The sequence below is a fragment of the Prosopis cineraria genome, unplaced genomic scaffold, assembly GCF_029017545.1.
Source record: "Prosopis cineraria cultivar Desert tree isolate PC_DT_omini unplaced genomic scaffold, ASM2901754v1 PC5, whole genome shotgun sequence".
Taxonomy (NCBI): Eukaryota; Viridiplantae; Streptophyta; class Magnoliopsida; order Fabales; family Fabaceae; genus Prosopis; species Prosopis cineraria.
Window position 1 is genome coordinate 30,688,401 of NW_026555336.1, and position 71,941 is coordinate 30,760,341.

Sequence of the window (71,941 nt, forward strand, 5' to 3'; positions counted from 1 at the left end):
TGCTAGAGTTTATTCTGGGACGACTTTGAGAGTATTTTGAAGGCTACAAATGTAACATCCTAAAAATTTTAAGACTCGAATTTATTTTAAAAATAAAATAAAATATTTATAATTAAATTAAAATTTAGAATAATTTAATAGAAGTACAGAGTTTGAATTTTACTAAGCAAAAGTTTGGTTTTATTTGATTTTTAACTATGGGAAAAATTACTGAAGTTGACCCGGGCTTTTGTGTAATAATAAAAAATGTTGAGCCATTTCTTGGAATTTTCCCCAAACTTTTAAATCATCAATTTAAAGACCAGAATGATAGTAGAAAACGCAGAAAATGAACAAGGAAAGAAACGCACAAACCGAGAGAGAGAGAGAGAGAGGAATAAGAGAGGAGAAAGAGAGAGAGTTAGGCTTGAATCTAGGAGTTTTTGCGATCGTTGCAAGCTCGGCTACACGATAGGTAAACTCCTTACTTCAATCCTCTTCCCTTTCTCTTGATTTTCTTCAATTTATGAAAGAGAAAATTTTTGAATTTTGATCCTAAAGGCTTTATTCTTGTAAGCTTTTGTTTCTTTGGATCCTAGGGAGCATGTTTTGAGTTTCTATATAGTGATCTAATGTTTTGAGTGGATAATTGAATGAAAAGAGGTGTTTTGAGCACAAAATAAACCCTGAGAAATTGGGTTTTTGCTCTTCATTGGTTTAAGCCTATTGATTTAATTATAATTTTGCTATTTGAGCCTAATAAGATTTAAATTAAGGTTTAGTTTTCATTATAAGGGCTAATGGTGAAAGTTGGTGGTACTAAGTAAAGGTTTTTAATTGATTAAAAATTATATAAATTGAAAATTAGCCTAGTGATGGCTAATAAATGGTTTTGGTGGTTAAGTGATACTATGTGAATGGTTGGTTTAATATATGGACCATTGGGATGAATTATGGCTCATAGATCCAAGTTGTATGGTATGAGTTATAGTCTTCATTAATGCTATTTGACATGATAAGTGATGTGGATCACTTATATGTTGTAAGGATTGTTGGTGGAATTTGTTCAAAAGTTAAGGAACAAGCCAAGTTCTATTTTGTACAAAAGGAACCCTTTTGGTACCAAAGGGTTGAGGTAACAGGAGAATTTATATTTCTTATTACTTTGTTTTAGCTATTTTTGAATAAATATTACTAGCTATCATGCATTACATGTTTTAAAAGATTAAATGTGCTTTATAAGGGGTTATGGGATACTACTTTGATTATAGTGCAAATATATTTTTTTTAATTATTTAATAACAATGTTTTTATAGAAATGAGATTTATAAATGTTATACTACTTTAGAGTGTTGAATGGTCAATACTCAGGAAAGGTAGACAAGAGTAAAATGCATGATCTTGGTGGGAGTTCACCAATGAGAAGGTGTGGTTTTGATATTTTATGGCACACTGTCAGTACTCAGTGTTGTCTTACATATTGTGGGCTCAGTGCACTAAAGTGGTTAGTGTATTGAGTGTTCGACAACTCTCAGTGGGGGAGGGAATCCGACATATGAAGTGTGAGGTTGAGTGCCTAGGCCAAGGTAGCCCTCACATAGAGAGTAAGTCGGGCTGGCTCTGGGAGGGAGTTAGCTTTAATTGCTCAGGATTCACGTCGAAGGGGCATAGGCGGTTCGGTGGATTAGATCATGCCTTAGATTATGTTTTGTGCCTGTGGAGGTACAAGTAGGTATAAGGTTTACCTGCGAGTTAAAGAGTGCCAGGGGGTATTCTGTTGGTCATGAAAGGCCATACCGGCCTAAGTCATGCATTCATACATTTTAAATAGCTAAATTATATACTATGTTGAATTTATTATTCATTTATTTGATTATGGCTTACTTTGTAATAATCAATGTAGATTTCTCTGTTACTGAGACTGTGGTTGTCTCACCCCTTTCTTTTCAATATTCTAGGTCCAGGCGAAGGATCAAGTGGTGGACGGGGAAAGGAGCAAAGCTAGGGGTTTGCTTGTGATTTGTAAAGAACTGCAACCCCTTTCTTTTGAGAAAATATATTGTAATGTATTTAAGATTAGGGTGCCAGTAGGATATGATTATGTCTGTGTGGTGAATATGTGTGGATTGTGTGCTTGTGTATGAATTTTTGTCTGTTTGTAGACTTATGGCTAGAAATTTGGTTATGGTGTGTGGTTTTGATGGATTTACTTAGTAGACCAAGTTTCTATTACAAGCAGATATTTATTTTGATGTGTGTGTGTGTGTGTGTGAGATTCTATAAGCAAATGCAAAGTGGTTGCATTGCAAATGGTGTGCTATGGGCAAACATATACCTTGGATAGAAAGAGTGGGTGCGTGAGCCCCACAAGGAGCTCTAAGTCATGTGAAAATGTTTAGCATATGTATCTATATAAATACATGGTATTTGGATTGATTTGTGACCACTCTTGTATGATTTATGCATTTTGGGGTTTAGGGTCCATTTTGAGAAATGGCACCCGGGTGGTCAAATTTTGATGTATGGGGATTTTCCATCATTTGAATGTTCTATCAAGTGTTTTTAGTCTTATTTGACGTGTCCAAAGTGTTCCCACAGGTTTGTGACCATTAGGATGAGATTTGGATAATTTTGAAAATGGTTTTTACCAAAAAGCTGCACTTTTGCATCTGGGTGTCCAAATCTTAATCTGACCGTTGAATTTCTCTAAAATTTGGATCACAAGTAAAATTTTTTATAAGCTTCGTGTGAGATTTGGAATCATGTTGATCGGATATCGGATGGAGAAACGGTGTACTTCAGAATTTGGTCTGGAGGTGCTGTCATGACAGCATTTCATTGCTGTCATGACAGCTACAGTAGTGATATTGTAACCTGTATAAAATTCAATCCGTCCGTTGGATCTTTTCAAAATTTTGTATGCTAATAGTATTCTTAAAAAGTGACATGTGGGCTTTCGAATCACTCCGATCTGAGGTCAGATGATGAAATGGTGCACTCCGGAAGTTAGTTCAGAAGTGCTATCATGACAGCAAAAGTGACCAAATTTATAACATGTCTAATTTTTAATCCGACCGTTGCATCTTTTTGAAATTTGGTACACTTATAGTAACCTTTGAATGTGACGTGTGAGCTTTAAAATTTCTTCAATCGGAGATTAGAAGACAGAATGGTGACTCCCTAAAGTTGACTCAGGAGGGCTATCATGACAGCAATTTAATGCTATCATGACAACATATTTTTACTCTTCTTTCGCCTAACTTGCTTCCGTGCGCTATAGGTAGAACCTATAAATTTTTTTAAAAAGCTTTAAATGTTTACTTTGCAATTATGTATTTGTTTAGTGATTTAAATGGTTTGTTTCCTAAGTTAGTTTTGGGATTAATTCCTTAACCACACTTAACTTATTTGAATTGTGTGATTTTTGGATAACACTCGGGGCAAGTGTTACAACAAAAACCCAAGGTAAGTACCATGCTCATTAATCTCCCTATTTTTTCTACATTTATGAGTTTATGGTTAGGGTTTGATAGTGAAAGTGAGATTTCAGTTCATATAGGTTATGGGTTCAAATTTGTTGACTCAAATGGAGTTAATGGGAGTAGATTAGAGTATTTAAACTTAAGTATAATGAGTTTTAGTGTCTTGGGTTGTTGGGGACCATAAATACCCAAAAATCTCTTTTATGTTGGGTGGTTGAAAGTTTATGATTCCATCAATGGGGATTTAATAGCTCATTAATGCTATTAGAGGTTAAAGGTAACCATTAAACTCAATGGTTAGGCTCCACCTCTTGTGAGGTGAAGGTTGGCCAATTTAGAAGTAGAGATTGAGGGTTCAAATGTTTGAGTTTATTATGTTGATGGAATTTAACTTGGTTGATTGTAGTTTTAGCTCTTGGTCACCTATTAGAGTGGAAATTCAAACTTGAAAGCTAGTTAATTGAGGGGTATAGCTTTGACTTCTCAAAAGTTTGAGGTAACTAAGGGAAAACTCTACTTTGAATAGTTGTATGTTAATTGATTGTTGAATGAAAATTGTGAATATTACATGCATATAATTGATTATTATAGTAAAAACTGCATATTAGTTTCATCGAGTGCATGAAAAAGCTACTTTTGACTTGATAATGCAAAATGCGAAGTTAAGAGGATTTTAACTATGAGCATGCTTTTGTTGTTGAAAAAAATGAATGGGGTGACATGTAGAGATAATTGTTTGTCAATGAGAAATAAATTTTGAGAAATGATGAGAATACACACTTGGATAGCATAAGGTCGTAAACCCAATGTGGCTATTGTAAAAGTAAGTATATGAAAGCAAAAAAGTGAAAATGAATAATGATTATGGCATGATCAGTGGCGGGAGTTTGCCTAAGGATTAGGAGTAGAGAAAAATTCATATAGTATTTAGGCTACCCTCTAGTATACAGGGGTATAGCCTTGTCTCACTGTTTGTAGAGAGATTGTCTTATAATTTGTCGAGGGACTAAAACCTAACTATCTTCACCGGTTCAATGAGGAGAATAGCCTAGGGTATGAGACACCCTAGGGATTTAAAAATAGAGGAAGTCGTGGTCCGAGAGTGAGTCCTGTGATCTTTGGTTGGGTCACACCTCACAATTGGTGAGCTTGAGTAGTCCAGTCATACGGACAGAGCCTTAATCAGTGTTATAGCCTATGGTTTCGGTCTGAGAAAATAAGGAGGATATAAGGATAGTTGATCATTACCTAAGTAAATATATGACGTGTCACACAGGCTAAGTGGTGGCAGTTCACAATAGTATGGGTCATGTTACATATATGAGAATATGGTAACAATGCACCTAGTTATATGAGTAAAGAAGCTATAGAGTGATAAATGATAAAATGTGATATATGTGAACATGCTTTATAAATTTGATCTCCTTATACATGTATTTGTTTTATAATTGATATATAACTGCATATGGTAGGTTTAACCTTGGTTACTGAGTGGCTAGACTCACCCCTCTTATTTAATACTTTTCAGAATCTAGCTCTGGTGTTGAGAGAGAGAAGACTAGAGAGGCGGGGAATTAGCATATTCCTATTGTATGCCTCTAGTTTAGATATAATTGTGTAATAGCATATAAATTGTCAATTTTAGGATACATATTATCATACTTGCACTATTTTTGTCGTTGGAAATGTTAGAATTGTATTTTGAACCCTTAACCTTTGTGAATGTTGATATATATATATATATATATGTTTGTAAGACCAAAATACTAGTACAAGTGTAGAAATAAAGATTTGAGCATGTTTTGAATGATTTGAGTTAAATGCAATAGCAAATTACTGTCCCTTTTATTTTTAGTAAATTAGGGTTGAGGAGTGAATTTTCATTATAATGATGTGTCAGTGCTTGTGATGTATTGTACTGGTAGTCCTAGGTCTATTAGACATGGTCCAAGTGTTAGGAAGAGCTTTTGGCACTTGTTGAGGATTTTGAATACCCATTTTGTGTAAAGGTGTTAAAAAGTGGTGAAAATATGTTTGGATGTCCAACTTCCTAGTGTGACTTGTTTTGGAAGTGAAACCTATGCCATTAGCTAGTTCATGTAAAAAGCTTTTCGTAGACACTTAAATCACATCATGCGGACAACGAATGGAGAATCGGGGCAAGTCGAAAATTTTCCCAATTCTGCTGTTAAATGACAGCAGAACCAGTGAAATTTCATGCAACACGCAGCGGTACATGGCGCCTGAGCTGAGGTACGTGGCACAGACAGTAACACACCGTAGTGCAACATGCACGAGCCACAGTGCATGGCTCTGAATCATAGCACATGTTTTGTTTTTCAACCGTTTTCAACGTCTTTCTCTCCTCTAAGGTATCTCATGCTTTCAAAACTTATTTTTACTCTTTTATGAAAGATTTTGATTGATTTTAACTTGTTTCTATTTAGAAAATTTGAAATCCCTTACTTTTGTATTAAACCTTGGTAATCACTTTTTGAACTAATCCTGATTACCATGAGTTTCATTTATTAATTGTGTTTAGTGGAGTGAGAACGTTTCATATATCATAAATAAATTTCCAGGATTTAAAAAAATTAACATTCTAATTATTTTTGTTGATTTAATAAATTTTAAATTAAAAATTAATATTATTTTTAAATTTTGTATTTGATATCCATATTAATTTAAAATCATGCTATTATAACCAAAAAATATTTTTTATTTTTAAATATATTTAAAAGATGTATATTAATTTTATTAAATAAAATTATAAAATAAATTATTTATATATGTACTTATCAAATATAAAATTTTAAATTAAATATACATGTATAATAATATAATTGGGATAATTAAACTTTTAGTTCCTTGAGTTTGGTTTAGTTGTCAATTTTTTTTTTCAAATTTAATTTCTATTGATTGAACTTTAATATTTTAAATGAATATAACACTGTTAAAATATGCTAATATAGATAATGGAATCCTGGTAGCTATATAGAGAAATGTAATCATTTAGGTAGGGAAAAAAATTAAAATTTTTAAAAGGTAAAAGAACAAAAACCAATTAAGGAATTAGATTGATAAAATTTAAACTGATTTGACAACTAATTTGTTCTCATTTATACATTCCAAATAATCAATATAATTTACATATTAAATTTTAAAACTTAAAAAGATTAGCATGAAAATTTAAGAAAACTTAATGGACCAAATCGATAAAAATTAAATTTGAGGAACCAAATCAACAACTAATACAAACTTGAAAAATTAAAAGTTTTATTATCCTTAATATATCATATCATACAAACTTGTGACGTGTGGGCACGGGTAAATATATACTTCCTATATACTACAATATAAAGTATCTTTTCTCTGGTCCAAAATATAGGATATTGTGTAACTTTTATAATTATTTTTCTAACTATAATTTTACTTCATTTATTACTCTTTTTGAATTGAAATGTTAATTATCATTATCAAGGAACTTATAAAGAGTATTTAATAATATTTCAACTAATATTTTAACAAATTAAGATTTTAACTAATTTTTTTTAAGAAATTAAAGTTTCAATTAATATTTTTTTTAGAATCTTAAATTAGTTACCAATGTTCTATAGCTTAATCAAAGAGTAGCATTTTGTTAGGGAGCTAGGGTGGAGTCTAGTCGGCTACATGTTGCAAATGATAACAAGGAGGGAGAAGAAGGAGGGGGTCTTATGGTGAATTAATAGAAATTGACTTAAGTGAAAGGGGTAAATCTTTCACAATTTAAAAAATTAATATTTGAAACTTTGTTGAGAAATGTGTCCAAAGTTAATTTAATACTCCCTCTGTTAAAAATATAAGGTATTTTTTTAATGAATTGGATGTTTAAAAATGTAAAACATTTTTAGTCTTTTGATGTGTAATCATTGCTTTTTTTTTCAAAAGTGCCCTATTGATAATGACTTTATATTTATTGTAAGATATTTAATAAAGGTAAATATAAAAATATAAGATTAGTTGAAAAGTAAATAACTACTTTATTAGGGGGTGAGATTCTACTAAAAATATCTTATATTTTTGAACAGATGGAGTATCTAACTATATCTTCAGTAAAACTAGATTTTATATCCCATGCAATGCACATAAATATTAACACATTATTTAGTTTACAAGAATCATAATGGAATGAAACAAGGAAGAAGATTTTAAATCAATTAAAAAAATCATGGCAGCTTATTTTAGCTTATTTTTTGAAAAAAATTAAAAAATTTCTTCTTTTTTTAAAAAAATAAATTTTATGAGTTTTTTATGATATTTGTTAAATTTTTTAAAATAATCAAAATTTAAAAAATATATTTTTAATTATTTTAATAAACTAATGTCTTGTTAATTTAAAGATAAGAACGTGTCCAAATCTATTCTTTTTTTACCATGACATCGCATTAACTATCTATTTTTATTATGGGTCCCACATCTATATTTTTAATTATGAGCCCCACATTCTTTCAACTTCTCTTAATCATATAAAAATAAAAATCTAACTAACCATAAAAACAATTAACAATGAAAAGAAAAAACTTCTCAATCATATAAAAATAAAAATATAAAAAAACCTAACCATGAAAAAGCAAAAAAGAAAAAAGAAAAAAGAAAAAATTTGGATAGAGATAGAGGTTTTCAAGTTGTGCTCGTTGTGGTTGGCCCATTTCTTATCCCAATCATGTCAATATAAGTTTGTCATGACTTGAAAAAAATTGAGATAGAACATTTGCAGGATAGGATAGAAAAGGGGCTAAGATAGGACAGACTTAGGATACCCTTCAGGATGTCCCATCCCATCCCGATATTATATATTCCTTTTATAATATATATTAATTATTATGTTATTTTTATTATTTATTTATATTTTTGTTTATTTGTACTCTATTTAATTTTGTATTGCTTTGTGATACTCGAACTAGCCAAGCAAGTCACAAGATGTTTTTTTTTCATAATTATTTATATTGATTTTAAAAGTTAAAAACGTAAACCTAAATTGCTGTCATTCAAGTAGTTTATTAAGTTTATTTTTTGATTCTTTGCCTCATCATTTTTGCTTATTATAATCTAAGTTTATAATAGACTCCAATCAAATAGCTTGCACATGCATAAGGGCTCTTATATTTGGATGACAAATGTCTTGATATTTATTTATTTATTTATGTGTTGAAACAATTGATCAATTATATATATAGAAGTATGATTCTTTATACATGTTGGTTGAGTATTACATGTCATTTGCTAACTCTAGAAGATGTTGCTAAGGAAGAAGGCTATGAAGAATGTGAGGAGGAAGCAATCATGGAGGGCGAGATTTGATAAGGTTTTCTCATCTCTTATCTAGATTGTTTATTTTATGGATTTGATTTCATGGAGTTGTAAGGGAGCAGCAGCAAAATCGTTCCCTAGTAGAATGAAAGATTTAATTATAAAAATCAAGTGTATCTTGTGATTTTAGTGGAAATCAAAGTGAGTGGTGTGGAGGTTGATAGAGTTATTAGACATCTAGGATTTTCTAATTGGATTCGATTAGAAGCAACAAGGTATGCGAGAGGAATTTGGGTATTGTGGAAGAATCAATTTATGTTTGTTGAGTATATCTGTTTGTCAACTCAATTTGTTCATTGCTGTGTTCACAATTTGAAAGATGGTAATAGTTTCTGGTTGACTGTTGTATATAGAGAAACAAAGCATAAAGCCCGACTTGGTCTGTGGAAATATTTAGTCAAATTGAGTGAGTATATGTACAAAAATTGGCTTGTCATTGGTGATTTTAATGCATATCTAGAGGTAGAGGATAAGACGAGAGGGGCAGCTCTAAATTTCCTATCTACGAAAGCCTTTACTGAGTGTATTAATAAAGCTAAGCTATTGACTCTTGATGTTGTTAGGGAGAACTTCACCTGGTCTTGGAACAATAAAAAAGAGAGAATTTATTAGGCTTTTAGCAACTTTAATTAGAGTATGAAACATCCCTCTGCCAAGGTACACCATTTATGTAAGTTTGGTTCTGATCATAGACCTCTCTTAGTGAAATTGGAACTATCTGTGAGTAAAAATTTCGCTTTTCCTTTGTTTAAATACCAAGCTACGTGGTCTTTGGAATCAGGTTTTAAGGATATCGTGAAAGATGCTTGGAATAAAGGTAATTGGAATGAAAATATAGAGAGGTTTAACAAGAATGTTTAGAAATAGGATGAAGGCAGGGTGGGAAATATTGTAAGAAGGAAAAGATCCCTGTCAAGGAGAATTGAAGGAGTAGATAAGGCGCATGCTTTCAAGAACAATCAGTACCTTATCAAACTTGAAAAGGAGCTGTGGATTGAGTATAATAAGACTTGTGCCCAAGAGGAGTTGATTTAGAACCAAAAATCTAGATATAACTGGCTAAAATGGGGAGATAGAAACAACAAATTTTTTCATACTGCCATAGTTATTTGAAGAAAGAAAAATAAGATTGAGTCACTAAGAAATGAAGAAAAGGAGTGGGTTATAAATCAAGGTACTATGAAAGACATGGCAAACTAATTTTTTAAGAAGCTTTTCACAAGTAAAGTGATCTCAAACCAAAAGCTAGTGACTAACAAGAACTTCCCTCATATTACAAAAAGTGATATCACTCATCTTCACAAAGAAGTGACTAATAATGAGATTAAAGAAACTGCCTTTGAGATGGGAGCCTTTAAAGCTCCGGGACCTAATGGAATTCAAGCCTTCTTCTCTCATGATCGATGGGGAATTATAGGGGGTGAAGTGTGCAAACTAGTTAAGAGAATTTTTGCAAACCCTAATTCGGTGAAAGAGATTAATCAAACCCATTTGATGCTCATTTTAAGGTTGATAATCCTGAGACTTTGAAAGATTTTAGGCCTATTTCTCTCTGTAATGTTAGTTATAAAATTGTCTTAAAAGTTATTGCAAATAGGTTGAAACCCATTATGAATAAAGTAGTAGGGCAATAACAATGCAGTTTTATCGCTAGATGCCAAAGTAGTGATAATATCATTATTGCCTAGAAAGTCATTCACTCAATGAAGACTATGAAAAAGAAGAAGGGTTGAATAGTTGTGAAAGTTGACTTGGAAAAAGATTACGATAGGGTGGAGTGGTCATTTGTTAATGATACTTTACGAAACCTAAGCATCAAGGATGAGTAGTGTTAGGTGATCATATCATGTATCAAATCTCCTTGCTTTCAAATTCTATGGAACAGTAAAGTGACTGAACCTTTTCAATCTTCTCGTGGTTTGCAACAAGGTGACCCTATGTCACCTTATTTGTTTACACTATGTATAGAAAGGCTTAATCACCTTATCAATGATGCTGTTGATGAAGGAAAATGGCAACCAATTAGTTTGAACAAAGAGGGACTAAAGCTATCATACCTTTTCTTTATCGATGATTTGATTTTGTTCTCAGAAGCCTTTACAGACCAGATCGAGGTTATTAATGATTGTATAGAGAGATTCTGCTCATATTTGGGTCAAAAGATGAATAAGCAAAAGACTAAGATGTGCTATTCTAAGAATGTTCATTTCAACCGTGCTCTTGACTTAAGTAGGAAACTCCAGGTGGGATTGATAGGGGATTTAGGGAAATATCTAAGAATTCCCCTAATTCATAGCAGGGCATCCTATAATCTATTTTCTCTGATCTTGCCGAAAGCAAAGAAGAGATTATCAGGATGGAAGAAAAATTTCCTAAACATAGCTGGTAGATTTGTGTTAATCAAATCTGTTATTACTGCTCTACCGAGCTATTACGTGCAAACTATGTTGATGCCTAAGAAACTCCTAAGAGAATTGGAGCAACTGAATCGAAGCTTCTTATAGGGTTCTGATGAGAATAAAAGGAAGTTACATCTTTTGTTTTAGAATGTGGTAACAAGGGATAAGAAGAATAGGGGTTTGGGGATTAAAGATCTAGAGAAACAAAACAAAGCTTTTATCTTCAAGTTATGCTAGAAATTGCTCAATAATGATGATTCCTTGTGGGTTAAGGTGTTGAAAGCTAAGTGCAAGTGTGGTTTGGGAATGGTGCCATTAATTAGAAGGAAAAAAAGCTCATATTTTACTTGAAAGAGTATAGTCAAATGTTGGGATAAATTCTCAGATGGACTTGGAAAAAGGGTGAGAAATGGTTATAATACTAGCTTCTGGTTTGACAATTGTGCTAGTTGTGGTAAGTCGTTGATTAATTATGCCCTGAACACTTCCTTTAATGTAAAGAATAGCGTTGCTGATCTTGTTGACTCTAGAGGGTATTGGGATATTATGAAAATGGGGAGATGGTTGCTTAGCCATGTCATTTCTGAGATTACTCATTCACTGACTCCGAGAAATGAGAAAGAAGAGGATAACTTTATTTGGCGATCATCCATTAATGGTTCGTTTAACATTCAATCTACATATGATTTTCTTTTTACAGGTATTAAGAATTGAGCAGATGATATTTGGAGTGGAATATGGTGTTGGTGAGGACTAGAAAAAATCAAAGTACTTCTCTAGTTGTTTGCTAATAGAAGAGTTCACATAGCAAAGCTAAGATCGAGATAGGGTCTAGTGGAGTTTAGTAGATGTTTACTTGGTTGCAACATAGTGGAGGATGAAATGCATGTGTTTTAAGACTGTCCTCATGCTGAAGAACACTGGAAGGGGCTAATCAGAGAGCAATGCTAGCAATAATTTAAGGTCTTGAGTAGAATAGAATGGATCTCTTAGAACTTTCGTAAAGATACTGGAAAAATTTTCACAAAACAAGTACCTTGGGATATTTTGTTTGGATATGTATGTTGAGACATATAGTGTGATAGATATGTAGAAAGGCTTTTGCTAGTAAGGATGTGGAAAGGTCAGGAAATGGAGCCGCGATGCTTCACAAAGTAAAGCATGACTTGCAACTTGCTAAGCAGACATTCACATTTGATGGACAAGGCTTAAGTTGGGCTATATGAGACTAGATGTAGATGGATCTTTGAAAAATGGTTTAGGCAAATGTAGTGGTGTAATCCAAGATTGGAATGCTAATTGGGCGGGTGGTTTTAATGTCTGTGACTAAGTTATTAGGAATTATATATGGTCTTCAACTATGTTGGGATATGGAGCTACAGAAAGTCAAAGTATTTACTGATTGTGCAGATGCAATGAACCTCCTTTTGAGTTTCAATGAGGAATATCACTCGTTTGTAGATATTATTAATCACTCACAATCCCTTCTTTATAGAAAATGAGATATTTCGGTTAACTGTATGTTTAAGGAAGCTAATTATTGTGCTCATTTTTTGGCTAAGTTTGTTTTAAATAGAATAGGTGTGTTTCAATCTTTTGATCAACCCCCACCTTTTTGTTTGAAGGTGGTGGATGATGACAAGAAGATTTCTTCTTAAATTTCTTTCTTGTAAGCTTTTTTAGCTCTTGACTTCAAATGTAATAAAAAAAAAGCAAGTGCAGACAATTGCCAAGGCATCTTGATCCCATCCCGACTCTTATCAAGATGGGATGACTTCTAGGATGAGATGGAATACAAGACAAAATTTGAGTCTCAATCACTTTTTAGGATAAAAACACGAGACGAAGGTATCTCGATCCTGTCTCTTCTCATGAATACCTTCAAAATTGATGAACAATAAACCTATCGCACTTTACAATAAAAGTAAAGATTATTTTTAATACGTAGATAGATGTATAAAATAAAAAAAGAAAGAAAGAAATGAATGAAAAACCCCACCATCTATTGGTCAATCCTTCGCTTCTAGCACAGTAATTTTTTATTTTTATTTTATTTATGTGTTGTATCTCTCTTATTATCTGATTGAAAAGTAAGAGAAATTAATAATGATAAAAAGAAAACTATATTGTTTATCATTTTCATGTTGGCCAGTAAATTAAAGAAATTAAAAAAGTATACTTTTTTTTGTAAAAATGAAGAATGTATACTTTTTAATAAGGGAGATAATAAAATTTAAGTGAAAAAAATTAGAGAAAAATTGTATTTTACATGGACCAATCACGTGAGAGTGGAAATGTTTTTATTAAGGAGATTCCTTAGTTGCCTAGGGTTTGTTTGATTCTATTTTCTGTTTTTATCATTTTAAAACAATTCCGTTGGATAGCTTTTCAGAAGATGATGTAGAAACAAAAAAATGAAAAAAGTCTTTCGCATCGTTATTTTAAAAAACATATCTAAATTGGTGAAATAAAATATAAAAGAATAATTTATTTTATTAACATAAATATCATTAATAAAAACATAATAATTTCTGTCTTTTTTTTTAAATTTTGCAGAACACAAGTAAAACAACATTTAAAAGATTTTTTTAGCTTTTCAGAATAACTTTTATAATTTCTTTATTTTTTAAAACAAATAACAGAGAACATATTTTAAAACAGATTTCTTTTTTGTTTTACATAACAAAAGCCTGTTCTAAAACTAAATAATCAAACATGTTCATAATCTTTTGGCCTCTAGTTTCAAGGGTTAAAATGTTAAATCTATCATTAGACAAAGCTCTCACATCCATTTAAAGTAAACACTTAAACAAACATCAACTCTTCAATTAGATTACACAGATCTAAGAATTAAGCGTGCCATGTTAGGTGTCACCCTTAACCACATTTTTAGATTAGCAGATACTAATACAGGTTGGCTTACTTACCATGCGAGTCATGATAATTAACATACTTAGATTATAAATGACCCTTAGCGTGAAGGAATTTTTTGTTTTCTCATCTTAAGTAGCTTTCTTTTTTTAATTTTTGCATGAGTTCAAATATCTTATGCCCTATTTGGTATAAAGCATTGAATTTTGTGGTATTAGGAATGAGATTGGAATTAGGATTGGTCGTGGAAATAAATTTAAATCATGTTTGATATATCATGGGATTAAAAAAAAGAATGGGATTAACAAAACTAGAGAAAAGACTCAAATACCTACCTGCCCCTCACCCTCTCAGAAAGGATTCATGGATCTAAAACTCATCGCCTCTTTATCTCACCCTCTCAGTCATTGTCGCAACTTCTCACAAAAGAAGACTCATCGCACAAATTTGAGGTGTAAGGATGATGCAAGGACAACACTAGGGAGGCGACATTGATGAAGGTTGTCAACGAAGGAGAAGGAAGGTGGAGGTCTAAGGTCATCGATGAAGGAAAAGGAAGGTGGAGGCCAAAGGTCATCGGAGCAAGAGAAGGATGATGGAGGGTCGGAGGTCGTTGAAGTGGGAGAATGAAAATGGAGGGCTAGGGCCATTGATGAAAGAGAAGGAAGGTAGAGGTTGGGGGTCATCGAAGCAGGAGAAGGATGAGGTCGTCAAAGTAGGAGAAGGAAGATGGAGGGCTGGAGTCATCGACAAAGGAGTAGGAAAGTGGAGGTCCGGCAATCATAGATGGCGGATAAGGAAGGTGGAGGTTGGGATTCGTCAACAAAGGAAAAAACCTTGGTATTTTTATGAAGGCATTTCAGTCAAGAAATTTTCAATCTTATGATAGATTTTGTAATACTAAAGGTTAGTGGGTTTGAGTATTTCCACCTAAATGGTATTGAGCAATTCTAAAGATTGTAGAATGCTTCATACCAAACATGTCAAAAGTGATATCACCCAAACATAATCCCAATCTATGCCCCTTAATACCCCACACAAAATGGGGCTTTAGATCTTTGATTTAGACTAATTCAGTCGACAGCTTGTATTTATTTTTTAAAAGGCATGTCTCCTAACAAGAATTTAATTGCTGCCACATGCTCAATATTCAAATATAAGGCTTCTAGTTAAGCTAGATTAACTTCTCACGGTCATATGATTAACTAAACGTAATAAAAAAATTAAAAATAAAATCATTAGTGATGGTGCTTGAGAAAGCGCGCTTGACTGCAACTTCCCTTGGGTGGCTTTGTCTATGCCGGCCGTGTGGGGGCGCCTTATTGACCTTTGTGTGCTATGGCTTCTCTGAGTAGAAGCTTCTTTCCCATGCTTCTGACTTGTTATTTCCATTATCTCATATCTATCTAGTATAATATAATCGAGATAAATGTAAACCTTACTAAATAATTTAAAAATCCTATTGCACATGATTCAAATCTTCTACCATACATACAGATAATTCGGAACCAATAATTATAGGCTTAATATAGAGTAGGTATATAATGTTGACATTACTTCAAGGGTTGGTGAAGAGGAAAACTGAAAGAATCAGATTACCATGTTATGGTACATTGGAACACATCACACCTTTTTCTATTTCTGTCGCATCATTTTATTTGTTTTTCTTTACTCCTTCGTCGATTTTCAAGCGTTCAAACATAATATTCCTCCGCTCAAAAATCTTATGCTACATATATAATGTATTAATTAATGCATTTTTTTAAAAGTATCCATAATAAATAAATTATTTTATATTTTTTAAAAATAAAATATATTATTAAATAAGAGTAATATGGAAATATGATATTCCCTCCGTTTAAAAATATAAGATATTTTTTGAGGAGTTGGATATTTAAAAATGTAAGGTATTTTTAATCTTTCGAGATGTAATCATTAGCTTTTTTTCAAAAGTGCCCCTATTGATAATGACTTTATATTTATTATAAGGTATTTAATAAAGATAAATATGGAAAGATATGATTAGTTGAAAAGTAGGTAACTAATTTATTGGAGGTGAGATTCGGTTAAAAATGCCTTATATTTTTGAACGGAGGAAATATGAGTTTGAAAATAATTAATTACTTTTATTGGAGGAGTGACATTTGATTAAAAATATCTTATATTTTTAAATGAGAGGAGTAGATATTATATGATGTGGCCAAAACACATGATAGAACGTACAAGCTTTTATTTAGTAATTATTATGATATGGAAATTGAAGTCAAACCACTCGATTAAACTAGTAAATTATTAAATTAGTATCTTAATTAATTTAATAAAATATTTTATTTATAACTAATCTAATTATGGTTTAACTATGATTTTGAACATTACCATTTGAATCAATGTTTTGATCGATTCAATAACTAGCCCGATTTTCAACATATTGGTAATTATACATTGCTTTCAGGTACTCTCTTCTCTTTAGTCTTTGTCTTATTTATAAATTACTTTCAATATATTTTAGCATGATAAAAAGAAAAACCTTAAAAATCATTAATGTTATGTAAAAATTTAATAAATTTTTAACTTTACCTTATTAAATATATACTTTAATAATTTTTTTTCTTTTTAACCTTCAATAGAAGGTAAAAGGTAAAATTTGTGATAAAAATTTATTGATATGATTTATAAATAGTAAAAAAACTTCTCACTACCCTATAAATAAGATTGGTGAGAATACGTAATATAGGAAATTTTAAAATTAACTTGATTTATTGGATAGTTTATATAATTTTTCAATCATACCTTTTATTTATTATTTCTTTTTAAAAAAATATCCATTAGAATTTTAATTGTTATTATTAAAATAAATATAAAAGAAATTTAATGAGGAATAACTAAAAAGACGAATAATATTAATGTTTTAATTAATTTCTTTTAGAATTATAAAATAGTAACTAATTACTAATACTCTACATCATGGAGTGGAAGTACGATAATAAATGAGGATCATCTTGGCTATCTTGCCATTGGATACTGCATTCTAATTTAAAATATGAACCTGTCTCATAACATACAATCATTGTAAATACTATAAATTGTGCTATTGAAGGTACTTCGCTTACTGCAAAATTAAAAAATTGCAAGTCTTCAAAATTTACAGAAAATCAACAATTGTGAAAATTGCCGGGAAAATGAGGAAGATACGTCGGTATAACGTATGTGAGATAGCGGAACATAACGAGTGCTAGAGATTTCCATGCACTTTCGTGGAAAATGTGCAACATAATAGATCTGGTCCAGCGCCCCAAACTTCTTCAACTAAACGCGTTTCAGAGCTCAGTCCCCATTCGTCCCCTTCATATTCTTCTCTTCTAAGAAAGCCATTTCAATTCCAATTTCCAAGTTCAAATGCGTTGTTGAAAGTTTCCCATATATATTTCGTTCTCCTTCTCTCTAGCTCCTCCTCAAAATCCTAGAGAGAGAGAGAGAGAAGCAAACCAGACCAGCCAAGGCCATCCAAAAACAGAGCAGGTGCTATGGGTAAGAAGCTTGATGCTCTGTTTGGAAGGGCCTTCAAGGCTTCAAAATTCAAGCCTCTCGTTAATCTCGCCATTTCCCGCCTCGCTGTCCTCAGGAACCAGCGTCAAGCTCGCTTCAAACAAGCCCGTTCTGATGTGCTCGAGCTTCTGCAACTGGGTTACCATGAACGTGCACTGCTTCGCGTAAGATCACTAAACCTCTCTCGTCTTGTCTCTCAAATCCTATGAAGCAACGATGTTGAAATAAATTTGAGTTTTGAAAAATGTGTTGTTTGGTTTAAACAGGCCGAGCATGTGATCAGGGAGCAGAATTTGTTGGATGTGTATGATAAGCTTGAAGGGTACTTGAACCTCTTGGTCGAAAGGGTCCACCTCATTGAGCAAGAAAGGTTGGTTCGATTGTCCGTTCATTTGCGACTTCATTGAAAACTTTGAATTCGATTTTCATTCGAGACTAGTTGTGTTTACAGGGAATGTCCAGAGGAACTGAATGAGGCAGCATCGGGTTTGGTATATGCGTCTTCAAGGTGTGGAGAATTTCCAGAGCTTCAAGAGATTCGTGCAGTGTTGACGACTCGATTTGGTAAAGAGTTCGCTGCTCGCGCCATTGAGCTGCGCAACAACTGTGGAGTTCACCGTCAGGTATTCTTCTTGTGTTCTGCAACCTCTGATCTGTTTGTTTATGGGTATATTAGAGTTTCTTCTACTTAACTCTGACCTAAAATCAATTTACGTGCCTGTAGTTTTATTTGTTTCATTAACATATTAGTTCTACTTTTCATTTCTCTCCACTGTATAAATCTTGCTTTGAAGTATTCATATTTTGTTTATTGGGGATGCCTGTAGATAATACAGAAATTGTCAACAAGGATGCCAAGCCTGGAGAGCAGAATGGAGGCACTCAGAGAAATTGCTTCGGAGAATAATATTGTTCTGCAGCTCGAAGAAGCCTCTTCTGGTGGTGAAGTTGAGGTAAATACAGTTTTGAAGTGATCAAAACAGTGGGAATGTTCTTGTTCATAAAACTTGTTCAAACAACTAAATTGCTTGATGAGACCAAAATGCAGGGACCATTGGATGTGAAAAATGAAAACAAACCCAAGCCTGAAAGACGGGAAAAAGAGAAAATCCATATTTCAAGTAATGGAGGAAAAGATGATGAATTTTCTGATTCCCTCGAGACAAGGAAGAAGTATAAGGATGTGGCAGATGCAGCACAGGCAGCTTTCGAGTCGGCAGCATATGCAGCAGCAGCTGCGAGAGCGGCTGTCGAGCTCTCGCGATCTGAATCGCATGATCCTCCTCCTCCTGATGATGACAACACTCTTGATGATGGTGGTAGTAACTCCAGGGAAGAAAATATGTCTCAAGTGGTAGATAAGGAAATCGTTGAAGAAAATCAAGGTGAAGAGTTTAGCAAGAGTGACAATGAAGAAGATGCGAAAGAGGCTGCAGTGTCAGTGGTTGCAGAAGTAGATGCTCATCCTCTTAAAGAAGAACCAGTTTTTGATGAGAGTGAGAATGAAGCAGATAGTGAACATGAGGGCAAGCAATCTTTAAAGCAGATATCTTCTAAGAGTCACGACGGTATAGTGGCTGGTTCTGACCTTAAGGATCCAATCTTAAAGACAGACACAGGATTCAAGAATAACAACCCACAGTCTGTCAACTTGGAGAAGTTGAAGAAGCCATTTTCGGTGAGGACCAAACGAGTTTTGGGTTTTTGAGTAAGGACGAGTGCATGTAGTGTGTTTACTTTGCTTGTAGGATAGAATCTTGTGAGAATATTTTAAGTAGATTCAATTTGCGAAATTAAACGGAGTAAGTTAATTATAAAGAGACATGTAAATATCCCTAACATATTTACATGTGTTCATATAATTAACTTGGTCTGGTTTTCTTTCGTAGATCTGTTTCTACTTAAAAATCTCTCAAGTTTTGCCCATAGATTAGGCTGTGTGTTAATTGTTTCATCTGTTAATTTTGTTTGCCATCCATTCCCAGAGAATGCAAAATTGATTTGGATACAATGAGTGTAAGAAATTGTTTACATAATTGAACTGTTGAAGGGATAACTATATGGGATCGTGCAATTCAACATAGTCCTCTGCATTACTGTCTGAAGAGTTACTTTCTCTAGGCAAGGACAGGCAAAAGAAACTTGATAATGATAATGGGGAGAAATTTCTGGGAATGAAAATTCGCTTTCAAAGGCTAACGGTAATGTGAAGTTAGTTCACATTAGAATCCATCAATGTTTAATAGTACTTTCCCCATCTTAGAATCAACAATCAAAACTACAATACTATCTAGCATAGGTAAAGGTTTTAGGGATGGCAACGAACACGATGAGTTCCTGTCAGGTTTAATGATATTATGATACTGCTCAGAGTTAAATTATTTTCTGGAACTCAGTTATTATTTATCAGTAGGTTGAGTTTGAAAATCATGTGGCAAAATGCTTTATCATCCACGTATAGTAGTATGCTATACATGAGACTAATGTAAGGCTCTGAAGAGAAATGTAAACAATCACTTTGCACTGTTTTATGAAGCTATGCTCCAGTGAGCAATGCTTGAAATTGACGGCCAATAAACCTAACACTTGATCTGGATTAAACTTAATACAGGCTACGTGTAATATGTAATCATGTTCTGTGAGGAAAGACACCAAGAATTAATGCCCCTAATTTGTCAAAAAGGCAAGGATAGAATTCTGGTATCTGTGTGTATATATTTTACTGCCCCCTTGGTCGCTTCTTACCACGTTGCAACAGTTCACTATATGACTGCAAATTCACACAGACATCTTCATCATATTCTAGTCCAAGCTCTTCCTGAAAGGTTCCAGAAACTATCAGCAACGCAAGAAAAAATATAAAATATTATATCTAGTTTGCGAGAAAAGGGAAGGATAAAAAAGACCTTGAATTCTTTGGGATCCTTAGGTGAGTTCTCAGTCAGGGTGTCCCATAAATCCTTGAAGATTCTCTTTCGTTTTCTCCACTGACTGAATTTCTCTGAGAAGGTCTCCTCAACTGCCTTGCGTTCTTCTGGATTCACCAGAGTTACACCTCCACGCAACTTAGCCAGTTTGTTCTCCATTTCTTCAATCTGAAATATGTTACAAAAGATGCGGAGTACACTTAGTTTTAACTGAAATATCATCAAGCCCCTTTCATTGAAGTAGGGTTAAACACAGTAAAGAGTTCATAAAACACGTGTTAGTTACCTCATTTCTCAGTTTTGCTTCTCTTCCACGGATTTGTTCCAGTGTTAAATTTGATTGCAATGTTTTGATTTCTGCAGTAACAAGCGGATCCATAAATTGTACCACCAAAGCTGTGGTCTTGCAGGTTGCAGACCCATGACAACTACCGTGTGCATAAAATCTTTGATAAGGGTTAGAAAAACATGAATAATATTGCTTAATCATACCTCCTTCAATCTTGCCAATAGCCTTTTTCTGTTCTTCTAGCTGTTTTTGCAGGTCGGCATTCTGTTCCTTCATCTTATTCAGCTCTTCATTATTTGGAATACTGAATTGATCTTGCCGGGCAAGGTATATCTTCTGCTTACCATACTCCTTGAATGAAATTCGACCACTGTCAGCAAGAGCATCAAGTGCTTTCTGTACGACCGACTTCTTGAGGTTGAACTTCTGCAATGCGTCGGCCACATTTTGAGCGTTTAACGGCCTATTTTGCTGAGAAAAGAAGACAAAAAATGTTCTACGGTTACTCTCACAGATCCATCATTTCTATTGAACAAATTACCGTCAGCTATTGAAGGAGGCGCTCATCAAAACAAGCAACTGACTAATTTTTCACGCCTCCCAATCAACATAAGCTAAAATCGAGCACAATCATATTAATTTGCGAGCTAAATCACCAGAAATTCACAGACTCAATCCTTGATTAAAGAACAGATTCCTTATGAAGCCCGCGTTGAACATGTACAAGTGTTTACCTCATTCACGAAGTTAAATACGATGGCTGCAAAATTCACAGAAAAAGGAAATCGGGAAGACAGAGATGTTAGATTCACGAATGAAAACCATCAAATCGAAAATGAAAAGAACCGTGACAAAAATTTTAAAAAAGAATAAAAAAACAGATAACAGATAATATGCAGCAAGAAGAAGGCTTAGTTCAACAAAATTGATTAAAGCAAGCAAAACAAACAAGCAAGAAAGATCAATGCCGGTTCCGGCAATGATCTTACCCTCAGAATTATCGGACTTCGGAGGCATGATTTGCAACACAAGAAAATGGGCGGGAAAAATTCCCGAATCCGTCCTTTATCAAGCGCGAGGATCGTTCTGGCCCCCAAAAAAAAAAAAAAAAAAACCAAACAAACAAACAAACGAAAAATTAGATGTTCGCTTGGTAATTCAGGTGGGAAGGATTATTCAAATTGTACTTAATTCAAGCGGGACTTATTAAATTCAGGCTTAAAATATTTTATTTTTTTAAAAAAATTTATATAATCAAATCTAATCTTAATACTTTTGAGTTTTCAGCTTATTCAAGCCGGTCAGAATATTAAAAACTTTTTTTATAAATTTCTTTATTTTTTAAACAAATTTTAAATTTTAAATAATTCTATTAAATATAAAATGTTATTTTAATTTTAAAAAAATAAAATAAAAAATAATAATTTATCAACTTTGTACTTAAGTAATTCTGTTATTATTTTATTATATTATATATAATTTATTCATAAATGTTTCCTTTACTTATAAATTAATATTTTGATTGTTTAAATATTTCTTTTATCATAATCATATATAAATATTTTATATATTTTTATTAAATTAAATTTTTTGATTATAATTAAATTGATCTCAATTTAATCATAATTAGACTATTAATTTAAAATTATTATCTCAATTAGTTTAAAATTTTTAATAACTTTTAAGATTTTACTTTTAAGAATATGAAAAAATAACAATCATTATATTATATAAAAAAAATTATTTAATTATGAGTAAAATATTTTTTTAAAATTATTTTTTTTAATTTTTATATTATTTAATCCTTACACACAAAGGTTTTTTACTTTTTATTTTAGTTTACTTTTAATTTTTAACAAAATATGGCAAATTAAATAATTATTTAAAAATATTTTATTTATTATGTTTATTAGTAATAGAGTCAAAAATTTACATATGACTGAATTTTATTTTTAAAATTATTTTAAATTCTATTTTTATTTTAAAATTAATTATTTTATTTTGTAAAAAATTTGAAATATATTTTTTAAATGCACGAATGATGTATAAGACTTAAAACATTTGTTTTAAAAAAGAGTCTTGAAATATAAAAATTAATATTAAAATATATTTTAAATATCATTTTGAGATATTTTATTAATTAAAAAAATAAAAATATGAAAATATAAATAATTTTAATTTTTTAAAAAATAACTATAGCAATGAACTTAAATATATATTTTTTTAATAAAAAATGATATAAAACTTAAAGAATTAATTAATATTTATTATATTTTATATATTTTTTAAAAAAGTATTTTTTATTTGAATATTTGGGCCAAGCTCAAATCCAATTGGACTTGGCTTAAATTGTCTCAAGCCTATTCTACCTAAATAGATTCAAATATTAAAAAAATAATATTTTTTTTAGGTTTGGTTCTAAATTTTTCAAGTGAGTTAAGCGGGTCCGTCAAACTTAATTCAAATTACCAACTCTATCGCTTATGGACATGAGGGAAATATATGGCATTGTTTCAATATGGAAAATTAAAATTGAAAAAAAGAAAAAAATAATTTTTGATTCTTACACTTTACTCGAGTTTTGTTTTTAATCCTTGCATTTTTTTTATGTTTTGAATCCTTACACTTTTGTTTTTTATTGTTTTAGTTTTCTCTAAGATCCCTACACTTTATTCATAAAGGGAACTATAATAATAAAAAATAAAAGTATAAAGATTTAGAATATCAAAAAAAGTATATAAATCAATAGCAAAATGTAAGCAAAGTGTAGAGATAAAAAATTATATTTTTTCAAGAAAAAATAAATTTGAAAGGGCAAGCATTTTTTGTATATGACTATCTTACTGGATTAAATTAAAAAATTATCAAACTCAATTGAAATAGTTCTTCCAAAGGCAAGCCATTTTTTGTGTATTCACTTAAACTTGATTTCAAGACTTTGGATTTAATGATATCTCTCACTAGGATAGTGATTCTTTTTAATTTTGAGGTGTTATTAAATACTAAATATAAATATTTTTGGTGAAAATTTAAATTTTAATTTATCACACTATATTATGAGGGATTAATTTCTCTTAATATACCTAGCTTGTTAGTTAGGGCAATGACTTTGGATAAAACCAAACATTTACAAATTACAAAACGATCAGAAAAGCCCAATTGTTAAAAAAAAAAGAGGGTTGAATTCAAACGAAATGGGCCTAACAGTATTACTCTGACTGACTGGATCCGATAAATATTAAAAAGAAAATGAAAAAAAATAAAAAATGTAATAAATAAAAATCTATTTCATTTCTCCTATCCCTCTTTCTCGCTCCTCTGGGTCTTCTTCCGACTTCTGGAATCTGAGGCGTCCGGCGGGAAGGCATAGAAATTAAAGTTGGTAAGAGGGTGCTACTTTTCAATTTTTTGATTGTTCTAGGAATTGCATTCTTGCATTCTTTGGTCTAAAGTGAAGGATCTTCTATTTTTGATGGAGAAACATCGGATCACTCCCCATGTCTAGCTCCCGGAAAGCTTTTAGAGGAGCTAGAAGCGTCCAATTTTGAATCTTAATGAATTTGGTTTCCTTATTTTCCTCGAAATCGAGAGCAAGTTCTATTCGACGGGTTTCTGGAGTCACTTACATTTTGGTTCAAAGCATCGATTTCTTTAATGCTTGCAACTTTCTTAAGAATCTAGAAGGAGTGCTAAACTTTAAGATTATGGGATTTTTAAAAAAAAAAAAATTTCTCCTCGTTTTCGACAACCTTCCAGCTCTTGATTTAATCACTAGGGTTTTCAGGTTTTGTTTTCCTGTCTGGACTAAATGGTTGCAAGTAATTTCCCGATCTTTCTGTTTGATGAAGCTTTAGATTATTTGGGATGCAGCATGCTAGTTTAATTGGTTGCTTGGTGATCAGTGATAAATTAATCAATTCCTATGATTAATTTTCACTTCCATTGAACTTGGAACTTTATGTTTCCTTTCCCTCTTTTATTTATCTCTTGCAAGTTTCGTTTACAGCCCTTTTTTGATATCCTTTTAGTTTAATATGTCTGAAGTCTGAACAAGAGGGGAAAAAAGTTAAAAATTCTAGGTGGCTTAAAATGTGACTTATACATAATAATCTAATGCTTTTAATCATTATTTTCTGAAGACGTGGCAATTTTTGAGATTCTTCACTCCTTGCAACTTGATTAATTTCTTAATTCTTCCAGAAAACTTGGAAAGAAAATGTCTAATGTGGATGAACCACTATATCCAATAGCGGTGCTCATAGACGAGCTGAAAAATGATGACATCCAGCTACGCCTGAATTCAATACGCAAACTGTCAACAATTGCACGGGCTCTTGGGGAGGAGCGAACTCGTAAGGAATTAATCCCATTTCTAAGTGAGAACAATGATGATGATGATGAGGTGCTTCTTGCAATGGCGGAAGAGTTGGGAGTTTTCATTCCTTATGTTGGAGGAGTGGAACATGCCAACGTGTTACTCCCCCCTCTGGAAACACTTTGCACTGTTGAAGAAACATGCGTGAGAGACAAAGCTGTGGAGTCTCTTTGCAGAATTGGATCTCAGATGAGGGAGAATGATTTGGTTGACTCATTTATCCCATTGGTGAAGGTTAGATAACACCTTTCGTTGATATAATAGATATTCTGTTATTACCTCATGGGTGATTCCATCCTGAATGTTGCGAGTTGCCACAGGAAACTTGCTCTCGATCACCATCACTGTTTATCCATTGTTCTAATGCTTCTTGTGGTTCCTATTGGTGGTTTCAATTTTTATCATTTCTTTACCTGGAATTCGATTATTTTCTTTATCCATGTGAGATTCAACAAATTCAATTATTTTCTATTTTGTTAAATTCTCAGCAGAGATTGGTTGATGGATCTAAGTTAACTAGAATGATGCCTGGACCTGGAGGCTAATTTATGTCATACATCCTAGTTGGAAGCAATATTAACATTTTTTTTTTGTGACAATTCTATCACAATTTCTGAGTTCTGTTTCTTTATTTATGATGGGTGATTTATACCCTGTTAATTCTAGCTACTGTCTCATTATGTTGATGGAACATCATGCCCAATGCATGCTATGCTTTCTGTTCCAGAGATTGGCAGCGGGCGAATGGTTTACTGCCCGAGTATCTGCATGTGGACTATTTCATATTGCATACCCAAGTGCACCAGAAACATCAAAGACTGAGTTGAGGTCAATATACAATCAATTGTGTCAAGATGACATGCCTATGGTTAGAAGGTCTGCTGCATCAAATCTTGGTAAATTTGCTGCAACTGTAGAATATCCTCATCTGAAGGCAGACATCATGTCAATTTTTGAGGATCTTACCCAGGACGGTAATTGAATACATTTATGTTGTAATTTCTAGATAGACAGTCTGTCATTTGTCTGGCCCGCAGGGCTGTTTTATATGTTATGGAGCCATTGCTCATTTTTCCAGTTATACACGCCATCTTGAATATGTACTTTGCATATTGCTTCAGATCAAGACTCTGTTAGATTGTTGGCTGTGGAGGGCTGTGCTGCTCTTGGCAAGCTGTTGGAACCTCAAGATTGCGTTGCACATATACTGCCTGTTATTGTCAACTTTTCCCAGGTACATTTAAACTGTTGATAATATATATTCCCTCCCTTTTTTTCAATCATTCATATGCCTTATAGATGACTAGGTTGCCATGCTATGCACTTAGTAATGTTCCTCTTCTAAGATGCATTACAGTTACATGGAATTTACTCTGCATCAGATAAACCCTTCAGTATACATTTATTTTTATTGTTTCTTCTTGTGATTTGATTTGATGCTGGATAGGATAAGTCTTGGCGTGTGCGTTACATGGTTGCTAATCAATTGTATGAGCTCTGTGAGGCTGTAGGCCCTGAACCTACCAGGTATTATTTTTTGGAAGGAGATAATACATGCTGCGTATCTTTTCATTTTATTACTTTATTCTGCCAATATGATGTGTTCATTAGCTAGCGTATGATTTTAATGCCAAAAACTTGTGATTCCAATATAAACTTCCTCTTCGTTATCCTGTGGCCCAAATCTGAAATCCTAGCAATTTATCTTTTGATACTTATTTAGAGTTCACTACATAATTATTGTTGTCCAGAACGGAATTGGTCCCTGCATATGTGCGGCTGCTACGAGACAATGAGGCTGAAGTGCGCATTGCAGCTGCTGGAAAAGTCACCAAGTTTTGCAAAATTTTAAATCCAGAACTTGCTATTCAGCATATTCTCCCTTGTGTGAAGGTGTGAATACTTCAGAAAAGTTATCATACAGATGTGCGATATTGCCTTTTATATGTAGAGACCTTTTCTTCTTAGTACTTCAATTCCGTGTTAAAGAGCATATGGGTTTTCTTTTCAACAATTTTTGCAGGAGTTGTCATCAGATTCTTCACAGCATGTCCGTTCTGCTTTGGCTTCAGTAATTATGGGAATGGCTCCAGTGTTAGGAAAGGTAAAAGCATCACATAGCAATCTCTGCAATTAGTCTTGGTATCAACTGACTTTTAATTCTATAATTTCTTTGTTGCAGGATGCTACAATTGAGCAGCTTCTTCCTATTTTCCTTTCCCTTCTAAAGGATGAATTTCCTGATGTGCGCTTGAACATTATCAGCAAGCTTGATCAAGTGAATCAGGTATAGATTTGTTATGGAGGGTTTTTTTTTTTTTTTTTTTTACACCCTTGTTGCATTAGCAACAATTTTTTTTTTCTCATTTTTCATCTGGTGATTTCAAAAAATTTGGTTGTTCAGAACAATTATATCATGTAATCCATGCATTGACCCCACCTAGTAGAGTAAGCCTTGTTGTTGTTGTTGTTTCATCTGACAATTTAAATTCTAGCATGCAGAACTTGTGCTTCTCTTTCTTTCAAAAAAAAAAAAAAAAAAAGCTTATTTTCACTGCATGTTCTGCATACCTTCAAAACGAAATGCATACAAAGTAATTAAAGATTTTTACCAGTCATGTTGATCGATCCATTCTTGCAGGTTATTGGAATCGATTTGTTATCTCAATCTTTATTACCAGCCATTGTTGAGCTTGCCGAAGATAGGCATTGGAGAGTTCGTCTAGCAATAATTGAGTATATACCCTTATTGGCAAGTCAGTTGGGTGTAGGATTTTTCGATGATAAGCTTGGTGCTCTTTGCATGCAATGGTTACAGGATAAGGTTTGTGCACCAAACATCCGTCCTTGTGTGAATCTTCTATTAATGTACATGTATCATACTTTATATATCTATACCCTTAAGTAGATTTTCTGTAATTCTCTTAATGTCTTGGCATATGGTTATAACCTGCTCTAAACCCATGCATTGCACGGGAATTTAGCATTTTTTTTTTAGAACCAAACAAGTTTGAAAAAACAAACTAATTTTTCCAGAAAAAGAAAAGGCAAATCAACAGCCACATTGTTTAATAGTAAACGAACTGTAAAGTAACTACTCACTCATTCTACTCTATGCTGTGCTAAAATGGCAAAGTAAATATTTTGATTCCAGAGAAGTTTTGTTATGTTGATAGTGTATCCGCTAGAAGAAATTGTTGTGAACATACACGGAAAACTTCATTTTTCTGAAGACCATATTGTTAAAAACTTTACTGTGTTTATGCAGGTACATTCAATTCGTGATGCAGCTGCTAACAACTTGAAGCGGCTTGCTGAAGAATTTGGTCCTGAGTGGGCTATACAGCATATAATCCCACAGGTTCATTCATCTTCTCTCCATCATCTAAAAATCCCACTTTGCTAGCTCCTCTGTAACATTATCATATAATCCTGTTGCACTTTTTTAGTGTTGAGATACTTTAGGTTGAAATATCTAGCCTTGGCATTTGTTACTTGTTTATTACTTGGTTTTGAAATTTCAGCATGGACATTTGTTTATTTACAGGTTTTGGAGATGATCAACAATCCACACTACTTGTATCGGATGACCATTCTTCGAGCTGTTTCTCTGCTTGCTCCTGTAATGGGTGCTGAAATCACTTGTTCGAAATTGTTGCCTGTCGTTATTTCTGCGTCAAAAGACAAGTATTTCAACATTGATCTTTCTTAAGCTATAGTACAACATCCAATGTAGCTGCTAAAAGTTTAAGTTTCTAAGTGCTTCTTGATTGCTCCTTGCAGGGTACCCAACATAAAGTTTAATGTCGCAAAGGTGTTAGAATCAATCTTCCCCATCGTTGATCAGTCTGTAAGCATCTCGAATCTTATCCCATTTCACATTTTCTGATTGCTGGAAGTAAAGTTCAGTGCTTCTTGTGTCCCCCATTTGTTGTTTCTGTTTAAGTCTCTTGCTTCGACTGATCTATGAATATCATGGCCGTTCAGGTGGTGGAAAATTCAATTCGTCCATGTCTGGTTGAGCTCAGTGAGGATCCGGATGTCGATGTTCGGTATTTTTCAAACCAAGCACTTCAGGCAATTGACCATGTCATGATGTCTAGCTAGGCAGGAATCTTTGACACGCATTGAGAATGAAGACTATTCTATTGAGGCTAATCTTTTCACATATTGTACTATTCGGTGCTTTTCCAGTTGAAGAGAAATGGCTTGCTGTGTTCAATGCTGCGTAGTAGTTCTAGTAACTTGATGTGATTAGTTTTCTCAGAAAGTATCTGATTTTCTCGTTGAATGTTGATTGTGTTTTGCATAGTTTTATTTATTTATTTATTTTTCTTGTGGCTCCAAAATTTTATCATATGTATATCTGGATAATGAATACACTCGTCTGCTCATGTGATAGGCAAGTGACTGGTCGATCCCAAGTCCCATAGAGTATCTCTGGCCGTGCAATGCTTCTAAATGTATTGTTTTAATTTATTGTCTTTTAAATTTACAATCCCCCTCCCACCGGCCCCCTCCAATTATCTCCAATGATTGCTTATATTGAAAGGAAGTTTCCATGAATAGAGGTAGTTTTCAATGTAGATTATTAAAAGGGTATTTTAGGAATATCAATTCACATTTTTTGACAAATAATTAAGTTAATTTTATTAATCACTATAAATTTGTTATTTAGTTCTTACATTTAGAATGAAAGAAAGTGCTTTAAGAACAAGTTATGTTTATGAATTCAATGAACACGTTAATGTAGTTGTATGGGATTCAGTATAACATGATTCAAAATTCATTGAATGAACATGTTAGGCTCATCAAATGACCAAGATTGTTCATATACGATGAATCTACAATTTTTTTTTTCTGGTAGAATGAATCTACAATTTAAATTATTCTGATTATCGTTCAATGATAAGCGATAGCCAAAATGCAAGAATTAGTAACCCTCAATCCTAGAGTAGATAAATTCTAGTAGGAAAGCAATATATTTTTTGTTATAGAAAATACATTTCCACACTGTATTAACTAAAGTGAATGTAATTTGTTATGATACAATACAACAACAAAAATAACAAGAAGTCTTATTTTACTAGGTGGGAAAATTTGTTACAGTACAATAATCAAATTAAATGAGCTACTTGGCAGCATTTGATTTGAAGAAGAAATATTTAAAACATGCGCCAACATTTTCTTTTTTTTTTTTTGGATAAAAAGGGGGGCCAAGCCCAACACAATTTTATTGACAAAACATGTGCCAACTTTTACATCGACATTAAAGCAAGAGTTTTCCCTTATTAATGTTGCAAGATTGGGATGCAATTACTTTTAAGAATCATTGCATGTCTTTATACACGTTTTTCTTCAGTTTTTAAACTTAATCCCAAGATAATGATTTTATCGTAATGACATCAAACATTGTATACTTCACAAGAAATCTAAAATGGATAGCATTGTTTTTATTTTGTGAATAATGCAATTATATATATATATATATATATTGTTTATATTATATGTTACTAGCCACAACTCATGAGAGCAGATTTAATACAATACCATTTACCTTAAAAAAAAAACAGAAATTATTTTATCAAATTGAAACGACACCTAACCAATTCAAATTTTCTTTAAAGAAAATAAAAAATTTTAAAAAAATATTGGACCTCCTGAAAAAGTTTAAATCCAACACGATAACAAATTAGCCTTTCCAGCAGTGTAAAAAATTTGGTCATTATCATATTCTCTGAGCCTGACCTTTTGTTTTATTAAGTAGTTTTGCGATTTCTTATATATATATACACACACGCACGCACACACATTTCCTAATATATCTCTACAGCGGGTAATTATGAGACTACTCTTTCGAGAAATCTGAGTGTTATTTAAAGAGTTGTTATCTTCTAAACAATATTCTCTATACAGAATTTGTATTTTGAAACTGATATGGAGCGGAATAGAAAATTTAAACTTCATTTATTTAGGACAGAAATAATTTATTTAGGTACAAATTTTCAATCATCTAAGCTCTTTTGTTTAAAAACAATTGTTAACATATTTAGACGGATTTTTTTTTAAAACAATAATCATTTTCCCAACACCAGAATAAAAGATTTTTTTTTTTTTGGAACAACTTGACTTCTTGTATAAACCAATAAGTATATTTAAAATGTTGAAAATAAATTTTTAAGAAAACATTTCAGATTTTAAAAGAAGGCAAAATTGCCACGCACAACATAGCAAAAACAACCTTTTGAGGTTGTCATAAAGACAAAACAACCTTTGAGGTAATGTAGAGGTTTCGGTGGCTGTTGTATGTATTTGCACTAAAATGGAATTTTTGGCCTTTGGGGCTGCACAAGCTTTGGAAACTCTTTTAAGTAAGCTTATTAAACAAACCCAAAATAATATTTTAAAATTGACTGAAATGAGGCTTTATTGGATTCTTCACCATGCTAAACCAAGCTGTTCGGTTCATGCTTCGGTTTCAAACATGAAAAGTATGAACTAAACCGAACCAAATCTTCTTAATTTTCATGTTATTTAATATTATTTAGGGATATTAATACTTATCCCTATTTTGATTGACCTAGTTTTGTACCCATCTTGTTGAGATGGGTTTGTCTTGACTTAAAAAAAAACAAGATAAGACTTTACAAAATGAGACAAAAATATATTCAAGATAGAATATAGAATATTTATCAAGATGACCCATCTCATCTCTAATAAATTATTAAAATTTTTTATTTTTTATTAATATTTAATACTTTAGTTATTTAGTTAGAGCCAAAGTATATTTTTTGTTTATTTATTTTATTTTCTTTTTACATAACTACTTACATCTGCTTACTTAAGTCATGTAACCTAGTAATTTTGTTATTAATATAGTACTTGTAGCATGAAGGTCTTTTGTGATTGTTGTGTACTTAGCTTTAAATTGTAATTGTTGTGATTGTTTTCTTTCATTTTAAATTATAGTTATTATAATTCAATTTGAATTTATTTGCCAGTGTTTTTTTTAGATTTAACAAGTTACATAATTTAATAAATTTAAATCTATCTTTCACATTTTATCTAATTTATTGAAATGTCTCGATTTTAAATAAGATGAGATGACTTTTTAAAAGAAAGATAAGACAAAAATTTAATCTTATTTTTTTTAAGACGAAAAACATGACAGAATTTGTCCTGACCTTATCTCGTGAATAGTTGAGATGTCATTCAAAATAAATTCAAATCCAATTTAAGCATTTTAAAACAAGCCTGCACTCTCTCACTCAATCAGCCCCAACACTTATAAGTGAATTTTTTTTTTAAAAAAAATACTGCTTAAATTATTTCATTGCTTCCTTCTCCTTCAACTACAAAAAGAGTTCATGATGCTAATTATGGTAAAAAAATTTATCATGACTCGTAATATATTGATATATTTTTTTCTCACCTGTTCTCAAGAGTTTTTTTTATTTAATAAGCTCTTGAGAGATTTTTTTAATTGATAGTGCCAACTAAAAACTATTAAAAATTTACCTAAAAAAATTATTCAAGTTTGTTCATCAATACTTGAACTAAAACCGAATCAAATCGATTAAGCGAAAAATTGAATGGACCTAGTGCTTAGTTGAAGGAGACTAATTTGCATTTTGAGAAGGCCAAGGAGCCAAATAACTTAACCTTTAATTTTGAATTTAAAAATTAATAATTAGTAATGTTTGAAACATAAATGCCTCTGTGTACTATATATACAAGTCACACACTGACACTACACACATTCACTGAATCCATCTTGCTTGTATCTATCAGATTTACAGATATGGCTTCCCAGGGACAATGGACTACTGGCTTATTTGATTACTGGGAGGAACCCTCACAGTGTAAATTCCAATCTCCATATTCTTTATATATATTTATTTTTTCAAAAATAGTTTAATTGGGCATGTGTCGCAGTAATTGAGTTGAGTTTGAATAATAAGTATTTGAATGGAACTAATTAATTATTAATTACTTGGGATTATGTTCATATATGCAGTTTTGCGCGCTGGGTGTTGTCCATGCTACGTTTTTGGTGATATTGCAGAGATGGTTGATGGAGGAACTACACGTAAGGCCTTCGAAGTTTTCTGAAATTCTAGGTTCATGTACTTTAATTGTGTTTTACTTTTAATTTTTATACTTTTATTTCGTTTTTTTAATTCCTTTTCAATATTAATTTTTATAATTTCAAAAAAGGAGAAAACTTATATACTTAATATTATATATTTAAGATGCTTATATCTAGTTAAATTATGACATGTGTATCTTTTATAGATTATTTATTTTATAATAAATTCTTATTATTGATTAAACTAATATATTAAGATCCACATGTCATGATTTTATTGGATATAAGTATATTAAGTATTTAAAACTAAGTATATAAGTCTTGCCTTTTTAAAAATACATATTAAAACTGTGAGTTGGTTAATTTTATTGGTTCATACTTAATCTCACATTCTATTTAAGTCAAATATAAAAGAGAAAACTTTTCCTTACCTTTTATTTTTAATCATATCTAATCAGCCATTTCAATGTCAACATATTTTTACCATATCAATGAAAGGGTTAGCAGAGTTTCAATGAAATTAACTCTGTCAATATAAACTCATAATTTTTATGTGCATTCTTAAAATTATAGTCATTAACATTGTAGGCTGGTTAAACGAAAGGATTGGCAACAATGAAATAAAACTATATATTTTTTACCAAAAGAAAAATAAAATAAAATTATGTAGACTAAAAATAAAACACATGGAATGTAAAAATGTGCTTAGCTGCATTGTTTGGTGCTTTTAATCCGGACCGCTTGCTACATATTTGATATTTGATAATAATATTAATTGATGATATTGAGGGTAATACACGTTCCTTCTCAAATTATAAAAAAATTTTGAGTGAAATTCAAAATTTCAAAATATAAAATATTTTAATAGAAATAAAATTTTATTAATGATGTTTTTCTAATATTATCTTTCTCATTACTCCTTTTTCTCATTTATTAATCACTTTTAACATGTTTTAATAGAACCAATAGAAGAGAAAATTTATAATAAAAATTTATTGACATAATTTATAAACACAATAAAAAAAATTTCTCTCTATTAATTTATAAACACAATAAAAAAAAATTTCTCTCTATCCTATAAATAGGATTAGAGAGTGTATATTCTTTCACTCTAATATTTTTTATAAATGAAGTATTAAGTAAAGGGTATTTTTAAAAGTTTATTTTTTTAAAAAATAAAATTATAAAATGTGTTTAACAATCTTTATTAATATATATAATTTAATTATATTTCTTATAATCTGAAACCGACTAAGTAAGAAATAAGAAATAATTTGATGATAATTTGGGCAGCAAGAGATGGGGCGTGCTGGGTGTATTGTTGTCTAAACGGTTCAATGGCGTGGCTGATGGGTTCGATGTACAGAACAAAACTCCGGCGACTGTTTTCGCTGCCGGAAGAGCCCTTTTCCGATCAATTTGTTCATTGCTGCTGTGCGCCTTGTGCTCTCACCCAAGAATACAAAGAGCTCAAACATCGTGCCATTGATCCTTCCCTCGGTATCAATAACTCTACCTTCTAAGCGTGTGTTATATGAAAAATTAATTATTTAATTATTATAGTTTTGACTTAATTAAAATTTTAACTATTGTAACTGAATTTTATAGTTTTGAGCTGATTCAACTCAATTTCTGAATTTTATCAATATAATTCAGTTTTTATAGTTTTAATCATTAAATTATCAGTTCTTATGTATGTTCTAAAAAATAAAATTATAATGATTAAAGTTATTTCCTGAAACTTATGGACAAATATTTAAATTACAAAATGTGTATATTAGGATTAAGTTACAATAGATTAAAGTTTAGAAATTGAGTTATATCAAGCTAAAGTTTAGAAATACCTAATTTATTAATTTTTTTTTCATATATGTTTGAAATCATATTATGTTAACCAATTTATGTATTTAAACTTTAAAATTAACTAAACAAATAAGTTAACAAAACTAAAAAACTAAAATATGAAAAAAATTAAAATATAAGCATTAATTTATTTTTAGCAACATCAATTATTTTTAAAGAGTTATTTTACAAGAGGATTATTTTATTCCAAGATATGTTATTTAACAATTCATTAATATTTGAGTGGATGGAAATATATAAACTATTAAAAATAAAGTGGAGGTTTTTGTGATTAAGATACACTTATTTTACTCTATTAAAAATAAAAAGAAGATTTTTATGATTAGCATAAACTAGATGTGAGGTTTGCGTAATTTACTCTATTACTTACCACCTTTAGGCTTGGCTTGAGTGGAGAAAAAAACTCGGAATAAAATAAGAAAGGAGAAAACTATGACAAAAATTTTTAAAAATAGTAAATATTTTTTTTAAAAAAAGAGCAAATTGACTCTTAAATTATAAATTTATGAAAAATTCTGAATTTATTTTTTGTGTATAATTTTCTTTCAACTATTGAAAACAATATAATATAACCCTTACTATTAATAAAAATTAATTTTAATTATTAATTGATTAAAAAATGATAAAAAAATCAAAAATTAAAAAAATAATCAAGAAAATTTCCTGTTCCTTTACTGTACTTTTTCGAATCATTGTCAGTAAGTTTTACATCATTTATTGTAATTTTTTAGATTTTTTTTATTTTTTTATTAACTAACAATTGAAGTTAATTTTAATTAACAGTTTAAAAGTTAAAAGAAAATATTATATAAAAAATAAGTTTATGATTCCAAACGCTTTTAGATTTATAATTTAAATGTTAATTTACTCTTTCATTCTTTTTTTCTCCTACTTTTATGATTTTTCCCTCCTAATTTCCTTCTTATTTTTTCCCAAACAAAAGTTCAATATCGTAAGTTATCAATAGCCTATCTCATGCATATTAAAAAAAATTGTTAAAATTGATTTTTTAATAAATATTTTTTAAATTACAAATTCTCTCCATATTTACCCCTAATAAATGATTAAATTAATGATGATGCATAGTTGTTCTTCAGCACGTACAATGAAGAATATTTTGAAAGGGAAAAAAAATAGTCATTTAATGATTTACAAATTCTAAAAAATAGAAGTATATTTTGCATCATGCATGGCAACCCTCTCCACAAGAAGATCACTTCATATATATTTGAGAAACCATCTCTAACTTCCATCATGAGTTATCTATTTTATTATTATTATTTTTCATTCCTAATTGTTTGTATTTTAATTTCATTGAAGGTTGGCAAGGGAATGTAGAGAAGTGGGAGAGTGAAGGTGTGAAACCACCAATTGTTCCCACCATGAGTCGTTACAAATATTAGAATGGCCTCAAATCATAAGCTTCTTAAAAGTCTGTTGCGTGTTTTGATTAATCCGATGTTACTTAGCACAAATAATAATGAGATTGTGGGGTCGATTTCTGCTTTGATGCGTATATGAATAAATGACATGAATATACTTATTTGTGTTTTTAAGTGCTTCAATTTGGTGAGTCACAAGTTTCGTGTGTTCTTGTTTATCCGTTCGATCCAAGAAAGGGAGTGAACTATTGTTGTATGAGATATAGTGCTTTCTTTCATATTTGAGTTGTTATCAATAGAAAAAAACTTTTATACTTAATCTTATGTACTTAAGATATTTATTTTCAATTAAATCAATACATGTCTATCCGTTATAGATTATTTATTTTAGAAAAAAATTAATTATTTTGTGCTTAGAGTTTTAATTTAGTTGTAACTCAGTTTATAAATTTTAACTTATTATAACTTAGTTTCTGAAATTTTAACTTGACTGTAAATCAGTCTTTAAATTTTGTCTTTTACAATTTAGTTCCTAAAATTTTAACATCTTAAATATTAGTCTCTATATTTTAAAAAATAAAATTATAAAGATTAAAAATATTTTAAAACTTATTACTAATATTTTAAATTATTAAACCCTATTAATCTTTATAAATATTATAAATATTAAAATTTTAAAATGGTTTTAATTTTTATAATTTATTTTTTAAAATATAAGGACTAATGTTTAAAAAGTTAAAACTTCAGAGATTAAATTGCAAGAGGCAAAGTTCAGGAATTAATTTACAATCGAGTTAAAACTTCAAGAACTAAGTTATAACGAGTTAAAGTTGAAAAATTGAGTTACAACTAGATCAAAATGATGAAGATTAAATGATTAATTTTTTATTTTATAATAAATTTTTGTTATTAATATTATTAATATATTAAAATTTCATATGTCTTAATTTAATTGGATGGATGTATATTAAGAATATAAGGGCAAGTATATAAGTCTTGCCCTTATTAATATATTTATAGCATAATGTAATTAAATAAAGGATAAATGAATAAATTAACACTTGAATTTTAGATCAAGTAACACTATAAACTTTGAACTTATTTATTGTATAAATTGTTCTCTCATTTTTTAAAAATAGTACAATTTGACTCTTACCATTAACATAAATTAATTTTAACAGTTAGTTGACGATCAAATAATAAAAAATGACATCAAAAATTATAAAAAAGAACAAAAAAATTATAATAAAAAACTCAAAAATTACATACAATAATTCAAAAATTACATAAAAGGACCAAAAATATTTTTGGTTCTTTTTTTAAAATTTTTGATGTCCTTTTTCTATCATTTCTAGATCAATTAAAAATTAAAATTAAATATTATTAATGACAAGATTTACATTGCACCGTTTTTAAAAGTTGAGAGAATAATTTATATAATAAATAAATTTAGAATCTATAATGCTACTTGACTTTAAATTCAAGAATAATTTACTCATTCAACATAAAATAAATATAATATATTTTTAATTGCACAACAAAATATTATAATGGCATCACAAATGTAATTAGCAGAGTTCAGCATTGAGAATTATAACAGTAAGTTTAGGTCTAACTTTTAATTGAACCCAGATTGATTCACCATATGACTCTCCAAGATTTAAATTTTTTCTTTGCATACGTTCATTTTATATTTCTTTCGGCTCTTTAAAACATTTATACAAATTTTATACTGTATGCGATTTTAAATTTCAGCTTGGCCATCTATTTACAAAACTTAATTGCCAGACCTTGTTTAAAAATAAAAAATCATGTCAAACAACCTAAACCAACTATTACTAGATACTACTATTTATTCTCTCCGATCAAAATTGTAAAACAAATAATTATTTTCTTACTTCCATAAAAATATAGCGTCATGTTTTTTTCCCCCCTTTTGTCCTTAACTCCTTTGTTTTGAAGAGCAAGCAGTGACCATGGGCCTTAACCTTCCTAGTTGATTGGGCCTTGTCAAGCCCATGACAAAATGTCCAATCAACGAGCGTCGTTCTCTTTTTGCCCTAAACATTTTTTTATTATGAAGAGTTAAAAAAAATGTTTACTCAGATTATGTTTACATGCCCGCATTAACTAATTCAAGAATAAAATTGAAAAAATAATTTCAAAAAGTACTAAATTTCTTACATTTGGACTAAGCTTAGGTGGTAATTTTTTTTTTTTTTTGACAATTTGCACCATAGGGAGTAACTGGTAAGGGGCCAATGTTAATTTTTCATTTTCATTCTTTTTATTTTGGTAGAGGAGTGAATGGGGACTGTAGTTGTCACTTTCCACAAGAAAGAAGAGGGAATGATGACCATCGGCCTGGACCTTCCTAGTTGATTGGGCCTTGTTAAGCCCATGACAAAATGTCCAGCCAATCAACAATAGCCAGCTGCCAAAAGAAACAACGTTGTATGGACGAAAGGAATCTTGAATGGATTTTAACTTGAATTTAAAAATAGAGGATGAATAGGCTGTCGTTGTCTGTAATGGAATCCAAAGCCTTGAGAGAATAACTCAAGAGAGGGAATCTTCAGCAGAATCTTCAGCCAACGGTGAATGGCCTAGGAATCTAACCCCAAACATATTTCCTCCTTCAGGTCCCCACTTCTTCACTATAACATATTGTTGCTTCCATTACAAACAATCATTCAAATTTCTCTTACTCCTTAATTCTCCACCTAACCCTAATAACTTTCTCCATTACAGCATATTTTAATTTTTATAAATATATTTTTGGTACTCCCTCCGTTTAAAAATATAATATATTTTTAACTGAATCTCACTTTCTTATAAAGTAATTACTTACTTTTCAACTAAATCTATATTTTTATATTTATTCTCATTAAACACTCAACAATAAATATAAAGTCATTATTAATAGGGATACTTTTGGAAAAAAAAGTAATAATTACACTTCAAAAGATTAAAAATGCCTTACATTTTTTAACATCTAACTCCTCAAAAAATACCTTATATTTTTTAATGGAGGGAGTATATGATATAATTATGTCAATAATAATGTATAAAAATATGTGTCTATCTTTGAACACAAAATTAACTTGCACATTTGTTGACCTAGAAAATAAAATATTAAGTTTTATATTTCACACGTAAAATTCAAAGCTCAATGGGCAAACAATAAAACCACCAAAGATATTTTTTAAAAATATATATATACATATACATACATATATATATATATATATATATATTTAGCCGTAGTTGTGTAACTCGGTTAGATTGAACACTCATAATATAACTATCGTGTGTAATAGTGAATAAAAAATGACTGCCACAGCGATATGGATTGTGATGAGCACTAATATGAAGGGTCCAGATTTGATATAATTTTATTTTTATATTTTTTTAGTAAATTACATGTTACAAATTTTAAATCTGAATTGTTAAAATTAGTTTTGAATGGCTTAGATCTCACTACGGTATTATTTTAAAAGATGCCAGAATCATGTAGATATACATGTGGACGTGGTGATGTTCATGTATTGTATTGATTAGCGTGAAAGATTAAGCAAATCCAAATAATAGAATAAGTTGACCTTTTTATTAATGTTTATTAAATACGCCGTAATTAGTGGTGATCCTCTACCATTAGTTTAGATGCTTTGGCTTGATGTTTGTTCATCCCTTTTCTTAACCCACAATCAAGCCAACCAAACACTGCAGCATTAAAATTCATGATTTTGGATATATTTTATGGCGACCCAATACATAAGAAATTAAGAATACTTGACGATTTTGATGTTTGATTATTAATAATTAACAATTATCCATATTTATGTCACTCAAAGGTTACTTCCAAAGCCTTTCTAATCCACTCGATTTGGTAACTTAATCCTCTGATATAATTATATTTTATAGATTCAATGATTACTTCCCAAAATATAAAAACAGTAATAATAAAGATCCAAAACGAGTGGCATCTTGTAACGTGCGAAATTGGCCACATTCTTCCAACTTCGACGCTATTTGAAGGGCAGATTTCACAGAGTCGTGTTGCTTGGACCTAAAACATTGACCACAAACAGAGCACTCTGTACTTGATGATTCTTCTATATAATCCTGTCAGATCCTCTTCCTCTCATCACTCCTCTATTCAAAAATTCATCCTTCTTCTCCATCGGATTTCTGGGTTTATTTGAATCTAGAGCATGGAGATGAACTCAGATCCGGCGTTGTTGTTTGAAGCAGAGAACGAGGATGATGTCTTTTATGCTGAGATCAGGAGACGGATTCTGCAACTAACAACTGAAGACGACGAGGAACACAGCGAGGGATTCCTCGGAGAATCCAAACGGGTCAACCGTATTGTCTCTGGTGGTGTAGATTCGTACGGGTCGGGTTATGGCTTACCGGGTGGAAGCCATCTTTGGTCCTGGGAAGCTCAGAACTCTGGTGCATCACCTCCCGTTTGGTTGATGAACTTGTGGAAGAATGGTAAAGGAACTGGGGTGTTCATTCCTCAAGTTATCAGATGCAAGAAAAATCAGGGACCAGGTACAGATTCTATTTGTTTCAATGAAAAATTCATGATAAAGTTTCATGTTCTGTGTTTGTAAATGACGAGCATTCGATTTGATCAATCTTCACTAAAAACAACTTAAAATCCATGGCTTATTTTGATCTGCTAAAAAGAAAGTTCTGATTTTATGAAAAGGATCATTTTTAACTATCAAATCTACTTTGAAGTTCTATTTTTGCTGGTGAAAATTCAGATGAAAATCTCAATAAATCAAATCTACTCAGATCTATTCAGATTCAATGGCTTCGCCGATAAAATTCACATGTACCTTACAAATTCTTGCAGGCAGAATGAACAAAAGAAAAACATATAAACCAGTGGCGACCAAGGATTGATGAACCAACAATTTGAAAGACGAAGTTTAGCAGAAAACTGCAGATTTGATGATCCATACAGATTGGTGAAAAACTTGTCGGCAAATTAGCTGTACAATATTAATTATTTCTTTCAAATGAAAACGCGTTCAGCTTGCTAGCCGTTTATGTACAGATCAGAATCAGACCGTAAGATAAAATTCGAAGGAATAGGAGTAGGATTGAGATTGGATTCCAGAACATCACTACATCATCAGAATAAGGCAGAAATTTGCACTGAAGCATATATCTATTAATAAAGCCAAGTGCTTTTGTGCAACACTGTTTCATAGTTAGTGAAAAGTGACAACGATTCGCATACACATATTTAAGGATTCTTCACGTTTACAAGTTACTCTTTCACAATCACCTCTTGGAAGGTTAAAATATACACAGAATATTTCTCAGCACTTGTACAGGCAAAGATGATGAAACACGCCATTTACTTAAAACTTCTACAGAAAAATTACAGATCATCAGCATAGCAGCTACCAAAACCTAGTGGTTCTTCATGTAACTAATTTTGAGTAATCAATCATACATCGCTCCCTACTCTCTAGGGCGAGCTAACCATAACGAACTAAGTGCTCGCAGTCGCGAAATGTAGTCATTTACGATAACGAATGAGCGTGCTACTTGTCGCGTTGTCAGGATTTTTTGCAGCTGTTGCAGTGTTTGTTGCCTCAAGAGATCAGCCTAAAACAACAAAAAGCATCCTCTCAATGCTTGAAAATGAGCAACAAATTGAAAATAGAAAGGATAGAAGGTAAATGATTTACAATTGTACTTTCACTTGTATCATGCACATTATAGATAAAGGCTAGAGAAATGACCAAGAAAAGAAACAATGAAACTAGCATATCACATCTCCTACCTGATGGAGGAAACTCTCCAATGTGGCAAGCTTGCTCATAGCAAGTGCCATTTGACTCATGTATTCGGCGACGTTTCCAGTACCGGTTGGTCCGAGGAAGGTTGAGGAAAGTGTATCTGAAAGAGATTGATGCAATGCTTCCATGCCTTGTGATAAAGCATCCTCAGCCTGCAACGAAGACTGCTGCAAATTATACAAGCCCATCAATTGCTGCTCTGTTAATGGCTCAAGCTGGTTCCTCAGTATCTGGAATCAACAAAGTACAACTCACAAAACAATCAATATAACATACTTCTACATTATAGAGATACTGGTTAAGCAAAACTTGAGAACTAGACCATTCACCTTCAAAAGTTCAGACGATCGAAACCCACCTAACCACATAAAACATCTTTCTGCAGGCGTCTTCCACATACCATAGAGAATGTGAAATACATCAGCCTTTGCCCCTATGCTTTTTAACCTAAATAACTCGTCATAATGAGCTGTAACACCCTCAACAACAATATGCAGTTCATTATCTCCCATTTGAGAATTAACCGCCGTTCTTAGGTCATTGATCAGTTGTTGATGCTCATCGGTCCAACGCGCATAGTCCATGTCAAATGCCAAGGCACCTGTAGGTCCAGCAAACATTTCTTTTCAGCATACCCACATGGTATTGCCCAACAAACCTTCTGTTTAATGTCTTCTAGGTCCTCCTTACTGCCCTATTACCGTTCATAAACAATTGCTATTTATGTGTATAATGCAGTTTAGAAACACATCCTATCATTATAAACATTTTATGCATCAACGTTCCCTAATAAGGATGTTCTCATCTATTTGGTGGCTACTTTGCCTGAAAATTTAAGAATTGCAGCAGGTAACATGTTTAGAAGTAATCACAGCTTAGTGTAAAATACCATTTCCAACCACTGAATGACCATGATCCCCAGGAAATCCACCTGCAACAAGCATTCCCTGCGTTCATGGGTCCATGAACTGTAAGCAAAGTGCTATTAAAATTACTTTTACTCAAAAACATCAAGTGGAAATCTTTCGCTTTGGACACCTGCTGTCGCGCGCGTTGAAGCTCTTGCTCCAGTTGTGCTAGTCTGAGACGACTGTTCTCCAACTGCTGTACATATGCCTATCCAAAACCAAAACCTATAAATCATCCAAATATGTTCCACTTATTATCCTAACACTTGACAGACCCTATGGCATAAAGATTAGTTCACAAATCAAGGAAAGGGCTGACTACTAACACAGCGGGATATGTCTAACCTCATCAAAAGCAAGCTAATGATAATAGGGCGACAAAACAGATGAGAACTTTACAGAAACATAATGAAACAGTACACCAGAATCTGTCCTAGGCATGCAAAACGTAACATATATATCATGTGGAAACATACAGAGGACTAAGATTGCAAGTAACGTGCCAATTGTCGTGAAGAAGAAGAAAAAGATTATGATCAGCCCTTTTCTACATATCTTGAGCAATAAAAGTCCTACAAGTATGTACCTTTTTCCTCAACCGACTCTTCCTCGCAGCCTCTCGATTCTGAGCGAGCCTACGAAGAGTCTGAAGAAGAACACATCCAGTTTATTAACATATCAACAATAACAGCAAACGAATTGACCACTAAGCTGTGCACACGAGGGGGATGAAATGTTAAAAAAAACACACAAAACAAAACAAACAAACAAACCAACCTTCGGATCCTCCGGTTTGGCCTTAGATTGATCTATGGAATCCGCAACCACGGCTCTCCCAGGCTGACTTCTATTACACTGTGGCATCGTTAAAGAGACAACAATAAATCAGCATCCAACATAATATGCTTATTGTTTCACCGTAATCGTAAATTGCATCCGACGCTGAAAATTTGATTGTCAGAAAAAGCCTTATCCCAAAAAGAGTGGAACTTGAAAAAACAGAGCATGATGGGAAAACAGAGACCCACTAGGTTTTTATCATCGGGGTCGATATCTGTGGAAGTATCAGTGTGTTGACTATTATCCACCATGCCGGAATCACCCCAATTCTCCATATGTCCGTTCCCGACCGGCACGGCGGCCGGCGCAGCCGCGATTCCCTTCTGATACATGAGATGCTGCCCTGTATCCAGGCACCCAGCTCCTGTTGAAGCAATTTCTGAAGACCCGATGTTCTGTAAACACGAAGGAACCCAAACCCAAACCAAAACTTTGATCAGCAAAGGTTGCAAAAATAAATAAACAAACTTTTCCTACCAACAAAAGAGAGGGAAAGAATACCGAGCTCAATGTCCCGTACTGCAAGTTAATAGGAACAACAGCGACATTGCTGGACTTTACAGTAAACATAGAGCCTGCGACGAATTTTAAATTAATAGTTGTTGCAAAAAACAAAACAAAAAAACGAATATGTATATACAAAGAGTACAGGTATAAAAAGAGACTTGAGCTTAAATCAACAGCATCCTCATGCTGAAAAGGAGAAACGGAATGATGAAGCTCTCCAAGATCGGAGAAACGCGCAGGATTTCGGCCGGCATCATCACCCCTGTTTGAAGCCAAAGAAACAGAGAAAAACTCAGCTTCACAACAGACCACCAAAAGGCAAGACTATAGTATAAACAATAGAGAGAGAGAGAGAGAGAGAGAGAGAGAGAGAGAATACCGAAGAAAGAAGGAAGGGTGGCAATAGAGTTGCTGTGGGGTGGACTGAGCAGTCTTGAAGCTTTGCATTATTGAGAGTTCGAAGTTGTTTCTGTAATGAGCCGTCTCTCTCAGTGGACGAAAGTGAGCATGAATGAAAGAGAAAGAAGAAAGGATGTTGTATTGTGAAGTGTGTTCGAAGAGGGGAAGCAGAAGGGAGGTTGGGAAGTGAAGAAGAGAAGATCTTGACGTATCTTAAAGGAGGGGATAGCGTACCAGTACGGGTGCTTTTGGAGGGTATAATAAATAATAATAATAAAAAAGAAAAGAAAATAGGGAGAATCAGGCTTTTTGATTATTGCTTTCTGACTTGGGATTTTAGTTTCCCAACACAGGTCCTCACATCACACACACACACACACAGTTCAAAAACCATCGCATTCTCAATCTTCGCCTTTCTCGCCTGGTCCTGCCACGCCACGTCCCCTCATTTTCTTTAAGGTTTTAATTACTTGGTCCTTTGCTCCTAATTAGGTGTCGGATCATCATAGGTCAATGGGGTCACGCATGCAAATTAAGAATCTCAGCATATTTAGATTTGGCGAGTCACCTCAATTCACTTCCTTTAAAAATTATCAAATCATATCTCCGTTTTAAATTGTAAAATGATATTTTATAATTTTTTAAAATAAAAATATTAATGTTTTAAAATATTTTTTATTTAATATAATTTTAAATCTACACATTTAATTATTATAATTATTTTAATTATCTTTTCACTTAAAAAAATATTAAATTATTAATAAAATTTTATTTTTATTAAATTATTTTTTTAATATGAACAGGCAGCCTTCGTCAAATGCAAAATCAAGAAAAAAAAAACCAGCACAAAGAACAAAATCAAAAACTTACTAACCATCCCTAATAGGTTAATGGTGGGTGTATCAAGCATATTAAAATCATTGGATAAACTATGTTACCTAATAGGTTAATGGTGGGTGTATCAAGCATATTAAAATCATTGGATAAACTATGTTAATTTACCATGATAGTTAGCGATCCTATTTTTTTTTCTTTATACAAAAAGTTAAAATTTACCATCCAATTCTTACACAAAATCAATCTCATAGAATTAATGATATTTTAAAAAGGATGATAAATATGATTGTTCCTTATAAATAATGTTATTAAAACCAGATCGAATAATGAATTAGTTAAGACACTAGTTCACAATTCAAATGTTAAATTGAGGTTAAATCATTTGTAATTAAATTAATATATTTTAAATATTATATATTAAAAATAATAGAAAATATGATAAATTAAAGAAAAATAACTACTAATAAAGTGATAATCTCATCATACTTCAAAATTCAAAGGCATACAAATTCAAGCATATATTAATACTAGGAAAGTAGGTAATATCCTCATTCAAACTTCAAAACACCACAATCTAACATTCTCATACAATTGAATGGTCCAAATTCAACTAAAAACTACAACATTTAATTGCCATATAGATCTTTTAAATTAAATTCTCCAAAATTATGTTAAAAATTAAAAACATCTCCTTCAACTCTTATAGCATTTGGTGAATCTAAAATAGGAGACTATGGAACATTCATATCTTCAACAGTACCTATACATATATTTGGAAAAAAAATAGTTAGCATTAACATATAAATAATGAATGAATAAACTATAAATCAAACAAAGTTTTAATATAAAAAGAAGAAGAGCAACCTTCATTTTCCCTTAATTCAGAACCAGATCCAGAGGGACATGTATTGCCACTAAGAAAATCTTCATTTTGAATTTCTTCAACAGTAAAGGCAAGATTGGGAATTGAAACTTCTTCAGCTATCCAATACTCAAGTTTATTAATTGATTTATAATCAACAGGATTAGAGCTCACCTTTTTCAATTTTGACCTTATATAAAAAAAATTCACAATCAAATCCCTCATCATTCAATTATTGAAGCCAAAGAGAATTATTTCATATTTGAGCAATGACTAATGATTACCTATTAGCAAACACAAGTTGTAATTAACAAACACAAGATCATTCAATCTTTCATGTGAGCCTATTTCTTTTTTTTTTTGTATGAATTCTTTCAAATAAACTCCAATTTCTTTCACATCCTGAAGACAAAGAAGTTTGTCTGAGAATGCGAATTGCAAACTTTTATAATATTAGAGCACTACCCCTAACACCAAACATCTACATCAACTTCAAATAAATTAATAGTAGTTAATATTTAAAATTATAATAAAAGGAAAAAAAGAGTAAGAAGCTAACCAAGTTGTATTTCATTTTCTACTTTATGAACTTTTTCTCGACCAAAAGAGCCTTGACGTTTATGGTACATCAGTATCTCAGAAATCATATCAGAATATTTATAGGTAGACTTGTATATTGAAAAATAGTTCAGCATTGATTCTGTCACTCTACTCTTCTCAATAAATTCTTGATCATACAAGAATGTAAGATTTAAAAAGTAGGCTACTACATGCAAATCACACTTCAAATGCTTATCCCACCGAGCTTGAATTATGCTTATGAAAGGCTTGTATTGTTCCTTCTTTGTACGAAAGAAATTTTTGATTGAATTCTTTACTCTCTACATACCCTTATACACATAACCCAAAGATGGTTTTTTATCAGCGTCTATAATTTTTAGTAGCTTGATAAGAGGACCCACAAGACATACAAGTTGATGGCAATCATCCCAAAACTTCTTGTCCAACACAATGTCACCAGCTAGTTGCCCAACTTTAGTCCTTGATATTTTATTATCATGAAAGTGTTTATCTAAGATCAAGGCTTGCAAGTCATGCTTGTGCTCATGCAAACTCTTCAATGTAATAAAAGTAGTAGCAAACCTGGTCGCTCCTGGGCACACAATTTCTATCCAACCATCTCTTCTCCTAAGCCATGAACGAAAAGCCACATGATTATACACAAAAATAATAATTTTTTATAGCTTTGTTGTAGGGTCAGCTACATGGGGCATGCTTGCAATGTCCTTCAAAATAAGATTCAAACAATGAGCAGCATAGAATGACTAATATATATGATTAATTTTTCATGAATCAACCTGCCAACAACTACATAATTGGCTACATTATCAGTCACAGCATGCACTATATTTTTAGGACCAACCCACTCAATAAGTTTACAAAACAAAGAAAATAATTTCTTGGCATCCTTGACTATATGTGAAGAATCAATAGATTTTACAAAAACCAAGCTAACAGGAGAATAAACTAAAAAATTTATTAATGTTCGTTGCCTTTCGTCAGTCTAGCCATTAGTAATGAGTGTGCAGCCACTTTCTTTCCAAGTGGCTTGATAGCTTTCAATAAGCAGTTGGTACTCTTTTCTATAATTAGTCAATAAGTTAACCCTTAACTCCTCAAATGAAAGACCTTTAAAACATAAGCCAATTGCAACAATTGCATCCAAAGCAAGCAACAAATATGGACAATTTACAGCATTAAATGGAATGCAATTCATATTTAACAATGGCTAATTTAGTTTTATATTGAGCTTCTTTAGATGTCCACATACTCTTTAGCTCTGGTCGGGAGCCAGGAGTTGACCTTGGGGCAAAATAATTGTTATTCCCACTAGTTTTTCCTTTTTTTTTCACAACAGTAACATTGCTAAAACCTAACTTCTATCTTGCTTACTTGGCTCTAGATTTTAGCAATTACTTCATATTTTGAGTTATCAACAAACTCTTCAGGCATGTTTGGATCATCAAGCTTCCTTTTATTCACCAATGATACTTCTTTCAAAGATTAAACCATCCTATGGCGAACATCACATGGAACTTTCTTGCAAGAAATTATATTTCCTAAAACCCTTGCAAGACACTACATCATCCTTTTGATCCCACCTCTTCTAAATGATGAGGAGCAATGAAGACAAGTATACACACATGTTCTCCCCTCTTTTTTAAAAGAAAAATGCTCCCATGCAGGATCACTTTTCCCTTAAAGAGATGGTGTAGGTGACACTTGAAGGACAGAGGCATCATTACTATTCAAACTAATGGCAGTTTTTAAGGTACTATTACTATTTGGAGTTGAGCCAGAGAGAGTGTCAACGATAGGAGTAGGTTCAGGATTATTAACTTGCATATTGGGCTTGATGGCAAGAGCGAGAGGTTCCAAATCCCTAAAAAACAACTAAGCTTAATCAAAATATAATCAAAATTACTAAATTAGCAACCAGTAATCATCATCAAGAAGGCTAGAATCACAAAGCCAATAATTATTTATTGAACTATAAAGCATTTGATCGAACTTCAAAAGTGAGAGCTCTAACCTATTAATGAAGATTGAAAGTATCCACATAATTAGCTTGTATGAACTCCCTCCACCATCTCTTTACGTGACGACAATCGTGAAATAGGTGTATAGTATCCTCTAACTTGTTGCATCAAAATAGACAAGGACTGGCTATCATCATCCCTCTTCATTATCAAAATGCTATCATGTGCACTCTGTCATGAGCAATCTGCCACATTAGTGTTTTAATTGTCTTATATTTTGAGGTAATGAAATACTTCCAAACTTATCTTATTAATTTGAGATAAAAAAAAGTATATTTTTCTTCAAAAATTCAAAACTACTTTCACATAAGTTGTCCCTTTCACAAATTTAAAATTTGATGTTTTCTAAATATTACGTAGCAAAATCTCTAATCAAACTGTTGTGATTATGCCACATGGGACAGTTTTTAAGAGTTGGTTTGTGAGAAAAAAATAATGGGACCCACATGATTAAATTAATTTTTTATTAATATATTTTTGGTCAAATGATTAATTAATATATTTTAAATGATGTATAGTTATAATAAAGAATAATTATTTATATTCATAAAAATAATATGAATTTTTTATTAAAAAAATGCCTATTTTAATGGAAATTGGCAATATGTATCCATACCCCATATTATTTGTCCAAATTCATAAGCGTGAAAGTAATGCATAACCAATAACCATGATATGCAAATGGCCATTAGAACAGGAAAAAGAAAATTCAGGACAATGAGGTTCCATGGATATAGTTAGACACAGCCGGTTTTGATTAATTTGAGGTTGTTTTAATTAGTCGTTGACCAATCCTTTAACCCTTCGATTTTTTCCATACTTAAACCGGACGTTAGATTAATTCTCAATTGGTCGAATTCAGGTCTAAGTATTTTCTATTTTTTTTCGGTAAATTAGATTCTTGCCTTTTAATATATTACTAGTATATAGCAATATTTAAATTTCATCAAAAGAAATTTATATATTAGAAAAGTAAAAGCATAATTTTCAGACTCTAAATTTTTACTTAATTATTAATTTAATATTTAAATTTTAACTTGAAACAACTCAATTTTTATAATCTTAACACTCAATAAACTACAAAGTCTAGATTGTTCTAAATAAAATTTCAAGGTCTGAATTGATGATTAAAAGTAAATTCAAGGTGCTAAAAATTATATCTTCCCTTTAAAAAAGATGCAATACCTATGAACATTGAGAAATTTAATGAATACCAAAGTTAATTCAAATAATTCTATGTTTATTCTTATTAAGCAATATCTTCGGTTCAAATCTCACAAATTAATCGTCACTCGAAAACTTTGGCACTTAGGTGGTTTAATTCAACTCAATTTGGATTATTCAGGCACAATATGTTGTTAAGATATGTAAAAATATTTAATGAATGATTCAATTTTATGTTAATGTCATATAATAATAAAAAAGTGCCTAATGTTAATCTCATTTCCCTTGTTCAACTTAATAATCTCTTTCGAGATGATAATGTTCTCTGTTAGAGGTTTTCTATTGATGGTAGCTTTTTTATCAAATCTGCTACTTATAAAACAATTGATAATCAAAGAAACAATGCCAACTCTTAAATTTGGTCTTGCATTTCGAAATGACCCACTTATAAAAAGATTAAATTATCTCAAAACCAAATTTGATGATACGGATACCAATCTCTGCCAAAGGGCTTGCCCTTTTGGCTATAAGTCTCCAACCTCCTATTGCAATTACAAAAGATTTAGAGAGGTTTGGATGAAATTACTTAAGCATTCAAAACTAAACACATTCTTTTCTTTTCCTTTACTGGCATGAAGACTTTGAAATGCAAATAACGTAATGATGCAAGAGGTCCATGCATAAGAATAACCTTTTAGCAAAGACTTTTTGCACATATTTGTTGGAACAAATGGAAAGATAGATGCAAAAATATCAATTTTGTAAAAAAACATCCTTGATAGAGATATTGCCTTCTCAAGCACCTAAGATATTATCAATTATCTCAATCTCCAATCAAGATTCAATTGTCTCTCTTTAGAATATGTGAGATCAAGAGCCAGATGGTGCCCTCTAAAGCAGTCTGGATTACACTCGATATTGATATATCAATCAACAACAATAGGGATGTTGCCTATAGTGGCCTCATTAGAAATGATCAAGAAAATTGAATAAAGGAATTCACAAAATACGTTGACTATTACCTATTGCAGTTGATTTTATGAGTATTCTTGAAAGCTTATGTTGGAATAGAAAATTTACTAAAACTAACATTTACTTTGACTCTCTAAAAGCTCTAATACTCATGCAACATGACTTTTCTGAGAACCATCCTCTTGTTAAAATTGTCAAAAGAATAAGGGAACTCATCATGAAGAACTAAACAATCACTTTTGATTATTTTTCTTAAGAGTTTATTTGATTCGAGGAAGGGGAGGAATTTTAATAAAAGGGAGATGGGGGTTTTAATATTACTTTATTTGGTTTAGAAGGAGAGGGGAGGAAATATAATTATATATAAATAGCTTTACCCTTACATTATTAAAATTATTTTTCTAATAAAATATAGTTATAAATGTTTTTAACATGTAATTATAAATATATAGAGTAATTATCATTGTTAAATATATTATTAAAAACCTATTTTTGCTAAATTTATTTTAAAAGATGAAAAGTAATAATAATTAAAAAAAGAAGCATATTAATCATTGTACAATAAAATCATACCCTCCCCTCCGAGTCTCCCACAATTTAGAGGGGAGGGGAGGGGAGATTTTTTTTTTTTAAATTTTCCTTTCCCTCCCCTCCACTTTTCTAAAGCAAATAAAGGGAGGGGAGCAAAATCCCTCCCCTCTCCAAATCAAAGATTATTTTAAAAAGCTATTAAATGTATTAATTGGATGGCACATGAGCTTCTAATGATATTCTTCCCCTCCCTTAAGATGCAAAAATTTTTTATATACTGACATTACTTGATTTGTCTTACCCTTGCACCATTTTTTTTGTAATCTTGTAACAAATAAAATATAATTTTAATTTTATATTGAGTGCCGTTTTTGGCCTAATATGATTTTTGATCCTATTTTTATATTTTTTGTATTTATAAATTTTTTCAATACTGAAAACAACTTGATTGATTGCATAGAAGATCTTCCCTTATTAAGGATAAAAAATAAACTATAACCACTAATTATTCCAGTATCAATGCCACCTCCCTCCTCTTTAAAAAAGTCCCGAATTCAAACATGATGTTAATATGTTTGTATACGCTTGTGAAGGTGTGTATCTCTTTTTTCTTCTAGGAAGAGTTAGATTAGAAGTAATTTTTTTTAAAAAAAATAAAAGATAAACTACTCATGACTAATGTATTTTTTGGCCCAAAAAATGTTGTGTTTGGTTTGACAGAATACGTTGAAATTTGTGAAGGAGTGGGAATACGGGAAACAACTTAGCTAGGCTGGTTTTTATATGACGGGTTGTTATTCCCTCTTCCATTATAACCTAAGGAATAAAACCTAAAATCATTCCATTGGCAAACCAAAGGAATGTTAGCCATGACCATGGGAAGAGGTGAGAAATGTCAATTCTACCTTTCAATGATGCTCTAAAACCAAACTTCAATTTCTACTCCGAAAGATGTAGCCGGTGATAAATCCAACTTCTTGGCCCTTGGGAGATATAAATTATAAATAATATTGTTATTTTCACCTAAAATTATTTCAACAAGCTACGATTACCATATTAAGAATATGAATAACAATTTTTTTATTTTCATACAAATTAGTTTATTCTCGTGCATATTAAAAATATAAACAATATCTTATTTATTTAGAATATTTCACTCCATGCAAATTTAAATCTAGATGACAACTTTTTAAATCTACAACTCCCGCGTATATTAATTATTAATAACTTAAATGACATATTTTATTTTAGAAATTTTTTGTCAAGCTCTGTATATTTGAAGTTATTTAAAAATTAAAAACTAATTTAGAAAGTTCTTCGTGAAAAAGATGTGTTAAAATAATATTATAAAATCTAGACAACAACTCATTATATTTAATAATTTATTACTCCCTCTGTTTAAAAATGTAAGACATTTTTTGAAAAGTTAGATGTTAAAAAATATAAAATATTTTTAATCTTTTGATGTGTAATCATTGCTTTTTTTTAAAAGTGCCCCCATTGATAATGACTTTATATTTATTGTAAGGTGTTTAATAAGGGTAAATATAAAAAGATAGGGTTATTTAGAAAGTATGTAACTACTTTATTGGGGAATGAGATTCGATTAAAAATACCTTATATTTTTTAACAAATATGTGTATTTAAAACTTAAACAATATATTTATATCAAAATTTATGACAGTTAAAAATATAAACAATAATGTCTTTTAGTTTAAAATTTTAATCTACAACATTTTTAAAATATAAACAAAATTAACTCCTTATAAAATCATAAATGATTTTTTTTCTAACTAAACTGGAATTAGCGAGGAATAAACTCACTTGCTAAATTCATTGTTAAAAAAGGCTTGTTAAATTCATTGTTATTTCCTCATTAAATTAATGAGAAACTTAATCTCTTGCTAAATTTTAGCAATAAATATATATTTTTGTTAATCAATTTCTAGATAATGAAATTTAATAATTCATGTGCCATGTCAAACCACGTCAGATATATATTTATTTAACATGCGTCATCTAAGGTGGAATTCATCACTTAAGACTCCTTCCTAGGTCATTGATCTATAAAGAACTTGAAACCTTTTATGAAAATTATATATATATATATATATAGTTATATTACATGTTCACATTTCCTCTTTTTCTTATATTTTAAATTTTTAATACATTATATTATCTAATTGAAAGGCAATTTAGAAATATTAAAAATTCTAATAAATTTATTTTAGTCAATGAATTATTTATCACAGTATAAAATATGATTCACTAATTTGATATCCAATTTTCATGCTAATTAGAGAAGAATAAACAAGGACTCACTAATTTTCTCACTAATTAGAAAGGAATAAAAAAAAATGTCTCGCTAGTTAAATTTCCTCACTATCAACGTAGAAATAAAAAAATGTTTCACTCTTAAATTATAGGAATAAAATTAATTGTATTCCCCACTGACTCTGAAAAAAGAGAGGATCAGGACAATTAAGTGAAAACCAGAATTCATTCCTTATAAGAATTTTCGCACCTGTATACCTACTTTCCAAGCCGGATTAGAAGTGATGATATTTGAGGAATTTGTATATTTCCTTTTAAAACAAGAGGCATTATAAGGCTTTTTCGTCAAGTTTAATTTCTGTTGTTTATATTTGATTTTCGGAGTTGAAGTCAAAAGAGAGCCATCCTTAGAGTCAATAACTCGATCTCTATAATTTTTTAGCCATAAGGAAATTATTAACCAGTTGGGTTGGTCTTAATCCTATTCTCCCATCATTAATAGGCATGAAAAGCAATTTCTTGTCTCGAAGATGAATTCTCTTATTACCCCCATCGCTCCAAAAAAAAAAAAAAAATCAATGCATTAATCAAATCACAACATTTCTTTGGTAGTTTTACACATGATAATTGATAAAATATTAGCTGTTGAAAAACTGATTTGATGAAACTAAGCCTTGGTGGCTGATGCCTGAGAAAGTAACCTATCTTTCCAAGAGCATATTCTTCTCAAAACTGAATCAACAATGTTCTAATTGATATAATTCGTGTTCCTATATGTATCAATCTAAGTCTCCAAATTTTTTCCAATATAACCAAAAGACTAACAATACAAAAGAATAAAACTTAAGGGCAAGAAGCAATAAAAGATACAAGAATCAGCAAAGTACTGTACTTCATAAGTAGAGCGACTGACAATTATATATATATATATATATATATTTTCAAAATATGTAAGGAGTGAATGGTGAATGCAATGCAGAATGCCATAATGGATTGAGCTGAGGCGCAGACTGTGGATACCAAATGTGTGGGAGCGCGTAGAGGATAAGACACGACGCAGAGCCCAAGGCATGAAATAATGTTTTTAGATGATTGATAAAATGATCCCTTGCAAGTAAGCAAGCAAAGCAGCGTATAGTGTGTTGCATTGCATTTCCCTCTCTTTCTCTGTCTAGGGGTCTCTTCCTACTGAGCTGCCATCTCTGAGCCCTTCTGTTTCTGAAGCTCTACGATATATATGCGAAGACTTTGGTTCAGAAGTCTCTCTCTCCCTATGTATATAATATTCAGATTGAGATGCCCTGTGTTCTGTTTCAGCTGTATCCAAGTATTGTGTGCAGTAAATAATTAAAGAGAGACAGATGTGGATGTAGATAGAATAGACATAGAGCAGTGTGGATGGAAGTGGAAGAGGCAAAACCCTAATGGTAGAGAGGACGAAGAAGAGAGTTAGGTTAAGCGAGATTAAATGAGAAGAGCAGAGAAAGTGTCAGCGAAGGGAGTGAGTGAGTGTTGTGTTGTGTGTGTTGTGTATTTACGCTAATTGTATTTTGTAATGCGGGCAGTACTGTCAGAGTCGCACAGTCACAGAGACACACAAAGCACTCTCTTTTCGGAAAAAATAAAAAACGATCCCTCCCTGGTATGACGCATTCCCTACGCCAACTAGTACACCTTTGAATGATTCCATTTCTTGTCTTTCACATAAAATAATAGCAAAAATAATTATTCATACTATAATTTTATCAAATTTTATTTTTAATTTTTGTAATTCTTTAATGTTTTTAATTCTCATAAAAAATATTAAAATTATAGAAATATGATTAACAAACATCACCCTATCTTATTAAAATTATAAAGATTAAAAATATTAAAAAATTATAAAAATTAAATAAAATTATAAGGATCAATTATTGTATTTTTCATGTAATAACAACAACAATATTATAGAAGTTTAGTATTGTATTTGCATGAAATCTTGGATAACTTGACTTTGCTATTTTATGATATTATTAAGTTTAATTAGAATTATAATGTAATTCTGTTGTATTAATTGAGTTTAGGGTTTGGATTTAAGGGCCAATTCATACTCAAGTCCTAATATATATGGAGAGTCAATTATAAAAAATCAAGTTTTAAAGTTTTGAAAACAACGCATGCCCACTCGACCTTTAATTACAATAAAAGAGCCTGCCCTTGAGTATGACATATCTCTCACAACTTTCTTCTTGCTAGGATCCTGTGTTTCAAAATATATTGTCTTGTTTGATATTCAAAGTTGTGAATACTATATTAAGAATGTTTGACATAGTTATAAAGAACGTTTGGTATTGATAGATGTGCAATCAATTCAATGAAGACTTTATTTTTATTTTTTATTCATTCTATTATCATGATTTGTAGTAACTAAATAGCTGCTTAACCTTCAGGAGCCTAGAGACTTTGATTGTCCAAGTAAAAGAGGCTTGTTAACATTCTCTTTACCATTCATAGTCATTGATCCAAAGGTGTCCCGTGCATAGCCATTCATTTTCTTCCTGGTTCCTCATTGTTGGGTAATTAGTAGTACTTTCTATATTTTACTAGGAAAAAGGACAAATGTCCCAACATTACATTTATGCTATGTTTCATTGGGTCAGGGTGACATAGGGAGAGAAGGAAGAGTAGGAATCCCCCAATTTAAGGGAAGGGAAGGAAAATTCTTTGTATTTTTTTTTTCAAACAAGGGAAAGAGAGTCCCCTACTTTCCATTTTTTTTCTAGCCAAATACACCCTTATTTAATATGACATGTCGGTGTATAGTTATTGCAAAATTTAGATGAGGCGACATCTTATATGGAAGATCAAGAGGCAATATCAATCATTACCACACAAAAAAAATCATGCTTTTAGATGTGTTCTTTTTTTTGGTTGTCTGCAGCATTTTGAAGTGCTATGGGTAACACTCGGGGCATTTTTTTAAAGGCATCATGTCTGCATTCATTGAGATCTTTCTCACAACCATTTTGAAATTGCAAGTAATACTACAAAGAAGCATCACCAATAGTGACGACAAACCACCGTTGGCGGCACTTATTATATGTTACTAGTGGCAGTACTTTTAACTAGACACTTACTGTAGAGGCACTACTACAATTGAAGCGCTCTCTTAAAGCAGCTCTATTGGAGACACTTTGAAAAGCATATCAAGTACCATTGTTTATTTATATCCTCTACACTCCAAGAATGTTATATTATGCATAAATTATTATTATTATTATTATTATTATTATTATTATTATTATTATTATTATAGTAGGAGTGTTTTGAACCTTTAACTTACATCCTCCCTCTACCCCATTTTTATTACTAAGCTTGTAATTTGTGCTGATAATTTTTTTATCATCTATGATAAATATAGATATGTATACTATACTATGCTATGCTATAATATGGAGATTTATAAAAAAATTTAAATGAAAAATTTTCCTATATTCAATAATATCTAAAACCTTAAATTCATTTTTGGTATAATATTCTTCTTCAATTTTCAAAAACAATGCAATATTATTACCTTTATTATTAACAAATACTAACTTTGTCAATTAATTGACTAAAAACTTATAGAAAAAGACTAAGAGTTCCTAGTCATTTTTTATAATTTTTTGTATCTTTATTTGTAATTTAAGGTCATTTTTATAATTTTTTAATTAACTAACAATTAAAGTTAATTACTATTAATGGTAATGGAAACATTGTACCATTCTAAAAATTGAAGAAGAAAAATTACACCAAAGATAAATTTTATAGTTTAAGGGTGAAATTACCTTTACACTCTTTTTAATATAATATAATAAAAGAAAGACCACGTTATTTCTTTCGAAAAACAAAGACATTATATTGAATAATGAAGTTATGATCCTCACATGGATATATATATATATATATATATTTGATTGCAATATGATGCCACACAAAAGATGTCATGAAAATGTCTCGCTATAGCGGCCTTCTCACGTGTTTTATTTGTTGTACTTTGTCAATGTTAGGGGACAATATAATGTTATTACTTTATTGGTTGGAAACTCTTTTATGGGAAAGTGCGTAAGAGGACATTAAAAATAATAAACATTAGACTTCGGATCTAACTCATATACTGGCCAATTTCATGTCGCTTTTGTCTTGTCCTCAACTCCTCATCATCCAATACTCAGTCATAAGACAAAATTTCCACACAAAAATAACAAAAAATACTCAGTAAATAAAAATTAATAAAAGTAAGGAAGCGAAAATTTTCAGAGATTAAACATAGTACTTGTTGTTTTTTAAAACTTAATTTTTTGAAGAGATTTGGAATAATTGAAAAAAATTTAGAAAATAATTACTCCCAAAGACCCCAACTCAAGACATGACAATTATAGGTCCTTTTTTGATAGAGAATGAAAATGACATTTATGTTCTAAATGATTAAATTAATGACAATTAAATTTTTAATAATTTCTTTAAAAAGTTGAAAATATCAATTTTGACAATTATAAAAAATTTCAATTGTAAATATATTAAGAATTTAAGTACTCTCAAATTATAATTGATTTTCTTTTTTGTAATTATTTTAAATCAATACTTACAATTCATTATTTTTTTTGTGGAAACCTCACATGCAATTTTTTTGAGATCTAATTGTTATTCTTCCTGGCCTATTCTAAAAAATAATTTGGTCCAAAATGCCCATATTCTATGAAAAACATAGCGACTTTTAAAAATTTATCAAAAGTTGGATTTGAGATATTGAAAATCCAGTTGTAAATTATCTTATATGGTTATTCTCCAAATTCATGTATATATTATTTTAGTTTTAAAATCTAGAAGTTTAGTTAGAACTTATGAACAATACATGCAGTCATAAAATTATGGATGCTTAATTATTTATAATTGAGTTCCCAGTATTCAAAACTAAACTTCTAATTTTTATAACTGAGTTTTTTACTCTTATAAAGAGTCTTTAAGTCTAAATCTTTTTTTTTAAAAAAAAAGAAGTCAAAATCCATAAAGAACCTTTAATTTGTCTTTAATTATCATAATATAAAAATTTGAGTTAACTTATCTGATTGAACTGATAAACTGTTAAATTATTATTTTAATTGATGTAATAAAATATTTTATTTATAATCAATTTGATTACAGTTTGATTAGAGGTTTTGATTATTAAATATTGAATTTGTATCTTGATCAGTCAATGCTTTGTTGATGATCACTTGTTGAATTGGGGAGTAAGAAGGGCAACATCTAGCCTTCATACAAGTCAGGTCGAAACGCTATGGTCAGCATTTGAAAGAGCATATTTTTCTCAGTACATGAAAACGACATGTAAAGAAAATGTGATTAATGAAGAGATTTATTCCCAATCTGCGCAAAAACAACAAAAAGGAAAGTCTTGCCCCTCATCAAGTCAGGACCAAAAGTAATAATACAAAAGCGTTAAAAACCTAAACTAATGTGATATAGCAGAAGAGAGAGCAGGGTATGGAATCAATGTGATGATCAGTGCAAATATATGAATGTGAGAGAGAAAGAGAGAGAATCGTTTCAACAAGAATGCACGTCAAAGAAGGTTCCAAGTTGGTGAACAAAAAATCTGCAGTGAAGCGCTCCAAAAGATTCCGCCACCTGCGTGCGTCCATTGTTTCAGTGTACTCTCTTTAGTTCTTCTTATCATCTTTTTTTCTTCGTCTTTCTCATTCACATTACAGAATTACTTTCTCTGATAGCGTGTGGAATCCTCACTCCCCTTTAATTTTCTTTTCTATTCTTAATCCTCCAATTCTTGCTTTTGCACTGTAAAAAGGGATTAGTTTCATCCTCATTACTTACTACCGCATTTCTTTTGAAATACTTTTTTTCCTGTCTTTATATATAAAATATTTTTTAAAAGTTTTTTTATTCCTATTTATAAGGTGGAGGCAAAACTAGAAAAAATTATTGTGATTTTAATTAAGCATATTGTCCAGAATATATTTAGATACTCAATTTATAAAATTATAAGAATTTTAATATTAAATTAGACTATTCATATTAAATTTGAATTGCCCAAATTGATGAACAAATGTATTAAAGTTTTTTACAATTTATATAATTCTTATTTTAATAAATTTAAAATAAAAATAAAAAATATTAAATTTAAACCATCCAATTTAAATCTATATAGTTTAGATCCACACCTTCTTGTGGTGCAGAAGACGCTTCCCTCCTGTTTGTCTCAGCATTACTCCCTCCGATCCAAAATATAAACATTTTTTCTCAATTTTTTTTGGTTCAAAATATAAGTAATCTAGTGCATGTAATTTTTTTATTTTATCTTTTGTATTTATTAACTTAAATATTTATATAAATGTATCTCTCACTCATTATAAAATACTTTAATAATTGAGACTAGAGTTAAGAAGAGAAAACAATATTTATTTTCATGAAAATAAAAACTTTAATTTATTAATTTGCAAAATCTTTTAAAAAATTGTTTATATTTTAAACTGGAGGAAGTACTATTTGTACTCTGTTGAACACGGAAAAAAAGAAGATAACAAAACATCAAAATCATTATTCTCCAAAAAATATTTTTATCACTCTACTTTCAAACTTCTTTCAAATATTTATTATTTCATAGCCTGCTATATACTTCCGTGCTGTAATATCATCAAGAAAACATGTTTTGTCATTCATGTCATCAAATTAAAAATCAAATCAATTAAATCAAATTCCCTGTGAAAACACGTTTTGTCATTTCGATTCGTCTTAAATGAAGTTTTCAATATTTATTTTAAAAAAGATCTTGAATTCAATTGATTTGCAAACCTGAAGGTGAATTCTCAACCTTGCGCAGACAAAAAACTTTTAATTATTTAAATTTGCATCAATTATTAATTTAATCCTTTAAATTTTAATTTTATTGACTTATTTCTTTAAATTGAACTCAAGTAAAATTAAGTCCTTATAATTTGAAAAGGAGATAATACAGTTAAATCTATTGAGATAAATAACAAAATATTGAATAGACGTGGATATTCAAATTTTAAAATAAAAAATGTAATATATAAGATTGAATTGATAAAAATTAAATTGATATGATTGCCAATTTATTTACTAAAATAAAAAGAGATTTAGCAAGAGATTTTGCCGCTAAATAAAAATTAGCAAGCAATAAAATTCCTCTCTAATTTCACTGATAAAAATATAAAAATGCTAAATTTGTGAGGAATTTAGTGAGATATTGAATTCCTCACAAATTTTAATAAGGAATAATCCCTCACTAATTAGTAGCTGAATATGTTCAACAAATTTTAATAAGAGACAATATTCCTTGCTAATTATACAATATCCCTCTTTTGTTGATGACATTTTAATAGTAGTGTTTGTTCTCATTTAATTTATATGTGTGTGTATATATATATGTTAAGTTATCAATATGTTTTACATATCAGATTCATTTGAGAGTTAAATCATGTTTCAAAACCTAAAAGACAAATGTGATAATTTAAAGAAACACAAGTGATTAAATTGATAAAAAAAATAAATGTTAAGGACCTGGCTAATTGATAAACAAGATTAAGAGGTTAAAAGTTTTATTATCCCATAAAAAAATTACTTAGCCTGCGTGCTAAGATTAATGAACACACACACACATCTTGTTACACTATTAACGAATATCTGCATGTGGATAAACAGTATTAATAAAATATTCTTGGTTTTTATGATGACACGTTTCAAGTTCGGGAAAAAAGAAGAAGTGAAAACACAATATGATAATTAAAAGTCAAGGGGCACTATCTCTGTATAAACTAATCCTTGAAGATATACATTTAACCAGCATCGATCATCAAGTATTTTAATCTATTATAAACAGTATTTGCCAAAGATTAAGGAAAGAAAAAAATTACTAAAGAAAGCCTTTGGATGTGCAATTGTATTTAAGCATTAGGAAGGGGCAGATTCTATGTTACAAGAAATGGTTATTAAGTTAAAATGGATCAGGACCACTTCTATTAATTGAACGAGTGAATGTGCCTTTGAGCAAAGCGAAGTAGCTCCAAAAGCATATATGCCATAGTAAAGGGAGCATTAATTTTTTCCCCCAAGGTACATATATTCATAGTAGACAATTATGAAACTAATCTCTTAAGAAATCTAAGTGTCATTTAAAGAGTTATTATTATCTCTCAATTGATTTCATACACACATCTATGAATTAAACTTTAAAATGATATTTAAAGATCTCAAACTACCATCATCTGTATCACATTCACTTGGTAAATAAGCATTAATTTTAACTCATAGGCTAATGTTTTAATCTTAGAGGTAACTTTATATATAAAGAGCTGACTTTGCTCTTATAGATCATTCAATTGATAAATTGCTAAGTGGCGCACTAATCACATACTTAGACTCATCTTGAAGAACGAAGAGTCACGTAGCTAGCCAGCTGTTCCATAAAGGCTTAGGGGGATTAAAGTTCTTCTATATATTGAAAAAAATATAATTTCAATATGTTAAAGATGTGTTCTTTTTTTTTTTTAAAAAAAAAAAGAAGAAGCAGCATGCTGATTGCATATTATTCCTGAGATCATCAAGGGAAGAATATATATTGAAGGCTTAGTTGGCATTTTATTGTTGTGCTCCCAATCGGAGGAGACTTAAACATATTTTATTGTTGGTCTTTTAATTCCTTGTTTTCCTTAGATTGTATCTAGGCTTTATCGCTTTATTTTTTTCTTGGCTTTGTTTAAGTTGTATTCAGTTTTTTTTTCCTTCTTGTTTTCGTTTTGCTGATTAGTGGGTGTGATTTTTTTTTTCTTATTATCAATAAAAAAATGACTCTTTTTCAGCCAGAAAAAATCGAAGGAGACCACTTTAACTATTTAAAATGTTACATTTTACTGATTCGATCTATGATTTAGCTTAAGGGATTAACTATAAAGTTCTTCAATATATTTTTTTGAAATTGATCAAACAAAGATTAAAAATATATATATGTAGATTTAAATATATCTTTAAAGATACATTTAAAAAATTAAATACCAAGCGCACTAATTATATATAGTGATACGATGCAAAAACTGGCCTTATGGGAGAGAATTTGTTAGGAATGCTGACTTGGTGCTGACGACGAAAGTCTTTGACACGAAAGACAAGTAATATTTTAACCAAAAAAATATTGGACAATCGGATATTTGATTTAACTAATAAGAAAGTTATATTAATTTAAGTAGAAGTTGGATCTCTGAAAATACAACAATGTTGACAAGTAATATAGCAATGTTTGCTTGAAAGGATCTCATCCTAAGTGCGATTAGGAGTAATCTTGGTCCCCTTAAATTCTCTAAACTCTTTGTGGAAGCAGGCCCAGTATATCAATTACTTCATACAGAAGAAAAATGACAAGTAATATTGGCAGAAGAAAAGTGTTTGTTTTTGCCAAAATCATGATTTTAATAATTCTCAACCTGTAACTAAACATGCTCTTATTATATTATAATACTCCCCCCATTCCAAATTATAAAATATTTTTGTTAAAAAAACTCACATACTAAAAAAACTTATTAAATGCACTTAATAATTTTATTTTTTTTAAAACAAAAATGTAAACTTTAAAAAATATCATTGATTTAATAATAGTAAATCTACAATTAATTAGTATTAAATAGATAAAGAGAGAGAGAAGGCAATATTGAAATAAATTTATTTAATAAAACTTTAATTTTCTTAAAGTTTTTTATATTTTGAAATATAAAATCTCTTTTAAATATATCTTATAATTTAGGATTGAGAAAATATAATAAGCCCTTTTAAATTTCAAGCTTTTTAAAGTTTTATGAGATCAAGGTAATAAATGAAGGCTTGACTACTCAAATTTTAGTGTGGTGACAGCTCTTTAAAAGTAACTGTGAGATGTGAAAGAAGTTAAAAGTTAAAAAAAATGATAATAAAATATCTTTAAAATGTGTAAATGATAATTTGATTCTTCAAAATGTAATAATTCTTCTGAAGTTTTTAGAAACTTTTCTTTCATTAATGAATTTATATAAATTATCAAATTACTCTTATTAAAAATAAATAATTTATAAGTTTTATTTAAATATTTTTTTTTGTATTCGCAACAATGCAATATTAAATCACAACTTTCTATGTTAATTCCTTATTTACTATTGTATTATTACGAATATAAAAATAAAAATTGTAAATATTTAAGTAAAACTTCTGAATCATTTATTTTTTTAAAAAATAATTTGATAATTTATATAAATTTATTAATGACGAAAAAATTTCTAGGGACTTCAGAGGAATATGGCATTTCAAGGGATTAAATTATCATTTATGCATTTTAGAAAAATTTTATTGTCATTTTTTTCAAAAGTTATTTTCTTTAAATGTTTATAGAAATTTAAAACAAATTACTCCCCATCCTATTTATAGGGATAAGAAGAGAGAACACTTTTTTAATTATATTTATAAGTTAAATTTTCATTACAATCTTTTCCTTTTATCTTCTATTTAATGTTAGGAACAAAAAATATATTATTAAAGTATATATATATTTAATAAGATTAAAATTGATTACTTATTAAATTTTTAAATAGAGTTAGTAATTTTTTTAATTTTAATTAAATATATTAAAAGTAACTTATTTATTAGAGAACTAATCGTTTTAATTTATTATTATAACAATGCAAACTGACCACTCATCATGAGCTTCATCACAGGATTAAAGCGTTTTAATTATATTACCTAATTAATCAAATTAACCAATAAAACTGCAAAAATGCACGTGGCTCAAGACATATAGGTGTTTAATGATGCATTTTGTATTAAAATACTTTTTGTTTGATCTTATTTGCGTCAATGTTTCATCTTGGGGTACCTGCCGCCATGGATCCGACAAGTAAAGATAAACAGTGTTAAATAAATGCGTCTTCTTGTTGTGTGGTTTTACACTTATTTCTATAAATCATATATATTTGATAAAGTTAAGGATATTTTTACTTCTCAATTTTATTCAATAAATTACTAAGTACTTGAAATTTAATTATAAATTAATTTTATTTCTTAATATTAAATATTTTTTTCTTATAATCTTGATACTAACTTACTGTTACTTCATCGTTAGTGAAGCTCATGTTACATTTTTTTTATAAAATATTTGAGTTTAAAGTCTGACCTTTTAGGATAAAATTAAGGAGTAAAAATAACATTAAACTCGGTATTTTATAATAAAAAATTAAAAAAAAGTAATGTTAGGCCCATTAACAATGAAATAATGGCAAATTAATATAATGTCAAGGTCATAAAAGAGAATCTTTAATGTTGAAAGATAAAATTAATTTATAGTTAAGTTTAGAGTGTCTAACGACTCTTCAAGTAATATTAAATGACAAAAATAAATTTTAATCCTATTTTATAATCTATATTTAACATCTAGACGGACTGTTACTCTTAATGAACTCTAGAGAGAGTGTGTGCATGTGTGTGTAATTATATATAGTAAACCCATTTAAAAAGAGGGGGGAAAAAGGAAGAGCAACGTCTCTTTGTTTTGCTTTCAGATAGCAAAACCTTAAATTTTCTGTTTTTGATTTATTGTTTGGACTCCTAATAAAAGGACTTGCTTGGTTGATCCACCAATATTAAGCTGAAAATGCGTAGTGTATATGGAACATAACAAATTTAGGGAACGAGATATTAGCGAATCAAAAGATTGAACTTGGCTATAATAAGGATCAAAGATCCTCTAATAAATCAGTTTACAAATTTGTTACTCTCTATTTTGCGTGAAAATGGGAGTAGCACCTCGTATAACAAGCATGTCAGGGGAGCTAATTCTCAATTAAAGTGTTGTGGATCTTAAAATCCTTTATCTCAATTCTTTTAGATAACTGAGACCGAACAACTCAAAAATTAAGTTGCATTATTAGATCAAGGGAAAGTGCAAGATTTGCACTAATGGGAAATGTAGAAGTCCTAGGAACTAAATTGAAAGTGAACTAGGTAAATCAATGCTATTGCACTTGTCTAATGGTAATTAATATTCCATTACCATTATGAAAGTGGTTAGCTTTCTAAGTGGACTCATAGTAATCACTGTTACACATCATTACTAAAATGATGGTAATACTTATTCATATCTCCTCTTTATGAATCTTCATTGCATTCCATTATCATCTTTCCAAATCTCAATTGAGACATTATTGCAAGACTAAAAATCTTGCTAGAATTCTCTAGTTTACTGGAGAGAAGTTCCATCTCCTCTCTTGATCCTTGTTCTGTCTTTTATCTTCTAAATTTGATCTATGACTTCCAAGCCACCGATTGATCTTAATTAACTTCATCTTCTTTGCTTCTACATCACATGAGGAGATGATGAATCTCCCTATATCTAAAGACAAGATTGATTTACTACTTAAAATAATTCGAAGCCAAATGAGGTGATGTGTGAAAAGGGTCCAGATATGCAATAGCAATGAAAAGTCCAAACTCAAGTTGTCATACCTATTATGCTCGAGAATCATCTTGATCAACTAATGGATTTACAACTTAATAGTGACATTGCAACTAATACAAATATCAACAAACCAGCACAATTCCAAGGACCTAAAGCTCCCATCTCATATGGGGACTCCTTGATTGGCTATAATGGGTGCTATGAAATCAACACTGAGAGAAATGCAAGTCATAGGAATGAAGCTCTCGCTAAGGAACTGGATCAAGATTGGCCTTTTTAAAGAACAAAAAGGCTTATGGAATAGTACCTAGCTCTTCATATCTCTAAAGAGGAATGAAAAAATATATGCTTGCCTTAGTTGGATGCTATAATCATCAACACATTGGACTTACATCTCAATCCTAAATCTCTCAATCCTAGGTTAGCAAAAATGTGGCAGTTAAAAGATTTGGAGTTAATAGATCTTGTCAATAGTCACTACACTATTAAAACTAAAGATAAAGTGGCTTATGATAGATTCTCAATGGTGGTCTATGGATAATTTTTTATCACTGTATTTTAGTGCAATGCTGGTTACCCAGCTTCAACCCAAATTCTAATATACTAGGGAAAATTGCTTTATGGGTTAGACTTACAAATGTTCTAATTCCATGCTATGATAAAGAGATACTCTGGAGATTACAAAATTGAATAGGAAAAATGTTGAAAGTTTACTCAAACTCTCTATCTGAATTTGTCTCCATAGATGAATAGGGGAAGACAAAAAGGGAAAAATTCGTGTGAATTAGTTCAAAGTAGACCTCTAGAAAAAATTGGTTCCCCAACTTTTGATTAGAGATGAGCTATATAATATGGAATATGAAAGCCTAAACTTAATTTGTTTTGGTTATGGATGCTATGGGCATAATAAAAATAATTTTCCCTATAATCCAAAAAGCAAAAATAAGGATAAAGCTAAAGGGCAAGGGGAAAACGCTCATCAATAAAGCAGCATCTTTTAACAGCACACTAACAGAGCTAATAAGGCAAACCAAGGTAAAACTACACATGATTCACTAAAAAAACCTCCACTTATCAAAGGAGGAATTCAGAGAATGGATGAAGTATAAACATCTAAAATATATGCAATTCTTGAGATATCTAGCGGATTATCGACCTCCAACTAAATCTAAGGATTCTCTTCCAGGACGTGATTTGACATTCTTGTTATTTTAGATCATGAACTAGATAGCACAAATCAGAAAGAAATTACCTCTAACATTCCACTTACGGCCTCTCTTATGAAGAATGTCAGAAAAATATAGAGGAGAAAGGACATCACAAGTGCAAAGAGATCTCGATCAAAATAGATAGAGGAGAAGATGAAAATATTAGGGCTAAGGCAAGAAATGAAGCTGTGAATCAAGTCAACACCATAAGTAGTGTGCCAACATTTTATAACATCCTTAGTTTTAATCTAGATATTTAAGGATGATCAGATTAATTAAGTTTATTAGAGTGATGTGTGGCTAGAGAGGTTTAATGTTCATGTTTGGTTGTAATTTCAACCCTAAAAGTGGGTTCAAAGGAGAATCAGGTTACTTAGACATGAAAAGAGGAAGAAAATTGAAAGGCAAAGGCTTTGTGCTATGCATCATGGCTTATGGATCAGATCGCAGTGATGCATGTGTGCTGACACGCTTAGGGAGATACTCTTTATGCCATGCACTACAATGCATGGAAACTTTTCTATAGAATAAGATTCACAAAATGAAGCAAAAAAAGAGAGAAAACAAAGAAGAGGCGAAGAGAAACAGTAAGAGTAATGCTAGGCTTTTAAGGTTCAAAGTTTTGGAGCATTTTGAAGTCTCCAAACGCTAGAAGTAAGATTCTCAAACTTAAATCTACCTACTTCTTTCTTTTTCTTAGTGTTAGAAGTTAGGGTTTAATTGAGAAAGATGAATTACAGTCTATATAGGCTATGGGTCTGAATCCATTAACTTAAATATAGTTAATGGAAGTAGATTAAGCTAATAAAACCTAGTATTTATGGATGAAAGCGTTTTTGGCTATTGAGGAGCATTTATTGATGAAATTTCATTATTAATGAGGTGGTTGGAGTAATGTGGCTCCATTAATGACCATTAAAGAGTTTAAAGGTTAAAGAAAGCTAAGAAACCTTATGAATATTTTGATATGTGTAGATAATGAATCTTGAGAATAAAAAAGTGTTGAGTTAGTGGTAGAAATTATCCAAAACTTGGATATTGATGAATTATATTGTAATTAATTGTAGGGTAATCACTTTGGCATCATTTGAGCTTCTTGGAAGCTTTAGGAGTGAGTATTTGAGGGGTGAAACCTTTAACCTCTTAAAGGTTTAAGTTGACTTGGAGAATTTTATCTTATGTTTTTGTGTGTTAATTAGTTTACTGATTACTAATTGATTATTGAAATGTGTGAACAAAATGAAATGTAAGTGTGGCATGAATTATTTGAAAATCCACTATGTCAATTTTTGCAAATTCAATGACTTGTTATATGCAATTCTTTGAAACATTGTTAGTGAAATTTTTGTGTTATGATTTATTAGAAGTTTAAAGAAATTATGAATGAGAAGTTTAATGAAATAAATAAGTAGAGTTTGATGATTGTGTCATAAAAGGAGTTCAATGACATCTTTTCCTTTTGGAGTTCAATGATGTAATTTGCCAATGAAGTTTAATAATTTTGTAATAAGTAAAGCTCAATGATTTTATGATAAGTAAAGTTCAATGATTGTGTGTAACTAGAGTTTCATGATTGTGTGTTTCTAGAAAGTTTGATGAATATGTTAAAGGTAGAGTTTTATGAAATCATGAATATGTGAAATAAGAGTACAATGAAATTATTGAGTATGTTGAATAATGAAAACTTACATGTTATGAGTCATTGCATAATTATGCATCATATGATCATTAGAGGTGGGAGTTCACATAGGAAGAGGAGAAGGGAATTAAATCCATGTGGTAAGGCTTCTATCAGTGTTTGATGGTTAGCCTAGATTCATATATGTATTTTGTCCTACTTGTGCAACAAGGAACTGTCCTACTGGTTCAATGAGGGACTTAAACTTAAGTAGCTATCCATTAGTTCAATGATGAAGCTAGTCTATAAAGAATGACACTCCATAGTATGAGAAAATGAGGAAAATTGTGATCCACAAGTGAGATAGAAAACCTTAGTCGGGTAACCACTCACAAGTGTTTTTCCTAGGGTAGTCTCAGTATATAGATAAAACTAATGAAAGATAGCTCATGATTTTGTGTTAGAGGAATAAAGTGGATATAAAGGAGGTGTGATTATGCATATAGTGAAAAAGGATACATGATTGTTATATTGTGATCCTAGTGAAATAAAACATATGAAAGCCTTGTTTTTTATGAAGTGGCATTTATTTGATTAATACCTCGTGAGTATGTATCAATTTGAAAGAGAATGAGGTTGTAAGCTCTTGAAACATGTTTTATGATTTGTTATTGATCACTATCTCATATGTATGTATTGATGAGAAGTAAACGATTGAGTTATGCTCTGGAATATATCCATGCTTTGAAATTGCTTAATAACTTGCCATTTGCATTTAAATTAATTGACATGCATTAGTATGAGTTAGTTAGACCTTAGTTACTAAGTAGTTTTACTCATATAATTATTTTCAATATTACAAGACATAGCTCAAGAGAATTGGGAAGAGGAAAACAACCAAAGGAATAAGATTGTCATCCTATTAGTAGGCCTTCTTATTTTGAGTATTCATGTGTTTATGATGATTAATATTGTCAACTAGGACTTTTCCTTTTGGAACTTACTTGCATTACATGCCTTGTGAATTTATAAAGTGTATTTTGAGCTTTAGGGTATATGTATGTGATTTATGATATCAACAGCAGGGCCAAAATACTAATGTAAGTAAGAGTTGAGTATAACATGTGATTTTTGTGGATTACTTGATGAAATGGGTAATTTGTGCTCCCCTTCTATTTTTGAGATTAAGGGGTTAAGCATTGAAACTATGATTTATAAATGTTATGTATGAAGTGCGTTGCATGGTTTCATTTTGGTTTATTGTACATGGCTGAAATGGTATTTTTGGCTTTTGGCTTGTGGAATGAGCTTTGGACACTTTATTTTATGAAAAATGTTATAAAAGTGTAAGTTTTGAAAAAAGCATTCAAATTTTAAATGATTAATAATTTGAATGTGTAACCTAAGCCTTTAGTTAGAACTTGAAAAGAGCTTTCTGTAGACACTTAGTTTTAGTCAATCAGACATCAGATGAAAAAATGGGGCGTATCAAAAGTTGCCCCGAAAGCTATCAAATTGATAGCAGAATTGTGCTGTCATGAAATTTGCAATGCACTGTAGCGCTGTAGCGCATTGTGCCACGAACTATAGCCCACGGCACAGAGGCGAACAAGCTGTGACGCACGCCCTTGAAAACTACAAAATTGCATTGTTTCTGACTTATAAGCAAATCCACTAATTTTTGAAATGATCCCATGCTTTCATATAGTTATTATCTCTGATTTGTAAATCATGAAACCTTTGAAATGGTTATAGTTTTGAAAACTTAGGATCCCATTTTTACAACCTATTTGTAAAATTGGTAATTATATTTTGAAACCTTGAGCCAATCTCTTAATTATAGAGATTTAGAGTTAATCATGATTTAGGAGGGAGGATATTACATATTCAAATGGGATGGCCCAAGCGAGGTTAATTTGGACAATATGGAAGCTAAGGAGGCCAAATAATGAAAATCTCAGGCCTTCCAAATGAATTCACAATGTGATCAAAGGAAACAAAAGACAATTGGGCCTTTGAGGTAAGCCCTTAAACAAAATTAGTAAATAGATTTAGCTTGGAAATAACGATGATACATTTATAACTGAAGCCGTTTTCTCCCTTAATCCAAAAATCTAGCAAAACTTTAATATTGGCGGGGAAAATTCTAACTGGGATAATTGTCAAAATTCCTCTTTCTCTTAACTTGATTATAAGAAGCCTCAGGACCAGATTATTCTTAGAGCATTGTACCTAAAACCCAATTTAGTGAAGACTCTCCTATAGAAATTCATAACAACTTCTTGAGATTGGATAATAAACAAAATTAGCTCATCCAAGTTAATGATGAGGATGACATACTTGATGGTGATCTCCTGGATAAGGACTATGGTT

General features: G+C 30.8%; 6 protein-coding genes across 7 annotated transcripts; 4 read left to right on the forward strand and 2 right to left on the reverse strand.

Moving 5' to 3' along the window:
• The first annotated feature begins 17,261 nt into the window (after positions 1–17,261).
• Positions 17,262–19,821, forward strand: LOC129311764 (uncharacterized). Its single transcript, XM_054954215.1, has 5 exons — positions 17,262–17,793; positions 17,896–17,999; positions 18,081–18,252; positions 18,457–18,582; positions 18,678–19,821. Exons 1-5 carry the CDS (start codon positions 17,608–17,610, stop codon positions 19,335–19,337), a joined length of 1,248 nt encoding a protein of 415 aa, XP_054810190.1. The 5' UTR covers positions 17,262–17,607; the 3' UTR covers positions 19,338–19,821.
• Positions 19,822–20,056: 235 nt separating this feature from the next.
• Positions 20,057–21,954, reverse strand: LOC129312103 (homologous-pairing protein 2 homolog). The gene is made up of 6 exons (XM_054954686.1): positions 21,835–21,954; positions 21,580–21,605; positions 21,049–21,316; positions 20,843–20,913; positions 20,536–20,724; positions 20,057–20,447 (listed from the first exon to the last, which is right to left on the reverse strand). The coding sequence occupies exons 1-6, from the start codon at positions 21,860–21,862 to the stop codon at positions 20,349–20,351; spliced, it is 681 nt and encodes a 226-aa protein (XP_054810661.1). The 5' UTR covers positions 21,863–21,954; the 3' UTR covers positions 20,057–20,348.
• A 2,164-nt stretch (positions 21,955–24,118) lies between these two features.
• LOC129312081 (serine/threonine-protein phosphatase 2A 65 kDa regulatory subunit A beta isoform) lies at positions 24,119–29,711 on the forward strand. The gene is made up of 13 exons (XM_054954647.1): positions 24,119–24,227; positions 25,046–25,454; positions 25,948–26,194; positions 26,342–26,454; positions 26,668–26,747; positions 26,972–27,113; positions 27,244–27,324; positions 27,403–27,507; positions 27,862–28,044; positions 28,489–28,581; positions 28,768–28,907; positions 29,004–29,070; positions 29,208–29,711. Exons 2-13 carry the CDS (start codon positions 25,062–25,064, stop codon positions 29,325–29,327), a joined length of 1,764 nt encoding a protein of 587 aa, XP_054810622.1. The 5' UTR covers positions 24,119–24,227; positions 25,046–25,061; the 3' UTR covers positions 29,328–29,711.
• Positions 29,712–33,021: 3,310 nt separating this feature from the next.
• On the forward strand, positions 33,022–36,575 carry LOC129310821 (protein PLANT CADMIUM RESISTANCE 9-like). Its single transcript, XM_054952736.1, has 4 exons — positions 33,022–33,094; positions 33,250–33,309; positions 34,603–34,809; positions 36,493–36,575. The coding sequence occupies exons 1-4, from the start codon at positions 33,022–33,024 to the stop codon at positions 36,573–36,575; spliced, it is 423 nt and encodes a 140-aa protein (XP_054808711.1).
• A 3,986-nt stretch (positions 36,576–40,561) lies between these two features.
• Positions 40,562–41,621, forward strand: LOC129310590 (uncharacterized). The gene is made up of 2 exons (XM_054952479.1): positions 40,562–41,114; positions 41,425–41,621. Exons 1-2 carry the CDS (start codon positions 40,769–40,771, stop codon positions 41,472–41,474), a joined length of 396 nt encoding a protein of 131 aa, XP_054808454.1. The 5' UTR covers positions 40,562–40,768; the 3' UTR covers positions 41,475–41,621.
• Positions 41,622–41,817: 196 nt separating this feature from the next.
• On the reverse strand, positions 41,818–45,202 carry LOC129310589 (transcription factor TGA2.3-like). 2 transcript variants are annotated; one of them, XM_054952478.1, is made up of 11 exons: positions 45,017–45,202; positions 44,796–44,899; positions 44,632–44,705; positions 44,319–44,525; positions 44,068–44,145; positions 43,877–43,936; positions 43,421–43,498; positions 43,272–43,329; positions 42,712–42,983; positions 42,367–42,549; positions 41,818–42,188 (listed from the first exon to the last, which is right to left on the reverse strand). In XM_054952478.1, the coding sequence occupies exons 1-11, from the start codon at positions 45,082–45,084 to the stop codon at positions 42,042–42,044; spliced, it is 1,329 nt and encodes a 442-aa protein (XP_054808453.1). In that variant the 5' UTR covers positions 45,085–45,202; the 3' UTR covers positions 41,818–42,041. The 2 variants fall into 2 exon arrangements, with proteins under 2 accessions (XP_054808453.1, XP_054808452.1); XM_054952477.1 differs by having other exon boundaries at positions 42,367–42,612.
• Between the last annotated feature and the right edge of the window lie 26,739 nt (positions 45,203–71,941).

Excerpts from the sequence above, each read along its gene's own strand:
- LOC129311764 (XM_054954215.1), top strand. The coding sequence starts at position 17,608 with ATGGGTAAGAAGCTTGATGCTCTGTTTGGAAGGGCCTTCAAGGCTTCA. Across the intron at positions 17,794-17,895 it reads ATGAACGTGCACTGCTTCGC|GCCGAGCATGTGATCAGGGA; the intron begins GTAAGATCACTA and ends TGGTTTAAACAG. Across the intron at positions 18,000-18,080 it reads CACCTCATTGAGCAAGAAAG|GGAATGTCCAGAGGAACTGA; the intron begins GTTGGTTCGATT and ends TTGTGTTTACAG.
- LOC129312103 (XM_054954686.1), bottom strand. The coding sequence starts at position 21,862 with ATGCCTCCGAAGTCCGATAATTCTGAGG. Across the intron at positions 21,606-21,834 it reads GAAGTCCGATAATTCTGAGG|CCATCGTATTTAACTTCGTG; the intron begins GTAAGATCATTG and ends TGAATTTTGCAG. Across the intron at positions 20,914-21,048 it reads TATTGGCAAGATTGAAGGAG|AAATCAAAACATTGCAATCA; the intron begins GTATGATTAAGC and ends TTGTTACTGCAG.
- LOC129312081 (XM_054954647.1), top strand. The coding sequence starts at position 25,062 with ATGTCTAATGTGGATGAACCACTATATCCAATAGCGGTGCTCATAGAC. Across the intron at positions 25,455-25,947 it reads CATTTATCCCATTGGTGAAG|AGATTGGCAGCGGGCGAATG; the intron begins GTTAGATAACAC and ends TTTCTGTTCCAG. Across the intron at positions 26,748-26,971 it reads GTAGGCCCTGAACCTACCAG|AACGGAATTGGTCCCTGCAT; the intron begins GTATTATTTTTT and ends ATTGTTGTCCAG.
- LOC129310821 (XM_054952736.1), top strand. The coding sequence starts at position 33,022 with ATGGCTTCCCAGGGACAATGGACTACTGGCTTATTTGATTACTGGGAG. Across the intron at positions 33,095-33,249 it reads CTCACAGTGTAAATTCCAAT|GGTGTTGTCCATGCTACGTT; the intron begins CTCCATATTCTT and ends TTTTGCGCGCTG. Across the intron at positions 34,810-36,492 it reads TGCCATTGATCCTTCCCTCG|GTTGGCAAGGGAATGTAGAG; the intron begins GTATCAATAACT and ends ATTTCATTGAAG.
- LOC129310590 (XM_054952479.1), top strand. The coding sequence starts at position 40,769 with ATGGAGATGAACTCAGATCCGGCGTTGTTGTTTGAAGCAGAGAACGAG. Across the intron at positions 41,115-41,424 it reads CAAGAAAAATCAGGGACCAG|GCAGAATGAACAAAAGAAAA; the intron begins GTACAGATTCTA and ends AAATTCTTGCAG.
- LOC129310589 (XM_054952477.1), bottom strand. The coding sequence starts at position 45,084 with ATGCAAAGCTTCAAGACTGCTCAGTCCACCCCACAGCAACTCTATTGC. Across the intron at positions 44,706-44,795 it reads TGCTGTTGATTTAAGCTCAA|GCTCTATGTTTACTGTAAAG; the intron begins GTCTCTTTTTAT and ends AATTCGTCGCAG. Across the intron at positions 43,499-43,876 it reads AGAGTCGGTTGAGGAAAAAG|GCATATGTACAGCAGTTGGA; the intron begins GTACATACTTGT and ends GGTTTTGGATAG.